Raw genomic sequence first — 72,089 nt, 5'->3', positions numbered from 1 at the left:
CATGAAACATGTGGTGATGGCGAATGACCTCAGGATATTGTTACTGTATTTCTGTGCATTCACATTGCCATCGATAAAATGCAATTGTGTTCGTTGTCCGTAGCTTATGCCTGTCCATACCATAACCCCACCACCACCATGGGGCACTCTGTTCACAACGTTGACATCAGCAAACCGCTCGCTCGGTTGTGAGGCTGGTTGGATGTACTGCCAAATTCTCTAAAACAAAATCTGAGGCAGCTTATGATAGAGATTAATTACCATTCAATTCTCTGGCAACAGTTCTGGTGGACATTCCTGCAGTCAGCTTGCCAATTACACACTCCTTCAAAACTTGAGACATCTGTGACATTGTGTTGTATGACAAAACTACACATTTTAGAGTAGCCTTTTATTGTCCCCAGTACAAGGTGCACCTGTGTAATGATTATGATATGTCACACCTGTCAGGTGGATGGATTATCTTGGCAAAGGATAAAATGCTCACTAACAGGGAGGTAAACAAATTTGTGCACAAAATTTGAGAGAAATAAGCTTTTTGTGCGTATGGAACATTTCTGGGATCTTTTATTTCAGCTCATGAAACATGGGACCAACACTTTACATGTTGCGTTTATATTTTTTGTTCAGGATGAGGAGGTACAGGGTTAGCCTGCTGAGCTAAAGGCACGGGGAGGAGGAGGTACAGGGTTAGCCTGCTGAGCTAAAGGCACGGGGAGGAAGAGGTACAGGGTTAGCCTGCTGAGCTAAAGGCACGAGGAGGAAGAGGTACAGGGTTAGCCTGCTGAGCTAAAGGCACGGGGAGGAGGAGGTACAGGGTTAGCCTGCTGAGCTAAAGGCACGGGGAGGAAGAGGTACAGGGTTAGCCTGCTGAGCTAAAGGCACGGGGAGGAAGAGGTACAGGGTTAGCCTGCTGAGCTAAAGGCACGAGGAGGAAGAGGTACAGGGTTAGCCTGCTGAGCTAAAGGCACGAGGAGGAAGAGGTACAGGGTTAGCCTGCTGAGCTAAAGGCACGGGGAGGAAGAGGTACAGGGTTAGCCTGCTGAGCTAAAGGCACGGGGAGGAAGAGGTACAGGGTGGGGTTATTGGGTTCGCTGAAGCCTCTTCACCTCATGAAAAGATGACCCGTTAACACAAGGCATGCGTCCCAAAACGAATGTTGCTCAATGAGAAATACAAAGTGACCTATATTATTAGTTATTATTATTAAAGCCCATCAGTACAGATGTAAATAAAGCAAGAACTGCAATTGAGGTGGTGTATCATGCAGTTGCAACAAAACAACACGTGGTGCTCTGCTCTGCTCCAACATGGAGAGGTCTGCTCAACCACAGGCCTCTGGAAGGTATGCAGGGTCAATGTGGAGAGGTCTGCTCAACCACAGGCCTCTGGAAGGTATGCAGGGTCAATGTGGAGAGGTCTGCTCAACCACAGGCCTCTGGAAGGTATGCAGGGTCAATGTGGAGAGGTCTGCTCAACCACAGGCCTCTGGAAGGTATGCAGGGTCAACGTGGAGAGGGTACATACCGCTCAACCACAGGCCTCTGGAAGGTATGCAGGGTCAATGTGGAGAGGGTACATACCGCTCAACCACAGGCCTCTGGAAGGTATGCAGGGTCAATGTGGAGAGGTCTGCTCAACCACAGGCCTCTGGAAGGTATGCAGGGTCAATGTGGAGAGGGTACATACCGCTCAACCACAGGCCTCTGGAAGGTATGCAGGGTCAATGTGGAGAGGTCTGCTCAACCACAGGCCTCTGGAAGGTATGCAGGGTCAATGTGGAGAGGGTACATACCGCTCAACCACAGGCCTCTGGAAGGTATGCAGGGTCAATGTGGAGAGGTCTGCTCAACCACAGGCCTCTGGAAGGTATGCAGGGTCAATGTGGAGAGGTCTGCTCAACCACAGGCCTCTGGAAGGTATGCAGGGTCAATATGGAGAGGTCTGCTCAACCACAGACCTCTGGAAGGTATGCAGGGTCAATGTGGAGAGGGTACATACCGCTCAACCACAGGCCTCTGGAAGGTATGCAGGGTCAATGTGGAGAGGTCTGCTCAACCACAGACCTCTGGAAGGTATGCAGGGTCAATGTGGAGAGGGTACATACCGCTCAACCACAGGCCTCTGGAAGGTATGCAGGGTCAATGTGGAGAGGTCTGCTCAACCACAGGCCTCTGGAAGGTATGCAGGGTCAATGTGGAGAGTTCTGCTCAACCACAGACCTCTGGAAGGTATGCAGGGTCAATGTGGAGAGGGTACATACCGCTCAACCACAGGCCTCTGGAAGGTATGCAGGGTCAATGTGGTGAGGTCTGCTCAACCACAGGCCTCTGGAAGGTATGCAGGGTCAATGTGGAGAGGGTACATACCGCTCAACCACAGGCCTCTGGAAGGTATGCAGGGTCAATGTGGAGAGTTCTGCTCAACCACAGGCCTCTGGAAGGTATGCAGAGTCAATGTGGAGAGGTCTGCTCAACCACAGGCCTCTGGAAGGTATGCAGGGTCAATGTGGAGAGGGTACATACCGCTCAACCACAGGCCTCTGGAAGGTATGCAGGGTCAATGTGGAGAGGTCTGCTCAACCACAGGCCTCTGGAAGGTATGCAGGGTCAATGTGGAGAGTTCTGCTCAACCACAGGCCTCTGGAAGGTATGCAGGGTCAATGTGGAGAGGTCTGCTCAACTACAGGCCTCTGGAAGGTATGCAGGGTCAATGTGGAGAGGTCTGCTCAACCACAGGCCTCTGGAAGGCATGCAGGGTCAATGTGGAGAGGTCTGCTCAACCACAGGCCTCTGGAAGGTATGCAGGGTCAATATGGAGAGGTCTGCTCAACCACAGACCTCTGGAAGGTATGCAGGGTCAATGTCGAGAGGTCTGCTCAACCACAGGCCTCTGGAAGGTATGCAGGGTCAATGTGGAGAGGTCTGCTCAACCACAGGCCTCTGGAAGGTATGCAGGGTCAATGTGGAGAGGTCTGCTCAACCACAGGCCTCTGGAAGGTATGCAGGGTCAATGTGGAGAGGTCTGCTCAACCACAGGCCTTTGGAAGGTATGCAGGGTCAATGTGGAGAGGTCTGCTCAACCACAGGCCTCTGGAAGGTATGCAGGGTCAATGTGGAGAGGTCTGCTCAACCACAGGCCTCTGGAAGGTATGCAGGGTCAATGTGGAGAGGTCTGCTCAACCACAGGCCTCTGGAAGGTATGCAGGGTCAATGTGGAGAGGTCTGCTCAACCACAGGCCTCTGGAAGGTATGCAGGGTCAATGTGGAGAGGGTACATACCGCTCAACCACAGGCCTCTGGAAGGTATGCAGGGTCAATGTGGAGAGGTCTGCTCAACCACAGGCCTCTGGAAGGTATGCAGGGTCAATGTGGAGAGGTCTGCTCAACCACAGGCCTCTGGAAGGTATGCAGGGTCAATGTGGAGAGGGTACATACCGCTCAACCACAGGCCTCTGGAAGGTATGCAGGGTCAATGTGGAGAGGTCTGCTCAACCACAGGCCTCTGGAAGGCATTACATCCAGACACTGACCCGACTGGCTACACCCCCGCCCCTCCTGCCCCGCCCCTCCTGCCCCTCCTGCCCCGCCCCTCCTGCCCCGCCCCTCCTGCCCCTCCTGCCCCGCCCGCCCCTCCTGCCCCTCCCGCCCCTCCTGCCCCTCCTGCCCCTCCCGCCCCTCCTGCCCTGCCCCTCCCGCCCCTCCTGCCCTGCCCCTCCCGCCCCTCCTGCCCCTCCCGCCCCTCCTGCCCTGCCCCTCCTGCCCCTCCTGCCCCTCCCGCCCCTCCCGCCCCTCCTGCCCCGCCCCTCCTGCCCCTCCCGCCCCTCCCGCCCCTCCTGCCCTGCCCCTCCCGCCCCTCCTGCCCCTCCTGCCCCGCCCCTCCTGCCCCGCCCCTCCCGCCCCTCCCGCCCCTCCTGCCCCGCCCCTCCTGCCCCTCCCGCCCCTCCTGCCCCTCCTGCCCCTCCTGCCCCTCCCCCCCTCCTGCCCCTCCTGCCCCTCCCACCCCTCCTGCCCCGCCCCTCCCGCCCCTCCTGCCCCTCCCGCCCCTCCTGCCCCGCCCCTCCCGCCCCTCCCGCCCCTCCTGCCCCTCCTGCCCCTCCTGCCCCTCCTGCCCCTCCTGCCCCTAGGCTTATCAAAACATGTAAACAGCAATGCAGCATAATCAAACAGAACACTTTAGGGCTTCCTCTGATACAGAATAACCAATAAGCAATGGAGGGCGTGTCGGGATACGGTCGGGGCTCATCTCAGTGCTAGAGGCGGTCACTACAGACTCTGGTTTGATCCCGGGCTGTATCACAAACTGGCTGTGATCGTGAGTCCCATAGGGCGGAGCACAATTGGCCCCTAGCATTTTCCGGGTTAGGGTAGGGTTTGGCCCTGGGGTTTGGCCATCATTGTAAAATAAGAACGTGTTATTAATTGACTTGCCTAGTTCAATAAAAGGTAAAAAATAAATGTTTTTTTTTTAAAAGTAGCCTACCTGTTTGAAGGGGATTTAGAAGGACTTTATTAATGCCAAGAATCGACTCCTGAATGTGGCAGCAAAAAACATCTCTGAAATTCTATCCCTTATCTTCATGGAATAATGTAAAGTAAAGTGTGACTGGTCCAGTCCTGGTCGAGTCCTCTTGGACTGCACCTATACGGTGATGGTGTCTGTATCATACCGACACGTTGATCATGATGAGAAGCAAAACTAACAAGCAGCGAGCAACAGAATAACACGTCCCATTCATAGCCTGTTGCCTGTCCGGGCGAGTGAACATATATCACAATAACACAACACTGTGTGGCGGCAACGTGGCTGGCTCGCCTCTTCCGAGAGAGTTGATTCAGCACAGCAACACAAGACCAAGCGCACTGCACCGACCAGGCATTAGGGACCGGACTTTGTGGAAGGAGTGAGGGAAAACAAAACACACCTTCCTTTCCTTAGATCTATTCGTAGTTCCTTGCGGTCCGGTACCGTCAATTCAGAATGAACAGTTAAAAAATATATATATAATCGCAGTACAATCTCTACACTGCCCTGGGGTAGACCGGTATAATGGGAAACCAATTGAGATGTTCTGTCTTTCACACACACTCCGGTTCGTTCCTCTGCGCCTTTCTCACACTCCGGTTCGTCCCTCTGCGCCTGTCAGACACTCCGGTTCGTTCCTCTGCGCCTTTCACACTCCGGTTCGTTCCTCTGCGTCTGTCAAACACTCCGGTTCGTTCCTCGGCGCCTCTCACACTCCGGTTCGTTCCTCTGCGCCTTTCTCACACTCCGGTTGGTCCCTCTGCGCCTGTCAGACACTCCGGTTCGTTCCTCTGCGCCTTTCACACTCCGGTTCGTTCCTCTGCGCCTTTCTCACACCCCGGTACGTTCCTCTGCGCCTGTCAAACACTCCGGTTCGTTCCTCTGCGCCTTTCTCAAACCCCGGTTCGTTCCTCTGCGCCTTTCTCACACTCCGGTTCGTTCCTCTGCGTCTGTCAAACACTCCGGTTAGTTGCTCTGATATCAGCATCAGAATGTTCCATGTGCTCGCCTTCCATGCAGCATCCAAACCCGAGACTGGGAGAGAGATATAGCCTAGAAATAACATATGTGGAGATGTTTTCTTTATCCCAGGTTGGTTATCAGAAGATAAAGAAAGAAGCTTCGCTTGCAAGTTTCTTCATCTTCCAGCATGGGGGGAGAGAGAGAGAGAGAAAGAGAGGCTATATAACATAAAGGCCTATTCACCAGGGATAGAGAGAGAGAGAGAGAGAGAGAGAGAGAGAGAGAGAGAGAGAGAGAGAGAGAGAGAGAGAGAGAGCACGCAACGCACATGCTCTTGGTCTCCGTCAATAGGCTGCCTCTGCCTACATCTTCCGTATCCATGTAGTAACTAGGAGAAAAGACTAACCACAGTTAGTCAGAGAAAGGACCAATCCGCTCCCTCCTATTCACGGCTGAGCGGTATATCAGAAAGTAGCGCTCAGCCTGGTTAACTCTTTCAGGGCCGGTGCGCTTCATATGGCCGCTCAATAGGTATTTACATAATCCCATATAAATTCCAGCAAACACAAATGACTTGAAAATGACTGTTTTTATTTATTTATTTATTTATTTATTTTGATTTTGATATGGAGGCTGTTTACGTTCTAATTCGGAAAACATTGATCCATCAAGTCATTGCGTTTATCTATTAACTACATACAATTATTTGACCATATTTCCAAAATTGACAACAACAAGCAGAAAGCAAAGCAATTTCTTTTGCAGAGAGACAGTTGAAAAGGTATCGCTGAATCCTGACAGTTTTCTGTTTGCGGTAGATTAGGGGTTAAAACGTCGCTATTTTAATCCGTCTTGTTGGAGATTATAAACCAGGGCTGCTTCCCGAACAGCATTACGTTTGTTCAATGGCACCCTATTCCATATATATAGATTACATTTGACCCTGGCCACTATGAAGGGAATAGGGTGCCATTTGGTGGCGCAGTGTAGTGCACTATGAAGGGAATAGGGTGCCATTTGGTGGCGCAGTGTAGTGCACTATGAAGGGAATAGGGTGCCATTTGGTGGCGCAGTGTAGTGCACTATGAAGGGAATAGGGTGCCATTTGGTGGCGCAGTGTAGTGCACTATGAAGGGAATAGGGTGCCATTTGGTGGCGCAGTGTAGTGCACTATGAAGGGAATAGGGTGCCATTTGGTGGCGCAGTGTAGTGCACTATGAAGGGAATAGGGTGCCATTTGGTGGCACAGTGTAGTGCACTATGAAGGGAATAGGGTGCCATTTGGTGGTAGAATGTAGTGCACTATGAAGGGAATAGGGTGCCATTTGGTGGTAGACGTAGTGCACTATGAAGGGAATAGGGTGCCATTTGGTGGTAGAATGTAGTGCACTATGAAGGTAATAGGGTGCCATTTGGTGGTAGAATGTAGTGCACTATGAAGGGAATAGGGTGCTATTTGGTGGCAGAATTTGTAGTGCACTATGAAGGGAATAGGGTGCCATTTGGGATGGAATGTAGTGTATTTGGGACGCAGCGGGATCAGGAGGCACAACATCAACAGTCATTGCTTTGCTTTCTAGAAGGAGAAACAGAATAGATATGGAGTTTTTCTTTCATTGGATTATCTAATCTATTCATAGGTTTACTGTAAATAAACTGGAATAAAGGAGTGTTTTTCAAGGCCTGGGAATACACAGGCCAAATCTTACCCATAGAAGTGGATTTATATCACAACCTGAATTGTCAGTTACCCTATGGGCAAAAAATATTGAAAATACAGTACCAGTCAAAAGTTTGGATACATCTATTTATTCAAGGGTTCTTTATTTTTATTATAAAAAAAAAAAAAACGATTTTCTACATTGTAGAAAAATAGTGAAGACATCAAAACTATGAAATAACATGTGGAATCATGTCGTAACCAAGAGAGAGAGAGAGAGAAAAAAAGTGTTAAACAAATAAAAAACAGATTTGAGATTCTTCAAAGTAGCCACCCTTTGCCTTGATGACAGCTTTGCACACTCTTGGCATTCTGTCATCAAGGCAAAGTGTGGCGACTTTGAAGAATCTCAAATATAAAATATATTTTCCGTCTGGATTTTAATGATTTGTATAATTTTTTTCAATGATTTTTATATTTTCTGTCTGGATTTTAATGATTTGTATGTCATCAAGGCAAAGTGTGGCGACTTTGAAGAATCTCAAATGAGAGAGAGAGAGAGAGAGAGAGAGAGAGAGAGAGAGAGAGAGAGAGAGAGAGAGATGTGGAGAGAGAGGGAGGAGAGAGAGAGAGAGAGAGAGAGAGAGAGAGGGCGGAGAGAGAGGGAGGAGAGAGAGAGAGAGAGAGAGAGAGAGAGAGAGAGAGATGTGGAGAGAGAGGGAGGAGAGAGAGAGAGAGAGAGAGAGAGAGAGAGAGAGAGAGATGTGGAGAGAGAGGGAGGAGAGAGAGAGAGAGAGAGAGAGAGAGAGAGGGCGGAGAGAGAGGGAGGAGAGAGAGAGAGAGAGAGAGAGAGAGAGAGAGAGAGAGAGAGAGAGATGTGGAGAGAGAGGGAGGAGAGAGAGAGAGAGAGAGAGAGAGAGAGAGAGAGAGGGCGGAGAGAGAGGGAGGAGAGAGAGAGAGAGAGAGAGAGAGAGAGAGGAGAGAGAGAGAGAGAGAGAGAGAGAGAGAGAGAGACAGGGAGGAGAGAGAGAGTGTTAGTTAATCAGTAATGGCAGGTCTAAATGAAGCAGTATCTTTGATTTAAAAGGCTTTAATCAAGACTCCCTTTATAAAGCAGTTCCTCTTCCTCTCACAGAAACACAGGAGCTCTTTCTGCTGCAGACATTTACTCACACACTCAATGACCCCTCTCTTAATCCCAGCCCCCCTCTCTTAGGGGTCATTGAGTGTGTGTGAGTGTGTGTGTGTGTGTGTGTGTGTGTGTGTGTGTGTGTGTGTGTGTGTGTGTGAGAGAGAGAGAGAGAGAGAGTTTACATTCTTAATCCCAGGCCCCGGTCCCCGCAGGAGGCCTTTTGCCTCTTGGTAGGTCGTCATTGTAAATAAGAATGTGTTCTTAATTGGCTTGCGTAGGTAAATAAAAAGGTTACATAAAATAAAATAAAGTCTCATAGTGTTTGGCAGTGAAAAGAAGTGGAATGATAGCAAGGTGTGGAATGTGGTCCATTGTGGCTCTGTAGGAGCTTGTAAAGCCAAGGTAGTGGGTTCAATTCCCGGGACCACCCATATGTAAGATGTATGTCAGCATGATTGTAAAGTACTTTGGATGAAAGTGATGGCTAAATAGCATATATTATAGCATAATAATTTGCTGTGATATTAGAAATATGTTTGAATGCGCTTTATCTGTAGGGGGTCAGCCTAGACGTCAACAGGACTAAATTACATATCATCTGTAGGGGGTCAGCCTAGACGTCAACAGGACTAAATTACATATCATCTGTAGGGGGTCAGCCTAGACGTCAACAGGACTAAATTACATATCATCTGTAGGGGGTCAGCCTAGACGTCAACAGGACTAAATTACATATCATCTGTAGGGGGTCAGCCTAGACGTCAACAGGACTAAATTACATATCATCTGTAGGGGTCAGCCTAGACGTCAACAGGACTAAATTACATATCATCTGTAGTGGTCAGCCTAGACGTCAACAGGACTAAATTACATATCATCTGTAGGGGGTCAGCCTAGACGTCAACAGGACTAAATTACATATCATCTGTAGGGGGTCAGCCTAGACGTCAACAGGACTAAATTACATATCATCTGTAGTGGTCAGCCTAGACGCCAACAGGACTAAATTACATATCATCTGTAGGGGGTCAGCCTAGACGTCAACAGGACTAAATTACATATCATCTGTAGGGGGTCAGCCTAGACGTCAACAGGACTAAATTACATATCATCTGTAGGGGGTCAGCCTCGACGTCAACAGGACTAAATTACATATCATCTGTAGTGGGTCAGCCTAGACGTCAACAGGACTAAATTACATATCATCTGTAGGGGGTCAGCCTCGACGTCAACAGGACTAAATTACATATCATCTGTAGGGGGTCAGCCTCGACGTCAACAGGACTAAATTACATATCATCTGTAGGGGGTCAGCCTAGACGTCAACAGGACTAAATTACATATCATCTGTAGGGGTCAGCCTAGACGTCAACAGGACTAAATTACATATCATCTGTAGTGGTCAGCCTAGACGTCAACAGGACTAAATTACATATCATCTGTAGGGGGTCAGCCTCGACGTCAACAGGACTAAATTACATATCATCTGTAGGGGGTCAGCCTAGACGTCAACAGGACTAAATTACATATCATCTGTAGGGGGTCAGCCTCGACGTCAACAGGACTAAATTACATATCATCTGTAGTGGTCAGCCTAGACGTCAACAGGACTAAATTACATATCATCTGTAGGGGTCAGCCTAGACGTCAACAGGACTAAATTACATATCATCTGTAGGGGGTCAGCCTAGACGTCAACAGGACTAAATTACATATCATCTGTAGGGGGTCAGCCTAGACGCCAACAGGACTAAATTACATATCATCTGTAGGGGGTCAGCCTCGACGTCAACAGGACTAAATTACATATCATCTGTAGGGGGTCAGCCTAGACGTCAACAGGACTAAATTACATATCATCTGTAGGGGGTCAGCCTAGACGTCAACAGGACTAAATTACATATCATCTGTAGTGGGTCAGCCTCGACGTCAACAGGACTAAATTACATATCATCTGTAGGGGGTCAGCCTAGACGTCAACAGGACTAAATTACATATCATCTGTAGGGGGTCAGCCTAGACGTCAACAGGACTAAATTACATATCATCTGTAGGGGGTCAGCCTCGACGTCAACAGGACTAAATTACATATCATCTGTAGGGGGTCAGCCTCGACGTCAACAGGACTAAATTACATATCATCTGTAGGGGTCAGCCTCGACGTCAACAGGACTAAATTACATATCATCTGTAGGGGGTCAGCCTAGACGTCAACAGGACTAAATTACATATCATCTGTAGGGGGTCAGCCTCGACGTCAACAGGACTAAATGACATATCATCTGTAGGGGGTCAGCCTAGACGTCAACAGGACTAAATTACATATCATCTGTAGGGGGTCAGCCTCGACGTCAACAGGACTAAATTACATATCATCTGTAGTGGTCAGCCTAGACGTCAACAGGACTAAATTACATATCATCTGTAGGGGGTCAGCCTAGACGTCAACAGGACTAAATTACATATCATCTGTAGGGGGTCAGCCTCGACGTCAACAGGACTAAATTACATATCATCTGTAGGGGGTCAGCCTAGACGTCAACAGGACTAAATTACATATCATCTGTAGGGGGTCAGCCTAGACGTCAACAGGACTAAATTACATATCATCTGTAGGGGGTCAGCCTCGACGTCAACAGGACTAAATTACATATCATCTGTAGGGGGTCAGCCTAGACGTCAACAGGACTAAATTACATATCATCTGTAGGGGTCAGCCTCGACGCCAACAGGACTAAATTACATATCATCTGTAGGGGGTCAGCCTAGACGTCAACAGGACTAAATTACATATCATCTGTAGGGGGTCAGCCTAGACGTCAACAGGACTAAATTACATATCATCTGTAGGGGTCAGCCTAGACGTCAACAGGACTAAATTACATATCATCTGTAGGGGGTCAGCCTAGACGTCAACAGGACTAAATTACATATCATCTGTAGGGGGTCAGCCTAGACGTCAACAGGACTAAATTACATATCATCTGTAGGGGTCAGCCTAGACGTCAACAGGACTAAATGACATATCATCTGTAGGGGGTCAGCCTCGACGTCAACAGGACTAAATTACATATCATCTGTAGGGGGTCAGCCTAGACGTCAACAGGACTAAATTACATATCATCTGTAGGGGGTCAGCCTCGACGTCAACAGGACTAAATTACATATCATCTGTAGTGGTCAGCCAAGACGTCAACAGGACTAAATTACATATCATCTGTAGGGGGTCAGCCTCGACGTCAACAGGACTAAATTACATATCATCTGTAGGGGGTCAGCCTAGACGTCAACAGGACTAAATTACATATCATCTGTAGGGGTCAGCCTAGACGTCAACAGGACTAAATTACATATCATCTGTAGGGGTCAGCCTAGACGTCAACAGGACTAAATTACATATCATCTGTAGGGGTCAGCCTAGACGTCAACAGGACTAAATTACATATCATCTGTAGGGGGTCAGCCTCGACGTCAACAGGACTAAATTACATATCATCTGTAGGGGGTCAGCCTCGACGTCAACAGGACTAAATTACATATCATCTGTAGGGGGTCAGCCTAGACGTCAACAGGACTAAATTACATATCATCTGTAGGGGGTCAGCCTCGACGTCAACAGGACTAAATTACATATCATCTGTAGTGGTCAGCCTCGACGTCAACAGGACTAAATTACATATCATCTGTAGGGGGTCAGCCTCGACGTCAACAGGACTAAATTACATATCATCTGTAGGGGGTCAGCCTCGACGTCAACAGGACTAAATTACATATCATCTGTAGGGGGTCAGCCTAGACGCCAACAGGACTAAATTACATATCATCTGTAGGGGGTCAGCCTAGACGTCAACAGGACTAAGTAAAATACTTTTAACAGATAGTTAAATAAAGTTTATTTTTTTACCCCAAATCACCACGTTGATGAAATTGACTTATTTTTTTGTTGTTTTTGTTAACAAAGAACATAAGAAGCAATTTATGTCGTGAAAACCTCTAGGCGCAGAACACCACCAACCTGTGAGTCTGCTGTTTCAACACAGAGCTCAGTCAGCCTGGTCCACTGGCTAGGAGAGGACGACTCCATCTGGTGGCAGAGACGAGCACTACAAGAGCTGAGGAACAGCCTCAACATATTAAATTACATGCCAGTCTATGGTGTGTACATTAGGGCAGCATGCCAGTCTATGGTGTGTACATTAGGGCAGCAGCATGCCAGTCTATGGTGTGTACATTAGGGCAGCATGCCAGTCTATGGTGTGTACATTAGGGCAGCATGCCAGTCTATGGTGTGTACATTAGGGCAGCATGCCAGTCTATGGTGTGTACATTAGGGCAGCATGCCAGTCTATGGTGTGTACATTAGGGCAGCATGCCAGTCTATGGTGTGTACATTAGGGCAGCAGCATGCCAGTCTATGGTGTGTACATTAGGGCAGCATGCCAGTCTATGGTGTGTACATTAGGGTGGCAGCATGCCAGTCTATGGTGTGTACATTAGGGCAGCAGCATGCCAGTCTACGGTGTGTACATTAGGGCAGCAGCATGCCAGTCTATGGTGTGTACATTAGGGCAGCATGCCAGTCTATGGTGTGTACATTAGGGCAGCATGCCAGTCTACGGTGTGTACATTAGGGCAGCATGCCAGTCTACGGTGTGTACATTAGGGCAGCATGCCAGTCTATGGTGTGTACATTAGGGTGGCAGCATGCCAGTCTATGGTGTGTACATTAGGGCAGCAGCATGCCAGTCTATGGTGTGTACATTAGGGCAGCATGCCAGTCTATGGTGTGTACATTAGGGCAGCATGCCAGTCTATGGTGTATACATTAGGGCAGCATGCCAGTCTATGGTGTGTACATTAGGGCAGCAGCATGCCAGTCTATGGTGTGTACATTAGGGCAGCAGCATGCCAGTCTACGGTGTGTACATTAGGGCAGGAGCATGCCAGTCTATGGTGTGTACATTAGGGCAGCATGCCAGTCTATGGTGTGTACATTAGGGCAGCATGCCAGTCTATGGTGTGTACATTAGGGCAGCATGCCAGTCTATGGTGTGTACATTAGGGCAGCATGCCAGTCTATGGTGTATACATTAGGGCAGCATGCCAGTCTATGGTGTGTACATTAGGGCAGCATGCCAGTCTATGGTGTGTACATTAGGGCAGCAGCATGCCAGTCTATGGTGTGTACATTAGGGCAGCATGCCAGTCTATGGTGTGTACATTAGGGTGGCAGCATGCCAGTCTATGGTGTATACATTAGGGCAGCAGCATGCCAGTCTATGGTGTGTACATTAGGGCAGCATGCCAGTCTATGGTGTGTACATTAGGGCAGCATGCCAGTCTATGGTGTATACATTAGGGCAGCATGCCAGTCTATGGTGTGTACATTAGGGCAGCATGCCAGTCTATGGTGTGTACATTAGGGCAGCAGCATGCCAGTCTATGGTGTGTACATTAGGGCAGCATGCCAGTCTATGGTGTGTACATTAGGGTGGCAGCATGCCAGTCTATGGTGTATACATTAGGGCAGCAGCATGCCAGTCTATGGTGTGTACATTAGGGCAGCATGCCAGTCTATGGTGTGTACATTAGGGCAGCATGCCAGTCTATGGTGTATACATTAGGGCAGCATGCCAGTCTATGGTGTGTACATTAGGGCAGCAGCATGCCAGTCTATGGTGTGTACATTAGGGCAGCAGCATGCCAGTCTAGGGTGTGTACATTAGGGCAGCAGCATGCCAGTCTATGGTGTGTACATTAGGGCAACATGCCAGTCTATGGTGTGTACATTAGGGCAGCAGCATGCCAGTCTATGGTGTGTACATTAGGGCGGCAACATGCCAGTCTATGGTGTGTACATTAAGGCGGCAGCATGCCAGTCTATGGTGTGTACATTAGGGCAGCATGCCAGTCTACGGCGTGTACATTAGGGCAGCATGCCAGTCTATGGTGTGTACATTAGGGTGGCAGCATGCCAGTCTATGGTGTGTACATTAGGGCAGCATGCCAGTCTATGGTGTGTACATTAGGGCAGCATGCCAGTCTATGGTGTGTACATTAGGGCAGCATGCCAGTCTATGGTGTGTACATTAGGGCAGCATGCCAGTCTATGGTGTGTACATTAGGGCAGCATGCCAGTCTATGGTGTGTACATTAGGGCAGCATGCCAGTCTATGGTGTGTACATTAGGGTGGCAGCATGCCAGTCTATGGTGTGTACATTAGGGCAGCAGCATGCCAGTCTATGGTGTGTACATTAGGGCAGCATGCCAGTCTATGGTGTGTACATTAGGGCAGCATGCCAGTCTATGGTGTGTACATTAGGGCAGCATGCCAGTCTATGGTGTGTACATTAGGGCAGCATGCCAGTCTATGGTGTATACATTAGGGCAGCATGCCAGTCTATGGTGTGTACATTAGGGCAGCATGCCAGTCTATGGTGTGTACATTAGGGCAGCAGCATGCCAGTCTATGGTGTGTACATTAGGGCAGCATGCCAGTCTATGGTGTGTACATTAGGGTGGCAGCATGCCAGTCTATGGTGTATACATTAGGGCAGCAGCATGCCAGTCTATGATGTGTACATTAGGGCAGCATGCCAGTCTATGGTGTGTACATTAGGGCAGCATGCCAGTCTATGGTGTATACATTAGGGCAGCATGCCAGTCTATGGTGTGTACATTAGGGCAGCATGCCAGTCTATGGTGTGTACATTAGGGCAGCAGCATGCCAGTCTATGGTGTGTACATTAGGGCAGCATGCCAGTCTATGGTGTGTACATTAGGGTGGCAGCATGCCAGTCTATGGTGTATACATTAGGGCAGCAGCATGCCAGTCTATGGTGTGTACATTAGGGCAGCATGCCAGTCTATGGTGTGTACATTAGGGCAGCATGCCAGTCTATGGTGTATACATTAGGGCAGCATGCCAGTCTATGGTGTGTACATTAGGGCAGTAGCATGCCAGTCTATGGTGTGTACATTAGGGCAGCAGCATGCCAGTCTACGGTGTGTACATTAGGGCAGCAGCATGCCAGTCTATGGTGTGTACATTAGGGCAACATGCCAGTCTATGGTGTGTACATTAGGGCAGCAGCATGCCAGTCTATGGTGTGTACATTAGGGCGGCAACATGCCAGTCTATGGTGTGTACATTAAGGCGGCAGCATGCCAGTCTATGGTGTGTACATTAGGGCAGCATGCCAGTCTACGGCGTGTACATTAGGGCAGCATGCCAGTCTATGGTGTGTACATTAGGGCAGCATGCCAGTCTACGGTGTGTACATTAGGGCAGCATGCCAGTCTACGGTGTGTACATTAGGGCAGCATGCCAGTCTATGGTGTGTACATTAGGGCAGCATGCCAGTCTATGGTGTGTACATTAGGGCAGCATGCCAGTCTACGGTGTGTACATTAGGGCAGCATGCCAGTCTACGGTGTGTACATTAGGGCAGCATGCCAGTCTACAGGGTGTACATTAGGGCAGCATGCCAGTCTACGGTGTGTACATTAGGGCAGCAGCATGCCAGTCTATGGTGTGTACATTAGGGCAGCATGCCAGTCTACGGTGTGTACATTAGGGCAGCATGCCAGTCTATGGTGTGTACATTAGGGCAGCAGCATGCCAGTCTATGGTGTGTACATTAGGGTGGCAGCATGCCAGTCTATGGTGTGTACATTAGGGCAGCATGCCAGTCTATGGTGTGTACATTAGGGCAGCATGCCAGTCTATGGTGTGTACATTAGGGCAGCAGCATGCCAGTCTATGGTGTGTACATTAGGGCAGCATGCCAGTCTATGGTGTGTACATTAGGGCAGCATGCCAGTCTATGGTGTGTACATTAGGGCAGCAGCATGCCAGTCTATGGTGTGTACATTAGGGCAGCATGCCAGTCTATGGTGTGTACATTAGGGCAGCAGCATGCCAGTCTATGGTGTGTACATTAGGGCAGCATGCCAGTCTATGGTGTGTACATTAGGGCAGCATGCCAGTCTATGGTGTGTACATTAGGGCGGCATGCCAGTCTACGGTGTGTACATTAGGGCAACAGCATGCCAGTCTACAGTGTGTACATTAGGGCAGCATGCCAGTCTATGGTGTGTACATTAGGGCGGCATGCCAGTCTATGGTGTGTACATTAGGGCAGCATGCCAGTCTATGGTGTGTACATTAGGGCAGCAGCATGCCAGTCTATGGTGTGTACATTAGGCAGCATGCCAGTCTATGGTGTGTACATTAGGGCAGCATGCCAGTCTACGGTGTGTACATTAGGGCAGCAGCATGCCAGTCTATGGTGTGTACATTAGGGCAGCATGCCAGTCTACGGTGTGTACATTAGGGCAGCATGCCAGTCTACAGGGTGTACATTAGGGCAGCATGCCAGTCTACGGTGTGTACATTAGGGCAGCAGCATGCCAGTCTATGGTGTGTACATTAGGGCAGCATGCCAGTCTACGGTGTGTACATTAGGGCAGCATGCCAGTCTATGGTGTGTACATTAGGGCAGCAGCATGCCAGTCTATGGTGTGTACATTAGGGTGGCAGCATGCCAGTCTATGGTGTGTACATTAGGGCAGCATGCCAGTCTATGGTGTGTACATTAGGGCAGCATGCCAGTCTATGGTGTGTACATTAGGGCAGCAGCATGCCAGTCTATGGTGTGTACATTAGGGCAGCATGCCAGTCTATGGTGTGTACATTAGGGCAGCATGCCAGTCTATGGTGTGTACATTAGGGCAGCAGCATGCCAGTCTATGGTGTGTACATTAGGCAGCATGCCAGTCTATGGTGTGTACATTAGGGCAGCAGCATGCCAGTCTATGGTGTGTACATTAGGGCAGCATGCCAGTCTATGGTGTGTACATTAGGGCAGCATGCCAGTCTATGGTGTGTACATTAGGGCGGCATGCCAGTCTACGGTGTGTACATTAGGGCAACAGCATGCCAGTCTACGGTGTGTACATTAGGGCAGCATGCCAGTCTATGGTGTGTACATTAGGGCGGCATGCCAGTCTACGGTGTGTACATTAGGGCAGCAGCATGCCAGTCTATGGTGTGTACATTAGGGCAGCAGCATGCCAGTCTACGGTGTGTACATTAGGGCAGCATGCCAGTCTATGGTGTGTACATTAGGGCAGCATGCCAGTCTATGGTGTGTACATTAGGGCAGCATGCCAGTCTATGGTGTGTACATTAGGGCAGCAGCATGCCAGTCTATGGTGTGTACATTAGGCAGCATGCCAGTCTATGGTGTGTACATTAGGGCAGCATGCCAGTCTACGGTGTGTACATTAGGGCAGCAGCATGCCAGTCTATGGTGTGTACATTAGGGCAGCATGCCAGTCTACGGTGTGTACATTAGGGCAGCATGCCAGTCTATGGTGTGTACATTAGGGCAGCATGCCAGTCTATGGTGTGTACATTAGGGCAGCAGCATGCCAGTCTATGGTGTGTACATTAGGCAGCATGCCAGTCTATGGTGTGTACATTAGGGCAGCAGCATGCCAGTCTACGGTGTGTACATTAGGGCAGCATGCCAGTCTATGGTGTGTACATTAGGGCAGCATGCCAGTCTACAGTGTGTACATTAGGGCAGCATGCCAGTCTACGGCGTGTACAAAGTCTACCAAGCACTCTTTCACAGAATCTAAAGATGTGTTTACACCGTCAACCCAATTCTGATCTTTTTAGCCCAATTATTGGCAAAAGATCTGATTGGTCAAAAGACTAATAATTGGACAAAAGACCAATAATTGGTTTACACTGTTTGGTGTAAACACAGCCTAAGTGATTACTAGTCTTTGGTGAAAGCAGAGAGAGAGATCAACAACCATAAAACTTAAGTTTAATACCTTTACAAGTTTTGATACAAATATTCACACCATAAAAAGTAAACCAGTAGTTCTTTACCATAACAAACCGACATTCCCAGTCGAACACAGTAGGTTTCTGGAGCAAAAAAAATGTGTCTTCTATTCAGACAGAGTGGTCCTTGTATGGACCATGTTGTTCCTGTGAAGAACATATAAAATCATTTAATTTTTATTTTTTTTTTAAAGTCAAGAGAACAATACACATGAACATAAAAAAGGTGATTGGGTCCACGTTACATTTGAAAACAGATTCTGATTGTGTTCAATGTCCTCATTCCTCACTGACTATCCAGTCCAGTGTATTGATGTAATACAAATGGTTCTTACCTACACAGAGCTTCATTCCAACACTACAACTGTCTAGGGAAATATTGGGATGGTATGCCAGCCTGTGAGCACTTTGTTCAGTCAGATGGGGAGAGTAGATAGCAGTGGGCTAGTTCTGTAAAATGGGTTTAAAAAAATATATATAAAAAAAATTTTAAATGTGCATTTGAATTCACATAAAACCAGAAAACAAAAATATAACTCTGAAAAAATTATACAACAGAAATATTAAAATAACTGAACTTCGAAGCAGAAAAAAGCAAGTATAACGTCGTTGTTAGTGTGAAAGTTCATCTGAAAAAGGAGATAATAAAAGCAGCAGTATTCTCTACTTTGAAACATCACTTGTGGCCGTTCACAGTTCTTGAAAGACGAACTAGCTAGCTAGCTAGCTAGCTCCATTCTTAAAAAATGTGCAAAAAAAATAATATTCCTGCAACAGGAAGATATCTAAGAAGTTCCATTATAGCTGATGAACTCTTTTTTAATTTTTTTTTTTAAATGAACAGAGAACGTCCTAACGTTAAGCAGCCATTCCTCCATACACACACTGATATGGTACCAGTCAAAAGTTTGGACACAATTACTCCTTCAAAAAGGGTTTTCTTTATTTGTATATTTTTCCTACATTGTAGAATAATAGTGAAGACATCAAATCTATGAAATAATACATATTGAATCATGTATTAACCAAGAAAGTGTTAAACTAATTAAAATACATTTTATATATTTGAGATTGTTCAAAGTAGCCACCATTGGCCTTGATCACAGCTTTGCACAATCTTGGCACAATGTAGAACATTTTTTACAAATAAAGGAAAAAGCCTGGAATGAGTCCAAACGGTTGACTGGTACTGTATGTATAACGTTACTAGATGTTAAATGAATGTTAAGCAGGTAATCTTCCATACATACAATGCTACTACTCTGTGTGTGTGTGTGTGTAACGTAGTCTATGAAATACAGTGATGACTGATGAACAAAACAAAAAAAACCAAAAAAAAACAATGTTAATAAAAGTAAAAATAAAAAATAAAATTTGCTGGTCCAGAAACCGAAAGACAAGTAGTCATGTTGATATCCCAGTTGCCTCGTGGTGAGAACTTTCATTTGTTTTAATGCCAACAACATTAAGTGTCAAATACAGAAGTAAAAAAACAACACTGGTCTGCCTGATCCAATGGTAAACTACCAGTGATGTGTTGGAAGACATTTTTCAGTCATGTCCATAACTAAAAGTCAAAATTCTAGTCATAGAAATACAATGAATAGAATGATTTTCTAGTCATTCTATTTCTAAAACAAAAAGCACCAAATTGAATGTCAACCATACGCAGGCACTTTAGCGTTGGTTGGTGGTGCACCCATCCACGTCCTGGTTCTCCCAAAAACAAAGTCCTGTGCTGGTGAACCATGCTGGTCTGATGAGCAACCTGACCTGGGGTTTTCAGTGAACCACACTCGCATAACAAGTAAACCTGCCCTAGAGTTTTGGCTTGGTGGACTAACACACGTTTAGGATTTAGCTCAGCAGGCTAACACAGTCTTGTCCCGGGGGTTCAAACCCACTCCAGGTCACAACCCTCCAACCTTGTTACACCCACCCATCCTCCCCTAACTCTAGCTCAAATTCCAGTCGCCCTTCCACAAGTTCCAGGTCCTCCTCCTCTTCCTCCTCCTCCTCCTCTTCCACAAGTTCCACTTCCTCCTCCACGATGTTGTCTCTACACCTCTCACACCTCTCTTCCTCCAGGGGGACCAGCAGTTCACAGATGGCCGCTCTCACACAGAGGACAGGCTCCATCACCTACCGGTAAAACGGGACATTGTGAAAAAATAAATAATAATAAATAAAAAAGTTTTGCACAATAACAAGTTAAAAGATGCATTCTAGAGACTTTAGTCTGCTTTTACAAACACCTGAAGATATAGTTTAGAGTGCATTTGTACTTCTTAAATAACATATTGAATGTATTGGAAAAAGGTTATCAAACTGGGACCTGTGCCACTCAGCAGTAAAGAGCTGGATTGGTAAGGGCCAGAGATAGACTAGTGTCCTGTCCAGGGGGTGTCCTGGTACATCAAGCTGTCTCACTACAGAAACAGGAGATAGACTAGTGTCCTGTCCAGGGGGTGTACTGGTACATCAAGCTGTCTCACTACAGAAACAGGAGATAGACTAGTGTCCTGTCCAGGGGGTGTCCTGGTACATCAAGCTGTCTCACTACAGAAACAGGAGATAGACTAGTGTCCTGTCCAGGGGGTGTACTGGTACATCAAGCTGCCTCTCTACAGAAACAGAATATAGACTAGTGTCCTGTCCAGGGGGTGTCCTGGTACATCAAGCTGTCTCACTACAGAAACAGGAGATAGACTAGTGTCCTGTCCAGGGGGTGTACTGGTACATCAAGCTGCCTCTCTACAGAAACAGAAGATAGACTAGTGTCCTGTCCAGGGGGTGTACTGGTACATCAAGCTGCCTCTCTACAGAAACAGGAGATAGACTAGTGTCCTGTCCAGGGGGTGTACTGGTACATCAAGCTGTCTCTCTACAGAAACAGGATATAGACTAGTGTCCTGTCCAGGGGGTGTACTGGTACATCAAGCTGTCTCTCTACAGAAACAGGATATAGACTAGTGTCCTGTCCAGGGGGTGTCCTGGTACATCAAGCTGTCTCTCTACAGAAACAGGAGATAGACTAGTGTCCTGTCCAGGGGGTGTACTGGTACATCAAGCTGTCTCTCTACAGAAACAGAATATAGACTAGTGTCCTGTCCAGGGGGTGTCCTGTACATCAAGCTGTCTCTCTAATGAAAAAGGAGATAGACTAGTGTCCTGTCCAGGGGGTGTCCTGGTACATCAAGCTGCCTCACTACAGAAACAGGAGATAGACTAGTGTCCTGTCCAGGGGGTGTCCTGGTACATCAAGCTGTCTCACTACAGAAACAGGAGATAGACTAGTGTCCTGTCCAGGGGGTGTCCTGGTACATCAAGCTGCCTCACTACAGAAACAGGAGATCGACCCATAGAGCAGGAGTCTTTCTGGCTCTTACCTCCATGCCCCTGTCCCCCAGGGCGGGCAGCCTGACTGGGAAGCCAGGGCAGACCATCAGGGTTTCCAGGTCCAGCAGCAGAGTGACCAGCTGGGTGATGGTTCCGAGGCGTGGAGGGTGGACCTCGTACAGGGGGTGGGTCAGAAGCAAGGGCTGGCCCTGTACAGTCACCTGGTTGAAGATGATGCACAATAACAAGCTCAACTCCTCCTTCAGTAGTTCAGAAGCTTAAAAAGGGGAAGTTCAGTATTTTACAATAACGTTAGATGGTTCCTCAACCTAAAAAGTACTCTATGGGGCTTGGACAAAGTGTAATCCATGCTTTGGGTTTTTTTTTAATGTAAAACGGACACTTCAAACTTACGAGGAACATTCTAACATTAAGTTGTAAAATACTTTGGGAGGTGAGGCTTTGGGTGCTGTAGGCCCAAAAGGAAACTTACGAGGAACATTCTAACATTAAGTTGTAAAATACTTTGGGAGGTGAGGCTTTGGGTGCTGTAGGCCCAAAAGGAAACTTACGAGGAACATTCTAACATTAAGTTGTAAAATACTTTGGGAGGTGAGGCTTTGGGTGCTGTAGGCCCAAAAGGAAACTTACGAGGAACATTCTAACATTAAGTTGTAAAATACTTTGGGAGGTGAGGCTTTGGGTGCTGTAGGCCCAAAAGGAAACTTACGAGGAACATTCTAACATTAAGTTGTAAAATACTTTGGGAGGTGAGGGTTTGGGTGCTGTAGGCCCAAAAGGAAACTTACGAGGAACATTCTAACATTAAGTTGTAAAATACTTTGGGAGGTGAGGCTTTGGGTGCTGTAGGCCCAAAAGGAAACTTACGAGGAACATTCTAACATTAAGTTGTAAAATACTTTGGGAGGTGAGGCTTTGGGTGCTGTAGGCCCAAAAGGAAACTTACGAGGAACATTCTAACATTAAGTTGTAAAATACTTTGGGAGGTGAGGCTTTGGGTGCTGTAGGCCCAAAAGGAAAATCGGACTGATACAAAAAGGAGGCGTCACAGTTACAGATGGCATTTCTACCCTAAAGCCTTTATCAAGTAACGAGAACAAAAGGACTAGTCAAAAGTAGTGCATTCATTTAGGGAATTTAGGGTGCCATTTGGAACACAGGCTAAGTTGAATTGAACTTGTGCTGGAAGTCTTGTCTTTCCCCTTACCTGGAAGCAGAAGCCCGGTAGGATCTGGAGAACTGTGTCAGCCATGGTGGAGAGTTTAGAGCACTGGAGGAGTTGTAATAGAGGACCCCTTGCCATGACCCCTACCCAGTGGGCTGGTAGCACCGTGCGGCGCAGGGCCCTCAGGAACCCAAACAGAGCTGCTTCCCTATCGTCACGACAGGACTCGCTGCCGTCAGCCAGACTGAAGGTCTCTGTGATCTAGAGGGAGGGTGTGGGGAGAGAGAGAGAGAGAGAGAGAGAAATGACAGAGATGAATGTATGGAGAGATCAAAACACTTGATCCGAGGTTAATTTAGTTTGCCCTGTACAGATAACCAATCCAGTAATGTCCATGCTAGATAGAGAGAGAGAGAGATAACCAATCCAGTAATGTCCATGCTAGATAGAGAGAGAGAGAGATAACCAATCCAGTAATGTCCATGCTAGATAGAGAGAGAGAGAGATAACCAATCCAGTAGTGTCCATGCTAGATAGATAGAGAGAGAGATAACCAATCCAGTAATGTCCATGCTAGATAGAGAGAGAGAGAGATAACCAATCCAGTAATGTCCATGCTAGATAGAGAGAGAGAGAGATAACCAATCCAGTAATGTCCATGCTAGATAGAGAGAGAGAGAGATAACCAATCCAGTAATGTCCATGCTAGATAGAGAGAGAGAGAGATAACCAATCCAGTAATGTCCATGCTAGATAGAGAGAGAGAGATAACCAATCCAGTAATGTCCATGCTAGATAGAGAGAGAGAGAGATAACCAATCCAATAATGTCCATGCTAGATAGAGAGAGAGAGAGATAACCAATCCAGTAATGTCCATGCTAGATAGAGTGAGAGAGAGAACCAATCCAGTAATGTCCATGCTAGATAGAGTGAGAGAGAACCAATCCAGTAATGTCCATGCTAGATAGAGAGAGAGAGAGATAACCAATCCAGTAATGTCCATGCTAGATAGAGAGAGAGAGAGATAACCAATCCAGTAATGTCCATGCTAGATAGAGAGAGAGAGAGATAACCAATCCAGTAATGTCCATGCTAGATAGAGAGAGAGAGAGAGAGATAACCAATCCAGTAATGTCCATGCTAGATAGAGAGAGTGAGTGAGATAACCAATCCAGTAATGTCCATGCTAGATAGAGAGAGAGTGAGATAACCAATCCAGTAATGTCCATGCTAGATAGAGAGAGAGAGAGATAACCAATCCAGTAATGTCCATGCTAGATAGAGAGAGAGAGATAACCAATCCAGTAATGTCCATGCTAGATAGAGAGAGAGAGAGATAACCAATCCAATAATGTCCATGCTAGATAGAGAGAGAGAGAGATAACCAATCCAGTAATGTCCATGCTAGATAGAGTGAGAGAGAACCAATCCAGTAATGTCCATGCTAGATAGAGAGAGAGAGAGATAACCAATCCAGTAATGTCCATGCTAGATAGAGAGAGAGAGAGATAACCAATCCAGTAATGTCCATGCTAGATAGAGAGAGAGAGAGAGAGATAACCAATCCAGTAATGTCCATGCTAGATAGAGAGAGTGAGATAACCAATCCAGTAATGTCCATGCTAGATAGAGAGAGAGAGAGAGAGATAACCAATCCAGTAATGTCCATGCTAGATAGAGAGAGAGAGAGATAACCAATCCAGTAATGTCCATGCTAGATAGAGAGAGAGAGAGATAACCAATCCAGTAATGTCCATGCTAGATAGAGAGAGAGAGAGAGATAACCAATCCAGTAATGTCCATGCTAGATAGAGAGAGAGAGAGATAACCAATCCAGTAATGTCCATGCTAGATAGAGAGAGTGAGATAACCAATCCAGTAATGTCCATGCTAGATAGAGAGAGATAACCAATCCAGTAATGTCCATGCTAGATAGAGAGAGAGAGATAACCAATCCAGTAATGTCCATGCTAGATAGAGAGAGATAACCAATCCAATAATGTCCATGCTAGATAGAGAGAGAGAGAGATAACCAATCCAATAATGTCCATGCTAGATAGAGAGAGAGAGATAACCAATCCAATAATGTCCATGCTAGATAGAGAGAGAGAGAGATAACCAATCCAGTAATGTCCATGCTAGATAGAGAGAGAGAGAGAGATAACCAATCCAGTAATGTCCATGCTAGATAGAGAGAGAGAGAGATAACCAATCCAATAATGTCCATGCTAGATAGAGAGAGAGAGAGATAACCAATCCAGTAATGTCCATGCTAGATAGAGAGAGAGAGATAACCAATCCAATAATGTCCATGCTAGATAGAGAGAGAGAGAGATAACCAATCCAGTAATGTCCATGCTAGAGAGAGAGAGAGATAACCAATCCAGTAATGTCCATGCTAGATAGAGAGAGATAACCAATCCAGTAATGTCCATGCTAGATAGAGAGAGAGATAACCAATCCAGTAATGTCCATGCTAGATAGAGAGAGATAACCAATCCAGTAATGTCCATGCTAGATAGAGAGAGATAACCAATCCAGTAATGTCCATGCTAGATAGAGAGAGATAACCAATCCAGTAATGTCCATGCTAGATAGAGAGAGATAAACAATCCAGTAATGTCCATGCTAGATAGAGAGAGATAACCAATCCAATAATGTCCATGCTAGATAGAGAGAGAGAGAGATAACCAATCCAGTAATGTCCATGCTAGATAGAGAGAGAGAGATAACCAATCCAGTAATGTCCATGCTAGATAGAGAGAGAGAGAGATAACCAATCCAGTAATGTCCATGCTAGATAGAGAGAGAGATAACCAATCCAGTAATGTCCATGCTAGATAGAGAGAGAGAGAGATAACCAATCCAGTAATGTCCATGCTAGATAGAGAGAGATAACCAATCCAGTAATGTCCATGCTAGATAGAGAGAGATAACCAATCCAGTAATGTCCATGCTAGATAGAGAGAGATAACCAATCCAATAATGTCCATGCTAGATAGAGAGAGATAACCAATCCAGTAATGTCCATGCTAGATAGAGAGAGATAACCAATCCAGTAATGTCCATGCTAGAGAGAGAGAGATAACCAATGCAGTAATGTCCATGCTAGATAGAGAGAGAGATAACCAATCCAATAATGTCCATGCTAGATAGAGATAGAGAGATAACCAATCCAATAATGTCCATGCTAGATAGAGATAGAGAGATAACCAATCCAATAATGTCCATGCTAGAGAGAGAGAGAGAGAGATAACCAATCCAGTAATGTCCATGCTAGATAGAGAGAGAGAGATAACCAATCCAGTAATGTCCATGCTAGATAGAGAGAGAGATAACCAATCCAATAATGTCCATGCTAGATAGAGAGAGAGAGAGATAACCAATCCAGTAATGTCCATGCTAGATAGAGAGAGAGAGATAACCAATCCAGTAATGTCCATGCTAGATAGAGAGATAACAAGGGAGAGATAAAAAAATAAAAAAAGAGAGCGATTGATGGACAGCTCACCTCTGGAGTGACATCATCAGGAGTGACATCACGGATGACCTCGGTGGTCAACCTGGGCATGACCGTCGACCCCGTGACCTCTGGCAGGTCTGGTGTTCCGAGTTGAATGACGGTTCGAGGTATCTCGGCGTAGAGCTCTACCAGTTGTTCCTCCTCAGTGTAGTCTAGTGTGTCTGGCTCTGTCCTGCTCGTAGTGTACGGCGAGGAGGGCTCAGTAAGGGGTTGGTGCAGAGGCGGACGTAGTTGCTTCACAGCTGATGGTTCAGATGTCATGTAGTTAAGTGATGGGGGTTCAACTGCAGGTTCCAGGACTGCGGAGGCCTTGGGAGAAATCGAATAGCTGGTTTAACTAAACCTACGGACTGGCTGGTTTAACTAAACCTACGGACTGGCTGGGTTTAACTAAACCTACGGACTGGCTGGTTTAACTAAACCTACGGACTGGCTGGTTTTAACTAAACCTACGGACTAGCTGGTTTAACTAAACCTACGGACTGGCTGGTTTTAACTAAACCTACGGACTGGCTGGTTTTAACTAAACCTACGGACTGGCTGGTTTTAACTAAACCTACGGACTGGCTGGTTTTAACTAAACCTACGGACTGGCTGGTTTAACTAAACCTACGGACTGGCTGGTTTTAACTAAACCTACGGACTGGCTGGTTTTAACTAAACCTACGCACTAGCTGGTTTAACTAAACCTACGGACTGGCTGGTTTTAACTAAACCTACGGACTAGCTGGTTTAACTAAACCTACGGACTAGCTGGTTTAACTAAACCTACAGACTGGCTGGTTTTAACTAAACCTACGGACTAGCTGGTTTAACTAAACCTACAGACTGGCTGGTTTAACTAAACCTACAGACTGGCTGGTTTAACTAAACCTACAGACTGGCTGGTTTAACTAAACCTACAGACTGGCTGGTTTTAACTAAACCTACGGACTGGCTGGTTTAACTAAACCTACAGACTGGCTGGTTTTAACTAAACCTACGCAGTAGCTGGTTTAACTAAACCTACGGACTGGCTGGTTTAACTAAACCTACGGACTGGCTGGTTTTAACTAAACCTACGCACTAGCTGGTTTTAACTAAACCTACGGACTGGCTGGTTTTAACTAAACCTACGGACTAGCTGGTTTAACTAAACCTACGGACTGGCTGGTTTTAACTAAACCTACAGACTGGCTGGTTTTAACTAAACCTACAGACTGGCTGGTTTTAACTAAACCTACAGACTGGCTGGTTTTAACTAAACCTACAGACTGGCTGGTTTAAACTAAACCTACGGACTGGCTGGTTTAAACTAAACCTACAGACTGGCTGGTTTAAACTAAACCTACAGACTGGCTGGTTTTAACTAAACCTACGCAGTAGCTGGTTTAACTAAACCTACGGACTGGCTGGTTTTAACTAAACCTACGCACTAGCTGGTTTAACTAAACCTACAGACTGGCTGGTTTTAACTAAACCTACGGACTAGCTGGTTTAACTAAACCTACAGACTGGCTGGTTTAACTAAACCTACAGACTGGCTGGTTTTAACTAAACCTACGCACTAGCTGGTTTAACTAAACCTACGGACTGGCTGGTTTTAACTAAACCTACGGACTAGCTGGTTTAACTAAACCTACAGACTGGCTGGTTTAACTAAACCTACAGACTGGCTAGTTTAACTAAACCTACAGACTGGCTGGTTTTAACTAAACCTACAGACTGGCTGGTTTTAACTAAACCTACGGACTGGCTGGTTTTAACTAAACCTACGGACTGGCTGGTTTTAACTAAACCTACGGACTGGCTGGTTTAACTAAACCTACGGACTGGCTGGTTTTAACTAAACCTACGGACTGGCTGGTTTAACTAAACCTACAGACTGGCTGGTTTAACTAAACCTACAGACTGGCTGGTTTAACTAAACCTACAGACTGGCTGGTTTAACTAAACCTACAGACTGGCTGGTTTTAACTAAACCTACAGACTGGCTGGTTTAACTAAACCTACGCACTGGCTGGTTTAACTAAACCTACGGACTGGCTGGTTTTAACTAAACCTACGCACTAGCTGGTTTTAACTAAACCTACGCACTAGCTGGTTTTAACTAAACCTACAGACTGGCTGGTTATATGCACCAAGCTGGGACAATGCAATAGATTTCCAGTGAAAAGTCCCATTCGGCACCAGCTAGCTAATTTGTGAATACGGTTCATGATGTGTGTGTGTGTGACTCACTACCTGAGAAGCGAGGCTGGGACCAGGGATGATGGTAATTTGGTTGCCGTTCATCCTGATGAACTGGAGGTTGCCATGGTCGCTCTGGTAACAGCTCTGGGGGTAGGGCTGGGGATAGGGGCAGGGATTTTAATACAATTATACTATAGATGCATTATGGTCAATTGAAATTGGTGTGACGGATGCTGAGTGCGGAACAAGGGAGTTTGTTGACCTGCCCTTGCCTGGAATTGCATGGAGTACCAGCGATAGCCTACCGTAACATCCAAAACTAAAAGGTGGGAGTAATGGAGAGATTCTTGATCACAGGTGGGGGGAAAAAAAAAACAAAAATGGGGGAAAAAAAGTGTTCTACAAGCAGTTGTTACAACCCATATTACCAGTCTGTTCAACCTCTCTTTCGGGGGTAAGGGTCATCCCCCTCTTCAAAGGGGGTGACACTCTAGACCCAAACTGTTATAGACCTATATCCATCATGCCCTGCCTTTCTAAAACCTTAGAAAGTCAAGTTAACAAAACAGATCACCGACTATTTAGAATCCCACCGTACCTACTCCGCTGTGCAATCCGATTTTTCGAGCTGGTCATGGGTGCACCTCAGCCATGCTCAAGGTCCTAAACGACATCATAACCGCCATCGATATGAGACATTACTGTGCAGCTGTATTCATCGACCTGGCCAAGGCTTTCGACTCTTGTCAATCACCGTATTCTTATCGGCAGACTCAACAGCCTTGGTTTCTCAAATGACTGCCTCGCCTGGTTCACCAACTACTTCTCTGATAGAGTTCAGTGTGTCAAATCGGAGGGCCTGTTGTCCGGGCCTCTGGAAGTCTCTATGGGGGTGCCACAGGGTTCAATTCTCGAGCCGACTCTTTTCTCTGTATACATCAACGATGTCGCTCTCGCTGCTGGTGATTCTCTAATCCACCTCTACGCAGACGACACCATTCTGTATACTTCTGGCCCTTCCTTGGACACTGTGTTAACTAACCTCCAGACGAGTTTCAATGCCATACAACTCTCCTTCCGTGGCCTCCAACTGCTCTTAAACGCTAGTAAAACCAAATGCATGCTCTTCAACCGTTCGCTGCCCGCACCCACCCGCCCGACTAGCATCACTACTCTGGACGGTTCTGAATATGTGGACAACTACAAATACCTAGGTGTCTGGTTAGACTGTAAACTCTCCTTCCAGACTCATATTAAACATCTCCAATCCAAAATTAAATCTAGAATCGGCTTCCTATTTCGCAGCAAAGCCTCCTTCACTCACGCCGCCAAACACACCCTCGTAAAACTGACCATCCTACCGATCCTCGAGGATGTAATTTATGAAATAGCCTCCAATACTCTACTCAGCAAACTGGATGCAGTCCATCACAGTACCATCCGTTTTGTCACCAAAGCACCTTACACCACCCACCACTGCGACCTGTATGCTCTAGTCGCCAGACCCACTGGCTACAGGTCATCTATAAGCCTATGCTAGGTAAAGCTCAGCCTTATCTCAGCTCACTGGTCACGATAACAACACCCACCCGTAGCACACGCTCCAGCAGGTATATCTCACTGGTCATCCCAAAAGCCAACACCTCCTTTGGCCGCCTTTCCTTCCAGTTCTCTGCTGCCAATGACTGGAACGAATTGCAAAAATCGCTGAAGCTGCAGACTTATATTTCCCTCACTAACTTTAAACATCAGCTATCTGAGCAGCTAACCAATTGCTGCAGCTGTACATAGTCCATCTGTAAACAGCCCACCCAATCTACCTACCTCATCCCCATATTGTTTTTATTTACTTTTCTGCTCTTTTGCACATCATCATCTGCTCATCTATCACTCCAGTGTTAAATCTGCTAAATTGTAATTACTTCGCTACTATGGCCTATTTATTGCCTTACCTCCTCATGCCATTTGCACACACTGTATATAGACTTTCTTTTTTTTGTTTATTCCATGTGTAACTCTGTATTGTTGTTTGTGTCACACTGCTTTGCTTTATCTTGGCCAGGTCGCAGTTGTAAATGAGAACTTGTTCTCAACTAGCCTACCTGGTTAAATAAAAGGTGAAATAAAAATAAATTAAAAGACTTACATTTTAGCAGATGCTCTTATCAAGAGCGAATTACATGAGCAATTAGGGATAAGTGCAAAGCTGTCAAGGCAAAGGGTAGCTACCTTGAAGAATCTCCAATATATTTTGATTTGTTTAACACTTTTTCGGTTACTACATGATTCCATATGTGTTATTTCATAGTTGTGATGTCTTCACTATTATTCTACAATGTAAAAAATAAAGAAAAACCCTGGAATGATTAGGTGTGTCCAAACTTTTGACTGGTACTGTAGGTACGCCAACCTTGTAGCATCATACCCAAGAAGACTCGAGGCTGTAATCGCTGCCAAAAGGTGCTTCAACAAAGTACTGAGTAAAAGGTCTGAATACTTATGTAAATGTGATATTTCAGTTGTTTTTTGTATTGCGATGTCATTATGGGGTATTGCGATGTCATTATGGTGTATTGCGATGTCATTATGGGGTATTGCGATGTCATTATGGGGTATTGCGATGTCATTATGGGGTATTGCGTGTAGATTGATGAGGGAAAAAAAACATTTTAATCCATTTTAGAATAAAAATGTTACCTAACAAAATGTGTAAAGTCAAGGGGTCAAAATCATTTCCGAATGCAGTGTGTACGTACAGTTGAAGTCGGAAGTTTACATACACCTTAGCCAAATACATTTAAAACTCAGTTTCTCACAATTCCTGACATTTAATCCTAGTAAAAATCCCCTGTCTTAGGTCAGTTAGGATCACCACTTTATTTTAAGAATGTGAAATGTCAGAATAATAATAGTAGAGAGAATTATTAATTTCAGCTTTTATTTATTTCATCACAATTCCAGTGGGTCAGAAGTTTTCATACGCTCAATTATTATTTGGTAGCATTGCCTTTAAATTGTTTAACTTGGGTCAAATGTTTCGGGTAGCCTGTTGTTCTGGGATTGATTTGTACTTTTCGCACCAAAGTACGTTAATCTCTAGGAGACAGAACGCATCTCCTTCCTGAGCGGTATGACGGCTGTGTGGTCCCATGGTGTTTATACTTGCGTACTATTGTTTGTACAGATGAACGTGGTACCTTCAGGCATTTGGAAATTGCTCCCAAGGATGAACCAGACTTGTGGAGGTCTACAATTCTTTTTCTGAGGTCTTGGCTGATTTCTTTAGATTTTCCCATGATGTCAAGCAAAGAGGCAATGAGTTTGAAGGTAGGCCTTGAAATACATCCACAGGTACACCTCCAATTGACTCAAATGAGGTCAATTAGCCTATCAGAAGCTTCTAAAGCCATGACAACATTTTCTGGAATTTTCCAAGCTGTTTAAAGGCACAGTCAACTTAGTGTATGTAAACTTCTGACCCACTGGAATTGTGATACAGTGAATTATAAGTGAAAATAATCTGTCTGTAAACAATTGTTGGAAAAATTACTTGTGTCATGCACAAAGTAGATGTCCTAACCGACTTGCCAAAACTACAGTTTGTTAACAAGAAATTTGTGGAGAGGTTGAAAAACGAGTTTAAATGACTCCAACCTAAGTGTATGTAAACTTCCGACTTCAACTGTACATTTGTATGCGTTGTTGGTCTTTACCTGGACACAGCTGCTGGGGTAAGGTTCATCTGACCCAGACACACCACTACTGGGGTTCACAGGCATATAGGATGGAGACATCTAGAACCAGAGGAAGATAAAGAAACATCACATTGTGCCGTGGATAACAAATTCTGCGGCCCACCTAAAATGTCCTTATTCATTTATTTACACATTTACATTTTAGTCATTTAGCAGACACTCTTATCCAGAGCGACTTACAGTAGTGAATGCATACATTTATTTATATTTTTTTGTACTGGCCCCCCGTGGGAATCGAACCCACAACCCTGGCATTGCAAACACCATGCTCTACCAACTGAGCCACACAGGGAATGACCTCCATCTCATCTGATCCATACTGCAAATCATCCACTTTATGTGACATAAAAAAAATAAAAAAATCATAATAATTTTATATAAAAAAAATATAATAAAAATAGGAGTTGTTTGAACTATTTTAATAGTTGGACAGATCCTTACTCATGATAATGTGTGTACACCTTGAAGAGCGTTCCGCATAGACAAAAATAAAAGCTCCAGTAAAATAGATGTTTAGTTTTGAACAGTTTGAGACAAGATGATTTTCTGCATTGTAAAAAAGTGTAACCATGGACACAAAGCAACGCTCCGTTTGTTTCTACGGCAGAGGCTGTAGTACAGCTAAGCCTAAAAATCTGACTTGTTGTTGTCACCTTTGTTCCTCAAATGATCCAAATGTAACAGCAGCCTGAGCACACTGGACGCTGACACAGCGATACAGATGGAACCATATGCCATTCAATGTATTATCTGACCTAATGCTCCCGAGTCTTAATTATATGTGTATTCCCACCGGTTACATTTACAAGTGAGCGTTCAAAAAAATGATCACGATTAAGAAAAAAAGTTACTCCAGGGCCCACCCGAGAGAGCTCCTCCCCTCCAAAGCCCACCCGAGAGAGCTCCTCCCCTCCAGGGCCCACCCGAGAGAGAGCTCCTCCCCTCCAGGGCCCACCCGAGAGAGAGCTCCTCCCCTCCAGGGCCCACCCGAGAGAGAGCTCCTCCCCTCCAGGGCCCACCCGAGAGAGCTCCTCCCCTCCAGGGCCCACCCGAGAGAGCTCCTCCCCTCCAGGGCCCACCCGAGAGAGCTCCTCCCCTCCAGGGCCCACCCGAGAGAGCTCCTGCCCTCCAGGGCCCACCCGAGAGAGCTCCTGCCCTCCAGGGCCCACCCGAGAGAGCTCCTCCCCTCCAGGGCCCACCCGAGAGAGCTCCTCCCCTCCAGGGCCCACCCGAGAGAGCTCCTCCCCTCCAGGGCCCACCCGAGAGAGCTCCTCCCCTCCAGGGCCCACCCGAGAGAGCTCCTCCCCTCCAGGGCCCACCCGAGAGAGCTCCTCCCCTCCAGGGCCCACCGCTTGGGAACCAGTGATATAGAGAACCATGTAGAACAGTGATTCTCGGGGACTCCCAGACGTTTCACAATTGACCTACTATCTTTACCTAATAATTAGTTCAAATCAGGTGTGAAAGTTCTTGAATAGTTCAGGTACATGGAACGGCTGGGGATCCCCGACGAGAGGTTTGAAAACCCCTGATCTAGAACAGCGGTCTCAAACTGGCGGCCCACGGGCCAGATGGGGCTTGTAAGCCGATTTAACGTGCCCCGTTTACATTTAAGTCTTTTAGCAGACGCTCTTATCCAGAGCGACTTACAAATTGGTGCATTCACCTTATGATATCCAGTGGAACAACCACTTTACAATAGTACATCTATATATTTTTTTGGGGGGGTTAGAAGGATTAAGGAATACCTGGGATAGGATAAAGTAAAGAGGTTGGGTTTAGGACAGAACAAAGATATGGGTGTGTGTCCCAATAAGCTCTCCTTCCTCCTGAAGTGTGCACTCGTTCACTACTACCCTAAATGTAAAATTATTGGATAGGTATAGGCATGGGCTAGTGGGGGGGTGGGTTCCATATACCAACCATTTCCTTTCAAATCCATGAAGGAAAGTGCACACTTCAGGAGAAAGGAGAGGTTATTGGGACTCAACCACAGAGACCGTCAGAGAGAGCTTACCTGAGGTATTTGTTCAGGCACATCGTCGTCGTCGTCGTACTCCTGAAGTTCCGCCCATCTCTCTCCGTCCTCTCCCCCAGGGCTGTACTCCAACGACTGGGAGGCAACGGTGTACACCGGTTCCTCTTCCTCCTCAGTCTCGTCAGTCTCTGTCGTATCACTCGAGGGGACCTGGCTCCATACTCGTCTCCTCCGTTTGGTGAAGTGTTTAGGGGGCCGACCGCGTCCCCTCCCTGTCCCAACTTTTGATCCGCTTCCTGGTTTTATCATATGCCATTTTGAAAGTGTCCTTCCTAATAGTACATATCCTGCTCCATGTCCTACTACAGTTCCTGGTGAAATAGGAACACTTCCTGGAAGTACACTTCCTAGTCCAATGGGAACACTCTGGCCACCTGGGTCTTCTGTCAGGTGATTCTTAAAGAAGCTTCCCATTAAGTCCCTTTTGGTGGGCTGGAGGGAGAAGGCTTTAATTACAAATACATACATACATACATACATACATACATACATACATACAGAATAACGCCTATAAGAGGCATTTAAGAGTTTGTGTGTGTGTGTGAAATACAATTTAAATAGTCTATGAAAAACAATGTCACAAGATTTAGCTAAATAATCTAACACAAATTGAAAACACATTCCTCTTAACCACCACATACCATAAAGAACCACATACCATAAAGAACCACATACCATAAAGAACCACATACCATAAAGAACCACATACCATAAAGAACCACATACCATAAAGAACCACATACCATAAAGAACCGCATACAGTTAAAGTAGGAAGTTTACATACACTTAGGTTGGAGTCATTAAAACTAGTTTTTCAACCACTCCACAAATGTCTTGTTAACAAATTATAGTTTTGGCGAGTCGGTTAGGACATCTACTTTGTGCATGACACAAGTAATTTTTCCAACAATTGTTGACAGACAGATTATCTCAATTATAATTCACTGTATCACAATTTCAGTGGGTCAGAAGTTTACATACACTAAGTTGACTGTGCCTTTAAACCGCTTGGAAAATTCCAGAAAATGATGTCATGGCTTTAGAAGCTTCTGATAGGCTAATTGACCTCATTTGAGTCAATTGGAGGTGTACCTGTGGATGTATTTCAAGGCCTACCTTCAAACTCATTGCCTCTTTGCTTGACATCATGGGAAAATCAAAAGAAATCAGCCAAGACCTCAGAAAAAAATTGTAGACCTCCACAAGTCTGGTTCATCCTTGGGAGCAATTTCCAAACGCCTGAAGGTACCACGTTCATCTGTACAAACAATAGTACGCAAGTATAAACACCATGGGACCACGCAGCCGTCATACCACTCAGGAAGGAGACGCATTCTGTCTCCTAGAGATGAACGTACTTTGGTGTGAAAAGTACAAATCAATCCCAGAACAACAGCAAAGGACCTTGTGAAGATGCTGGAGGAAACAGGTACAAAAGTATCTATATCCACAGTAAACTGCACATGGGGACAAAGATCGTACTTTTTGGAGAAATGTCCTCTGGTCTGATGAAACAAAAATATAACTGTTTGGCCATAATGACCATCGTTATGTTTGGAGGAAAAAGGGGGAGGCTTGCAAGCCAAAGAACACCATCCCAACCGTGAAGCATGGGGGTGGCAGCATCATGTTGTGTGGGGGCTTTGCTGCTGGAGGGACTGGTGCACTTCACAAAATAGATGGCATCATGAGGGTGGAAAATTATGTGGATATATTGAAGCAACATCTCAAGACATCAGTCAGGAAGTTAAATCTTGGTCGCAAATGGGTCTTCCAAATGGACAATGACCCCAAGCATACTTCCAAAGTTGTGGCAAAATGGCTTAAAGACAACAAAGTCAAGGTATTGGAGTGGCCATCACAAAGTCCTGACCTCAATCCTACTGAACATTTGTGGGCAGAACTGAAAAAGCGTGTGCGAGCAAGGAGGCCTACAAACCTGACTCAGTTACACCAGCTTTGTCAGGAGGAATGGGCCAAAATTCACCCAACTTATTGTGGGAAGCTTGTGGAAGGCTACCTGAAATGTTTGACCCAAGTTAAACAATTTAAAGGCAATGCTACCAAATAATAATTGAGTGTATGTAAACTGCTGACCCACTGGGAATGTGATGAAAGAAATAAAAGCTGAAATAAAATAATTCTCTACTATTATTCTGACATTTCACATTCTTAAAATAAAGTGGTGATCCTAACTGACCTAAGACAGGGAATTTTTACTAGGATTAAATGTCAGGAATTGTGAAAAACTGAGTTGAAATGTATTTGGCTAAGGTGTATGTAAACTTCCGACTTCAACTGTACCATATAGAACCATATATCATAACCATATACCATAAAGAACCATATGTTTAGGTACCATAACCATATGTGCCATAAAGAACCATACACCAGAACCATATGTACCATAAAGAGCCATACACCAGAACCATACACCAGAACCATATGTACCATAAAGAACCATACACCAGAACCATATGTACCATAAAGAGCCATACACCAGAACCATATGTACCATAAAGAGCCATACACCAGAGCCATACACCAGAACCATATGTACCATAAAGAACCATACACCAGAACCATATGTACCATAAAGAACCATACACCAGAACCATATGTACCATAAAGAGCCATACACCAGAGCCATACACCAGAACCATATGTGCCATAAAGAACCATACACCAGAACCATATGTACCATAAAGAGCCATACACCAGAACCATATGTACCATAAAGAACCATACACCAGAACCATAAAGAGCCATACACCAGAACCATATGTACCATAAAGAACCATACACCAGAACCATATGTACCATAAAGAACCATACACCAGAACCATATGTACCATAAAGAGCCATACACCAGAGCCATACACCAGAACCATATGTGCCATAAAGAACCATACACCAGAACCATATGTACCATAAAGAGCCATACACCAGAACCATATGTACCATAAAGAGCCATACACCAGAACCATAAAGAGCCATACACCAGAACCATATGTACCATAAAGAACCATACACCAGAACCATATGTACCATAAAGAACCATACACCAGAACCATATGTACCATAAAGAGCCATACACCAGAGCCATACACCAGAACCATATGTACCATAAAGAGCCATACACCAGAACCATATGTACCATAAAGAGCCATACACCAGAACCATATGTACCATAAAGAGCCATACACCAGAACCATAAAGAGCCATACACCAGAACCATATGTACCATAAAGAACCATACACCAGAACCATATGTACCATAAAGAACCATACACCAGAACCATATGTACCATAAAGAGCCATACACCAGAGCCATACACCAGAACCATATGTACCATAAAAGAGCCATACACCAGAACCATATGTACCATAAAGAGCCATACACCAGAGCCATACACCAGAACCATATGTGCCATAAAGAGCCATACACCAGAACCATATGTACCATAAAGAGCCATACACCAGAACCATATGTACCATAAAGAACCATACACCAGAACCATATGTACCATAAAGAACCATACACCAGAACCATATGTACCATAAAGAACCATACACCAGAACCATATGTACCATAAAGAGCCATACACCAGAGCCATACACCAGAACCATATGTACCATAAAGAGCCATACACCAGAACCATATGTACCATAAAGAGCCATACACCAGAACCATATGTACCATAAAGAACCATACACCAGAACCATATGTACCATAAAGAGCCATACACCAGAACCATATGTACCATAAAGAACCATACACCAGAACCATATGTACCATAAAGAGCCATACACCAGAACCATACACCAGAACCATATGTACCATATTAAGAGCCATACACCAGAACCATATGTACCATATTAAGAGCCATACACCAGAACCATATGTACCATATTAAGAGCCATACACCAGAACCATATGTACCATATTAAGAGCCATACACCAGAACCATATGTACCATATTAAGAGCCATACACCAGAACCATATGTACCATATTAAGAGCCATACACCAGAACCATATGTACCATATTAAGAGCCATACACCAGAACCATATGTACCATATTAAGAGCCATACACCAGAACCATATGTACCATATTAAGAGCCATACACCAGAACCATATGTACCATATTAAGAGCCATACACCAGAACCATATGTACCATATTAAGAGCCATACACCAGAACCATATGTACCATATTAAGAGCCATACACCAGAACCATATGTACCATATTAAGAGCCATACACCAGAACCATATGTACCATATTAAGAGCCATACACCAGAACCATATGTACCATATTAAGAGCCATACACCAGAACCATATGTACCATATTAAGAGCCATACACCAGAACCATATGTACCATATTAAGAGCCATACACCAGAACCATATGTACCATATTAAGAGCCATACACCAGAACCATATGTACCATATTAAGAGCCATACACCAGAACCATATGTACCATATTAAGAGCCATACACCAGAACCATATGTACCATATTAAGAGCCATACACCAGAACCATATGTACCATATTAAGAGCCATACACCAGAACCATATGTACCATATTAAGAGCCATACACCAGAACCATATGTACCATATTAAGAGCCATACACCAGAACCATATGTACCATATTAAGAGCCATACACCAGAACCATATGTACCATATTAAGAGCCATACACCAGAACCATATGTACCATATTAAGAGCCATACACCAGAACCATATGTACCATATTAAGAGCCATACACCAGAACCATATGTACCATATTAAGAGCCATACACCAGAACCATATGTACCATATTAAGAGCCATACACCAGAACCATATGTACCATATTAAGAGCCATACACCAGAACCATATGTACCATATTAAGAGCCATACACCAGAACCATATGTACCATATTAAGAGCCATACACCAGAACCATATGTACCATATTAAGAGCCATACACCAGAACCATATGTACCATATTAAGAGCCATACACCAGAACCATATGTACCATATTAAGAGCCATACACCAGAACCATATGTACCATATTAAGAGCCATACACCAGAACCATATGTACCATATTAAGAGCCATACACCAGAACCATATGTACCATATTAAGAGCCATACACCAGAACCATATGTACCATATTAAGAGCCATACACCAGAACCATATGTACCATATTAAGAGCCATACACCAGAACCATATGTACCATATTAAGAGCCATACACCAGAACCATATGTACCATATTAAGAGCCATACACCAGAACCATATGTACCATATTAAGAGCCATACACCAGAACCATATGTACCATATTAAGAGCCATACACCAGAACCATATGTACCATATTAAGAGCCATACACCAGAACCATATGTACCATATTAAGAGCCATACACCAGAACCATATGTACCATATTAAGAGCCATACACCAGAACCATATGTACCATATTAAGAGCCATACACCAGAACCATATGTACCATATTAAGAGCCATACACCAGAACCATATGTACCATATTAAGACAGCGACGGTACTTGCACTTCTGTTTCTTTTTGTTGGCCCCGCCGTTCTTGGGCTTATCCAGGCAGTAGACGCATTTACCACAATCTGTACGCTGACAAGGAGCACACTGACCACAGCCCTGAGTACGCTTCTTCAATTTACCCTGAGAGAGAGAGAGAGAGGAAGAAACAAATCAAGAATTAGTCGTACCTGGGCGAGTGAGCAGGAAAAAGAGGGGTAGAAAGAAAGCCGTCTGGGACTCAAGTCTTCCACTGACTCACCGTTATACGTGAGATATTAGTCTGTTCATGCGTCTCTTCAGACTCACTCCCCTCGCTGTGGTTATACACCTGTAGGATGACAACAGGAAGGAGAAATGTCACAAAAAAAATAATAAAAAATAAACATCTAGGGAGTTACCTTCGATGTATCCCAAGTAGCACCCGATTCCCTACAGTGACTTTTTAACACATTTCGTTATTGCAGCCTGAATTAAAAATGGATTACATTTAGATTTTGTGGTCACTGGCCTACACACACACACACAGACAATACCCCATAATGTCAAAGTGGAATTGTGTTTTTTATTTTTTTATTATTATTTTTATTTACAAATTAATAAAAAATGAAAACGCAGAAATGTCTTGTCAAATATTCAATCCATTTGACATGGCAAGCCTAAATAAGTTCTGGAGTAAAAAATTTGCTTAACAAGTCACATAATAAGATGCATGGACTCACTCTGTGTGCAATAATAGTGTTTAATATGATTTTTGAATGACTACCTCATCTCTGTACCCCCAACACATACAATTATCTGTTAGGGTCCCTCATTTCGAAGCAGTGAATTTCAAGCACAGATTCAACCACAAAGACCAGGGAGGATTTCCAAAGCCTCGCAAAGAAGGGTTAGGCTGTTCTGGAATCTATTTTAGTATTCCAAAATCCAGTGAAGTTATTTTTTTCTACGACCAGTACCAAGGCCCTTCACCGATTGGTCAGTTTGGCCGGGCGGCCAGCTCTAGGAAGAGTCTTGGTGATTCCAAACATATTCCATTTAAGAATTAACGGAGGCCACTGTGTTCTTGGGGACATTCAATTCTGCAGAGATTTTTTATTTTTTTGGTACCCTTCCCCAGATCTGTGCATCGACACAATCCTGTCGTCTCGGAGCTCTACGGGCAAATCCTTCGACCTCAAAGCTTGGTTTTTGCTCTGACATGCACTGTCAACTGTGGGACCTTATATAGACAGGTGTGTGTGCCTTTCCAAATCATGTCCAATCAATTGAACTTACCACAGGTGGACTCCAATCAAGTTGTACAAACATCTCAAGGATGATCAATGGAAACAAGATGCACCTGAACTCAATTTCGAGTCACATAGCTCTTAGTAATTTACCAAGAAAGACCCAAAGCTGTAAATCGCTGCCAAAGCTGATTCTAACATGTATTGACTCAAGGGTGTGAATACTTATGTAAATTAAATATTTCTGCATTTCATTTTTTTTTTAAATACATTCGCAAACATTCCCCCCCAAACTATTACTTTGTCATTATGGGATATTGTGTGTAATCCATATCCACATTGAATTCAGACTGTAACACCAAAACACGTGGAATAAGTCAAGGAGTATGAATACTTTCTAAAGTCACTGTATATAGTGCACTATATTAGGGAATATGGTGTCAGTTGGGGCACAGCCCTTGTCACACACCTAATAATAAAACGCATGTTGAGGACTCTTCACTCCTGACGCTGTATCCATGTGGGTGGTGTCCCTCAAGGCTCTACTCTAGGATCTCTCTTATATAATTGACCTATGGGAGTGGCATATCCATTATATAGTGAAGACAGACAACGTCTTCGCCTCCCATTACAAAGAGGTCTTCAAAACTCAAAAATGGGACTTCCTGGTTAAATAAATAAGTGTAATAAAACATTTAAAAAAACTCACAATTTTCTCTGGCTTCCACTCTACTTCCTCCTCCTTCTCTTTCACCTGTACCTTCTGTAAAAAGACATGGGTTTGCTAGCCTACGCAACTTTTTTAATTTTATTTGGTGAGTATATAGCGTTTACACCCCGCTTATGCTAAATTCATAAATCTAAGGATTAGACCCATCCGTGTACTTATTGACTCTATTATCCCCATGGGGAAATTTTGTTGCAGTGTCATGTACACATTTAAAGTGGCGTTTAAATACAAAACAAAATTGACAAACACCCATATTAAAATAAATTCATAAATACAAACTTTTCTCTGTGGTTTCAACTCTTGTTTTTCTTCCTCTTTTACCTTCTGGAAGATTACACATAATTATGAGAAATTCAAATTGACATCATATCATCCAAATGCTTTTTGTACGCAAAGACAGTGACAACCAAAACCAATCAATCATCATCAATTCAATGAATCAACAAATACCCGTTGAGGAGTCCTCATCTTCTTCTGTGGCTTTTCTTCTACTTCTTCCTCCTCTTCTTCCCCCTCCTCCTCCTCTTCCTCCTCCTCCTCCTCTTCCAGTTCCTTCACAGATTCTTTCATCTTGACTTTTCTCTGTGGGGACAACAAAACAATCTTGACCTTTGACCTTATCTGTAGCCTATAAAAAAGGTCGCAAAAATTGCGTTACCTTTCCCCAAATCCCGATTGGAGGATTCAAGGATTTCCTGCTAATTCCATCCTGATTGCAGGATAACTTCCAACTGGGATTTTACAAGAATGTTTTATATATATATATATATAACATTCTTGTTAAATAAATAAATAAATAAATAAATAAATATAATTTATTATCTACAGCTCATTCAGAAAGGATTCAGACCCCTTGACATTTTGTCATGTTACAGCCACATTCTAAAATATATTAAATAAATGTTTTTCAGCAATCTACACACAACCCCATAATGACAAAGCGAAAGCAGGTTTTTAGAAATGTTAGCACATTTATTAAGAATAAAAAAAACAGAAATACCATATTTACATAAGTATTCAGACCCTTAGCTATGAGACTCAAAATTGAGCTCAGGTGCATCCTGTTTCCATTGATCATCCTTGAGATGTTTCTACAACTTGATTGGAGTCCACCTGTGGTAAATTCAATTGATTGGACATGATTTTAAAAGGCTTGGTTTTTGCTCTGACATGCAGTCAACTGTGGGACCTTATATAGACAGGTGTGTCTGCTGCATTGAAGGTCCACAATAACACAGTGGCCTCCATCATTCTTAAAATGGAAGAAGTTTGTAACAACCAAGACTCATCCTAGAGCTGGCCGCCCGGCCAAACTGAGCAATCAGGGGAGAAGGGCCTTGGTCAGGGAGGTGACCAAGAACCTGATGGTCACTCTGACAGAGCTCCAGAGTTCCTCTGTGGAGATGGCAGAACCTTCCAGAAGGACAATCTCTGCAGCACTCCACCAATCAGGACTTTATGGTAGAGTGACCAGACGGAAGCCACTCCTCAGTAAAAGGCACCTAAAGACTCTCAGACCATGAGAAACAGCCAAGACAACGCGTGAGTGGCTTTGGGACAAGTGTCTGAATGTCCTTGAGTGGCCCAGCTTGAGCCCGGACTTGAACCCGATCGAACTTGTCTGGAGAGACCTGAAAATAGCTGTTCAGCGACACTCTCCATCCAACCTGACAGAGCTTGAGAGGATCTCCCCAAATACAGGTGTGCCAAGCTTGTAGCGTCATACCCAAGAAGACTCGATGTGGTCATTGCTGCCAAAGGTGCTTCAACAAAGAACTGAGTAAAGGGTCTGAATACTTATGTAAATGTAATATTTCATTTATTTTTATTTAAAATTAGAAAAAAATGTGTTAAAACATTTTGTTTTGTCATTATGGGGTATTGTGTGTAGATTGATAAGGGGAAAAACAATTATCAATTTTAGAATAAGGCTGTAATGTAACAAAATGTGGAAAAAGTCAAGGGGTCTGAATACTTTCAGAACGCACTGTATATAGCCTAACATTCTTTGATAACTGGTTAGAAGGCTCATTCTGGCTCAATTCGCTATTAAATATGTAAATTAGCTAGCTAGGTGTTGAAAAAAAAAAAAAAACAACTGTCTCACTCATGTAGTGCTACAGGCTGGTAGGGCTATAGGGCTAACATTAGCAGGCTAGTTGGATAGCAACCTTGCAAGATGATTTGTATTTGCTTGTAAGTTGGCTGAAAATGTACCAGTAGTCATGAGCGCACACGATTTGCTTTAGTATGAAGTTTACATTGTTGGGAATAGACCGGCCGTCCTGGAACCCCTGTGACATCACACCACAAAACAAAAAAATACGTCTGATCGGATTTCATTTTAATAACTCGAAAAATGTAAAAGGGAGGTGTGAACTTTGCATTGGGACTTTTGACGTCATTACTAATGCAAATCCATAACGTCCAGGTGGTTGTTTATGCTACCTACCCTTCAAGAAAGTAAACCACATTCCAATTCCAAAATGTTCCTCTTTGAAAAGCTTTTGTGAGTGAATTGTAATTTTAGTGTACTTCCTAAAATGGACTGGAATTTAAATGAAAATGGTCCAATCCTACATCCCACTTACCGATATACTAGGTCTCCTGGTGACCTTGGTTGATTTGTGTCCAAACCGCTTACGCTTCTTCTGAAAAACAATGCACAAACCAAGAGCCGATGAGGAGGAGGAGTACTTTATCAAAAACGCATCACAGGAGGAGGAGGATGAATGCTAATTCCATGTGGAATTAATACTTTTTAAAAAAAAGTGTATTTTTGGAGTGCTGTCAATTTCATTCATTTAGTATTGCCTCCCAAATGGCAACATTTTCCCTATATAGTGTACTACTTTCTACCAGAACCCTGTGGGCCCTGATCAGAAGTAGTGCAATAAATAGGCAATAGGGTGCCATTTGGGCGGCAACCTTAAAATATGGTATACATTAAAACCCCAAAGTAGAGTCAGGCTATAAAGCGGACCTTAGCGTAAAGCGGAGTCAGGTTATAAAGCGGACCTTAGCGTAAAGCGGAGTCAGGTTATAAAGCGGACCTTAGCGTAAAGCGGAGCCAGGTTATAAAGCGGACCTTAGCGTAAAGCGGAGTCAGGTTATAAAGCGGACCTTAGCGTAAAGCGGAGTCAGGTTATAAAGCGGACCTTAGCGTAAAGCGGAGTCAGGTTATAAAGCGGACCTTAGCGTAAAGCGGAGTCAGGTTATAAAGCGGACCTTAGCGTAAAGCGGAGTCAGGTTATAAAGCGGACCTTAGCGTAAAGCGGAGTCAGGTTATAAAGCGGACCTTAGCGTAAAGCGGAGTCAGGTTATAAAGCGGACCTTAGCGTAAAGCGGAGTCAGGTTATAAAGCGGACCTTAGCGTAAAGCGGAGTCAGGTTATAAAGCGGACCTTAGCGTAAAGCGGAGTCAGGTTATAAAGCGGACCTTAGCGTAAGCGGAGTCAGGTTATAAAGCGGACCTTAGCGTAAAGCGGAGTCAGGTTATAAAGCGGACCTTAGCGTAAAGCGGAGTCAGGTTATAAAGCGGACCTTAGCGTAAAGCGGAGTCAGGTTATAAAGCGGACCTTAGCGTAAGCGGAGTCAGGTTATAAAGCGGACCTTAGCGTAAAGCGGAGTCAGGTTATAAAGCGGACCTTAGCGTAAAGCGGAGTCAGGTTATAAAGCGGACCTTAGCGTAAAGCGGAGTCAGGTTATAAAGCGGACCTTAGCGTAAAGCGGAGTCAGGTTATAAAGCGGACCTTAGCGTAAAGCGGAGTCAGGTTATAAAGCCGGACCTTAGCGTAAAGCGGAGTCAGGTTATAAAGCGGACCTTAGCGTAAAGCGGAGTCAGGTTATAAAGCGGACCTTAGCGTAAAGCGGAGTCAGGTTATAAAGCGGACCTTAGCGTAAAGCGGAGTCAGGTTATAAAGCGGACCTTAGCGTAAAGCGGAGTCAGGTTATAAAGCGGACCTTAGCGTAAAGCGGAGTCAGGTTATAAAGCGGACCTTAGCGTAAAGCGGAGTCAGGTTATAAAGCGGACCTTAGCGTAAAGCGGAGTCAGGTTATAAAGCGGACCTTAGCGTAGCGGAGTCAGGTTATAAAGCGGACCTTAGCGTAAAGCGGAGTCAGGTTATAAAGCGGACCTTAGCGTAAAGCGGAGTCAGGTTATAAAGCGGACCTTAGCGTAAAGCGGAGTCAGGTTATAAAGCGGACCTTAGCGTAAAGCGGAGTCAGGTTATAAAGCGGACCTTTGCGTAAAGCGGAGTCAGGTTATAAAGCGGACCTTTGCGTAAAGCGGAGTCAGGTTATAAAGCGGACCTTTGCGTAAAGCGGAGTCAGGTTATAAAGCGGACCTTTGCGTAAAGCGGAGTCAGGTTATAAAGCGGACCTTTGCGTAAAGCGGAGTCAGGTTATAAAGCGGACCTTTGCGTAAAGCGGAGTCAGGTTATAAAGCGGACCTTTGCGTAAAGCGGAGTCAGGTTATAAAGCGGACCTTAGCGTAAAGCGGAGTCAGGTTATAAAGCGGACCTTTGCGTAAAGCGGAGTCAGGTTATAAAGCGTACCTTTGCGTAAAGCGGAGTCAGGTTATAAAGCGTACCTTTGCGTAAAGCGGAGTCAGGTTATAAAGCGTACCTTAGCGTAAAGTGGAGTCTTGCCGCCGTTGCCGAATTCCTCTTCTTTGAACTCCAGTTGTTTCCCCCCTAGAACCCATTTATCCCCTCCCACCTGAGGACAGACCGACCAGCACAACAGTCACATTACAGTCACACTACGGGAAGGGAAGATGGGAGGGACAGAGCAACCAGCAACACAGTCACACTACGGGAAGGGAAGATGGGAGGAACAGAGCAACCAGCAACAACACAATCACACTATGTTTGAGTTCTAAATGGCACCGGAATCCATATAGTGTGCACTACTTTTGACCAGGCCCACAGTGTAGTGCACTATATAGGGAATAAGGTGGCCATTTACTAATGTACTTCTAGTAGGGTTGCAGAATGTGATTATATTTCCCAACGTTCCAGTAAAAATCAGGAGGAAATAAAAGTAATCCCCCTTCAACCGGGATCCCCCAGAAAACCTGGGATAGTTAGCAGCATGTTGCAACCCTATCCATTAGAGCCAGACAACTATCCCGTTACCATAAAAACCATGCGGTTTGCACTCATGTTTGTAAAAGTTAATAAGAGGTTAGTTAGTAGAAAGAAATGAAACAGCTTTAACCCATGCATTGATTAGTCTGGAATCTAGCGGTCAGTGAAAAAAAAAAAAAAAAAAAAGATAAATATGGAAACAAACGCTACGCTAAGAATTATTCTATTCAACAACTATTGTGGCGTCCCGCAAGGCTCAGTTCTAGACCCTGTCATTAGTGAGCTGACAACGACTTCTGAAGCGCAAATAGCCCAATGTTTGTGCTGCACTTGCCTTAGAAACTAAATCAACACCTTCTAAAAACATAGAAACATTAAAATGCATTATTGTGGTGAATTCAGCCCGTCTTCAACACCCTGTGTGGCAACAGCTCTAGTCCGCTCCGAAATGGTGATAGACCCTCATGTGGGGTAATCACGGAAATGGCTCAGGGGTACGCTTCCTAGAGTACTGCACGTAGAGCAGGATGTTGTCCCAACTAGGCACTACACTGAGCTACAAAGCTAATTGATCACTTCAGTGATTGACTAATTTCAACACATCTGGTCTTCTAAGATTAAACCAATGTAAACCATGAGGGGACCAGAAAGTCCAGGAGCACGGTTGCTAGGCGACCAGAGGCGACCAGAGTCCCTACTCCTTATATAGCAGTGTTTATTTTCCCATTGTACTCGTCTTTCACTTGATTTCTCTTTGTTTTCCAGGACTATATATATATATATATATATATATAGCGTCAGCGGATGAATAGGGTAGAGACAGGTTGTGGAAGTGACGGGGTAGAGTTTTTCCAGCTGTCATCAGCTGAAACACACCTCCCCCTGCCCCCACACAGTCCTCCCTCAATAGCAAACCTTAATCCCCTGCCCTTAAAGCGAACGTTCCGTTAATTTAAACATTATAGCTCACACTAAGACGACAACACAATACCACAGTGGGATACCCAACTACAAAACCAGCAATATTCACCAAGATCTACCACCTACCCACACCTACCCACCTCATAACTTCTGTCATACCTTCAACTCTGTTGAAAGTTGTTAATTATTACTGTACCTCAGCAGAGTCTGTCAATGGAACTATGGCCTTTTTCCCCCCCTCATCTCTTATCACGGACAGTGATCGCTACTGCTACTCGCTGTTTGTTTGTTACCTATGCATAGGTCACTTCGCCCCCACCTACATGTACAGATTACCTCAACTGACTCGGTAACGGTGCCCCCTGTATATAGCCTCGTTATGTTATTCTTATTGTGTTACTTTTTAGTGGATTTATAACGACTGGATCAACTGACAGACCCTGCCAGACCGGTGGCAGTATAAAGACTGGACCAACTGACAGACCCTGCCAGACCGGTGGCCGTATAAAGACTGGACCAACTGACAGACCGGTGGCAGTATAAAGACTGGACCAACTGACAGACCCTGCCAGACCGGTGGCAGTATAAAGACTGGACCAACTGACAGACCCTGACAGACCGGTGGCAGTATAAAGACTGGACCAACTGACAGACTGGTGGCCGTATAAAGACTGGACCAACTGACAGACCCTGACTCTGCTGCAACTAAAAGAAATGTGCATCAGGACCAACACAGGACATTGTGGGGTGATCCAGGGTCAGATTCCTCCCCACCAAACCTAACCATTAGTGGAGAAAATGCTAAACTGACTCAGGATCAGTGTCTTAGGGGCAACTTCACCTTACACTAACATAGGACAGGGAGGATACTACAGAAGATAGTAAACAGCCACAGAATTAAAAGGATGCTTATCCAATCAGACTAGCAGAACAGGAGTAGCCAACACATGCAGAGTGAAAGACAGTTCGGCATGCAGGCAGAGATGGATCATGTTAGGTCGGTCTTACCTTTCTGAACACAATACTTGGGGACTGTTTCTTCTCAGCTGGAGAAAACAAAAACACAAATACTTCAACCAAACAGACACACAGATGCCCCGCGCATGTAGAAAAACTCCAACTACAGCCACTCAAAGTGACTCTTTTTACATGGTCCTCGAAGACTAATTTGAACCAACAAGCGACAAAGATTTACAGTTGACTCTTGTCTTCTAGATATAACTGCCACACCTTCAAGTGCTCCACACACACCGTGGTCAGGAATCCCAACATCCCTGGAAGTACACTACAGAGTGTACCAGCTAACTTTGATAAACTACCAGAAATTACTGGTGATTATCTGGTTCATTAAGAATTCTAAACTTCTACATGTGTTTCTGGTTGTCAAGCCCATTTATTGGTTCTAAAATGTTATTTCAGAATAGTGGATCTGACTTTAAAAGTCCGAAGATTCTGCATTTGTGTTTAAAAAAATAAAAAATCTTTACCAGAATAAAAATAAATTGCACAAGTGCTAGCGAATTTCCATAGCGGCTGCTAGCTAAATATGCTAACGAGCACAAAGGCAAATAAACTAATTGCAAAGACAGGCAATCCAGCTCATAAAGTTATACATCTATTAGGTAGAATATACATTTTCATGAGGTTGGATATTTACAAGCAAATGAACAGTTTTAACGCATGCTTGTCTGAAGGAAGAACAGCACTGTCTCCGGAGCAACATGTGCACACGCTAGTGTTGCGCGGTATACCAAAACGTCAGTACTTTTTTTGATACTAGAACATGAAAAACAGGTCGGTACTATAATTTGATTATTTCGGTACTTCTGTCAAAATGTGTCTCACGGATCAAGCCTGTGTATCAGTGCAGCAGACCCCTTACTATAGATCCCCCGGGTCTGCTCCACTAACTCACTGCTAGCCTGGACTGCATCATGTTAGATCCACTAACTCACTGCTAGCCTGGACTGCATCATGTTAGCTCCACTAACTCACTGCTAGCCTGGACTGCATCATGTTAGCTCCACTAACTCATTGCTAGCCTGGACTGCATCATGTTAGCTCCACTAACTCACTGCTAGCCTGTACTGGGAGTCTGGGCTGCATCATGTTAGCTCCACTAACTCACTGCTAGCCTGTACTGGGAGTCTGGGCTGCATCATGTTAGCTCCACTAACTCACTACTAGCCCTGGGAGTCTGGACTGCATCATGTTAGCTCCCCTCTCATGCTGCACAGAAGTTAACATGCTTGAATAATGTGATATGGCAAGTAGAAATGTTGAAACTGTTCCCAAAAACAATGGCCATACTAGGGATGTGACAAATTTACATTTTTGCTTAACGTTTAAAACTGCCATTATTTTATCGGTTTTCCTTTAAAACAATGAGAGAAAAAAATCCTAAAATTACACGTCAATTAACAAAAGTAGAATAATGGTCCTATTACTTATGTATGACCACAAGGGCGGTGAAGTGATATCTACCTGAAACCCTTTAGACACAGTATAATAGAGTTAAATATCTACTGAAACCCTTTACAAGCTGACTACACCGCTCGCTTCACGTGTGCGAGCAATGCAAAATAAATGTAGAAATCTATATTATTCAATTATTGCGCGCGCCAACGAGAGTCTGCGTTGCCAAGGGCTAAAATAGAAGTCAGTTCTATTTGTGACGCAGATCTTGCTGCAAGTCCTGCTTCTCCCATCTCCTCGTTGGTTTATAGAAGCAGGTACCCACATGCCATCTCCTCATTGGTTATACCCACGTGGGTGACCGAAAGACGAACGAGGTCAGTGGCGGTAATGCACCTAATTTATGAAAGCTGCCAATCGCAATATAAAGTCAAGAGAAGAAAAAGCCTAGAAGGAGGAGAGATGACTTGAAACAATTCATTTGACCGTTTTGTGAGTGGATTAATTGTCAGAGTAGAGGACCTTGTGCATTTCAGGTAAAATAACAACTCAATGTTTATATCCCAGGACAAATTAACTAGCAACAGCAAGCTAGCTAAATAGGACAAATTAGCTAGCAAGTGCACAATGGTGCACACGCGCAGCCGGTTTGGGTTCCGTGTTAGACACGATATAACTGAGTTCTGGATCTACCTGAAACCCTTTAGACTAGAGGTTGACCGATTAATCGGCATGACTGATTAATTAGGACCGATTTCAAGTTTTCATAAATCGGCCAATTACATTGCACTCCACGAGGAGACTGCGTGGCAGGCTGACCACCTGTTAACGCGAGTGCAGCAAGGAGCCAAGGTAAGTTGCTAGCTAGCATTAAACTTATCTTATAGGAAAACAAAACAATCTTAACATAATCACTAGTTAACTACACTTGGTTGATGATTACTAGTTTACCTAGCTTGTCCTGCGTTGCATATAATCAATTCGGTACCTGTTAATTTATCATCGAATCACAGCCTACTTCGCCAAACGGGTGATTTAACAAGCGCATTCGCGAAAAAAAGCACTGTCGTTGTACCAATGTGTACCTAACCATAAACACCAATGCCTTTCTTAAAATCAATACACAAGTATATATTTTTAAACCTATTTAGTTAATATTGCCTGCTAACATTAATTTATTTTAATTAGGGAAATTGTGTCACTTCTCTTGCGTTCTGTGCAAGCAGTCAGGGTATATGCAGCAGTTTGGGCCGCCTGGCTCGTTGCGAACTGTGTGAAGACCATTTCTTCTTAACAAAGACTAATTAATTTGCCAGAATTTCCAATTAATTAATTATGACATAACATTGAAGGTTGTGCAATGTAACAGCAATATTTACACTTAGGGTTGTCGCCCGTTCGATAAAATCCAGTATGGTTCCGTATTTCATGGGGAACAATTTTTTAATATACATTAATTTATTTATGATCCTATATTGATGGAACGGCCCACAACCCTATACCGCCACCTGAATGACACAGATACTAAGGAGAAGTCCCTAACTGTTTCCTGGGCCTGCTGTAATTGGTCTGTATACAGCCAAAATGTGGTCAGAGTCCTAGAGCAGCACTGCCCCCTCAAGATTCTGAGCCTGCCTGGCAGGGTTGGTCCTGTAGTGGTTCTGAGCCTGCTTGGCAGGGTTGGTCCTGTAGTGGTTCTGAGCCTGCTTGGCAGGGTTGGTCCTGCAAAGCCAAAGCCCCCTGAAGGGAAAGTATAATATACAAGGAAATTCTCAAAGCTGCTAATGAGAACCTTGACGACCTTGTACCTAGCCGGTGGGAATTCCGGTGGGGTGCCCCCCCACCCAGGCAGTGGCAGTGCTGGCAACACTATCTGCAGTAACCCATGGGGAGGGGGGTCACACTCTGACATTCAGAGAGGGGGTATAGTATTGTGGCCCTGGTGGCACAAAATCAAAGGTCTGACTGCATGGAGATGCTTGGGAATATGGTCACTACGGGGGACCGTGTTGTGGGTGTTTCAGGGGAAGGGGGGGTTATATCTGACCTCCATCATCTAGGATGTTTACCAATAAAATGGTCTGACGGGGATGTGGACATAAAATCGGTATACATATCCCGAAAGAAAGAAATGATCTCACTCCAATAAATTTCTATAGAAAGTTAGCAAAAAATAGATCTTGCTACCATGGAAAGGAAAATACCTGTCTATTTGTGGGAGAAATCACCCTGATTAACTATTTAGTCATATCACAGTTTACCTATTTGCTTATGGTTCTGCCTACACCTAGTGACCTGCTTTTTAAATTATATGAACAAAAAAAATATTCAATTTTATTTGGAACGGCAAGCCAGACAAAATTAAAAGGGCCTATTTATATAAGGAATATGAATTCAGAGGGCAGAAATTATTAAATATTAAAGCATTAGACCTCTCACTAAAGGCATCAGTCATACAAAAGTTATGCTTAAATCCAAACTGGTAGGAATGTCTCATCCTATGTTCAAGAATGGCCTTTTTCCCATTTATTCAGAATACAACTACTCACTTTCGGTTGTTTGAAAAGGAAATAATCTCCAAAATATCGTTATTTTTTAAATAAGCCTTAGAAAGTTGGTTGCAATTTCAATTTAACCCACCTGAGAAGACAGAACGAATAATACAACAATTAGTGGTTAAACTCAAATATAAAAATTGATTAAAAAAAAACGTATTTTTCGATTAAATGTTTTTATATTTTTTTTTTTTTTTTTTTAAGGTATAATTTTAGTGAATGATATCATAAATAGGGCTGGTGGAGTTGTCCTACATGCAGCTAACACAGACATATGGAAATGTCTGCTCTACCCAAAATTACAACCAAATAATTGCAGCATTACCACAAAAATGGAAGAGGAGGGGAAAAAAGTAAGCAACCTGTCTGTCAACCCTGCATTAAAGAACATAAATGGTTAAAGAAAAGTGTGATAAATAAAAACATATACCAATTTAATTTAAGGACCCCAAAAAATTGACAGCTGTGCCATGTAAATTGCAAAACAGTTGGGAATAGATTTGCGATGTACCCATTCCATGGCACATGGTTTATGAATAGACATGGAACACAACGCCGTGTTCAAAACTACACATTTTTCTATTTAAATTACTATATAAAATTCTTGCAACAAATATATATATATATACACACACACATACATATATACACACACATACATACATACATATACATATATACACACATATATATATATATATACATACACCGTGGGGTAAAGTTTGATTTGAAGTTTGGCCTTTTTTTAACCTTTAGGCTACACTTTACAATAGGACTCAACTCTGACTGACCGCAGCATCTATCAGTTGTCTGAACTGTGGCACAAAATTGGGGGATTTTCCACACCTAGCCCAGCTATTAGACTATCCTTTTGTACAATTACTGGGAGGTGTGAATGTTTCAGTCAGTCTCTCTCCTATCGCACGGGAGTCCTGCATCAGGCAAAAAACATCCGCTGGCGGGTTGTCCCAGAGTTGAGAGAGAACTTAGGTAAATACAAAATGGCGCAATTACACTTGACATGTGGACTGATGATTTTCGAAAAAAATAGGATACTTGTGCCTTACAGCTCATTACATAAAGAAGAGTGGATGTTTTCCACCACAGAGTGGGACAGTGCAGCTTGAAACTGCAGATAACATAAGACCAGCTATTGTGAAAGAATACGAGGCCCAGCTATTGTGAAAGAATACGAGGCCCAGCTATTGTGAAAGAATACGAGGCCCAGCTATTGTGAAAGAATACGAGGCCCAGCTATTGTGAAAGAATACGAGGCCCAGCTATTGTGAAAGAATACGAGGCCCAGCTATTGTGAAAGAATACGAGGCCCAGCTATTGTGAAAGAATACGAGGCCCAGCTATTGTGAAAGAAAACGAGGCCCAGCTATTGTGAAAGAATACTTATGAATCTTGTTCCATTTCCTCTAACCTGGTTCTAAAGGATGAAGCGTCACCTACAGACGGATGTGTGGTTGCAGAGACTTATTTGTTGTCTAATATTAGAAGGCTCTTTAAAACGCGATTTGAGTTGTCAAATGTGCTACATTACATGGCATGGTTTACTTTTAACCAAAATGTTGAATAGACATGCAGACAAATTCAATTAAAACGCAGGAAAAAGAGGAATAATAGCCTACTGTCTGTAGTCATAAAAACAATTAGGCTAAATAAATGTATATGCTATTTTGTTGGGTAACAGACTGGTTCTCGAAACTCATTAAGAGTCGGCTTCTATATTCAATATAATCATTAATTTAGAAGGTTAAAAGCCATAGGTTTTAGACCGGCAGTAAATTAGAATACCATTAGATTATAATAATCCTTCTGGGAATGTTATAAAGTCCAAAAGTTATGGGTGGAGTTATAAATTTGGCTGTCAGAAGTGTTACAACGGAAATTAACTTTTAATCTGTCTGCATATATATATATATATATATTTCAAGACATGGCATAAGGGTGCAGTGAGATACCAGAGATTGGTTGGACGATACTTCTCGTCACTCATCTTGAAAAAAAAAAAAAAGCGTATACTTAAAACTGAAATTCAACCAAAGTCAGCCTTTAAAATGCTTTTTTATCTATATGTTGAAAGTTCGAGTGGGCGACGGAGAGAAACAAAATGAATGCAGTTTGAGGCCATGTGGCGGAGAGTGATGCGGCTGTGAGCATGTGGGTCTGGGCAGGTGGGACGTAGTTGTGAGCATGTGGGTCTGGGCAGGTGGGACGTAGTTGTGAGCATGTGGGTCTGGGCAGGTGGGACGTAGTTGTGAGCATGTGGGTCTGGGCAGGTGGGACGTAGTTGTGAGCATGTGGGTCTGGGCAGGTGGGACGTAGTTGTGAGCATGTGGGTCTGGGCAGGTGGGACGTAGTTGTGAGCATGTGGGTCTGGGCAGGTGGGACGTAGTTGTGAGCATGTGGGTCTGGGCAGGTGGGACGTAGTTGTGAGCATGTGGGTCTGGGCAGGTGGGACGTAGTTGTGAGCATGTGGGTCTGGGCAGGTGGGATGTAGTTGTGAGCATGTGGGTCTGGGCAGGTGGGATGTAGTTGTGAGCATGTGGGTCTGGGCAGGTGGGATGTAGTTGTGAGCATGTGGGTCTGGGCAGGTGGGATGTAGTTGTGAGCATGTGGGTCTGGGCAGGTGGGATGTAGTTGTGAGCATGTGGGTCTGGGCAGGTGGGATGTAGTTGTGAGCATGTGGGTCTGGGCAGGTGGGATGTAGTTGTGAGCATGTGGGTCTGGGCAGGTGGGATGTAGTTGTGAGCATGTGGGTCTGGGCAGGTGGGATGTAGTTGTGAGCATGTGGGTCTGGGCAGGTGGGATGTAGTTGTGAGCATGTGGGTCTGGGCAGGTGGGATGTAGTTGTGAGCATGTGGGTCTGGGCAGGTGGGATGTAGTTGTGAGCATGTGGGTCTGGGCAGGTGGGATGTAGTTGTGAGCATGTGGGTCTGGGCAGGTGGGATGTAGTTGTGAGCATGTGGGTCTGGGCAGGTGGGATGTAGTTGTGAGCATGTGGGTCTGGGCAGGTGGGATGTAGTTGTGAGCATGTGGGTCTGGGTAGGTGGGATGTAGTTGTGAGCATGTGGGTCTGGGCAGGTGGGATGTAGTTGTGAGCATGTGGGTCTGGGCAGGTGGGATGTAGTTGTGAGCATGTGGGTCTGGGCAGGTGGGATGTAGTTGTGAGCATGTGGGTCTGGGTAGGTGGGATGTAGTTGTGAGCATGTGGGTCTGGGTAGGTGGGATGTAGTTGTGAGCATGTGGGTCTGGGCAGGTGGGATGTAGTTGTGAGCATGTGGGTCTGGGCAGGTGGGATGTAGTTGTGAGCATGTGGGTCTGGGCAGGTGGGATGTAGTTGTGAGCATGTGGGTCTGGGCAGGTGGGATGTAGTTGTGAGCATGTGGGTCTGGGCAGGTGGGATGTAGTTGTGAGCATGTGGGTCTGGGCAGGTGGGATGTAGTTGTGAGCATGTGGGTCTGGGTAGGTGGGATGTAGTTGTGAGCATGTGGGTCTGGGCAGGTGGGATGTAGTTGTGAGCATGTGGGTCTGGGCAGGTGGGATGTAGTTGTGAGCATGTGGGTCTGGGCAGGTGGGATGTAGTTGTGAGCATGTGGGTCTGGGCAGGTGGGATGTAGTTGTGAGCATGTGGGTCTGGGCAGGTGGGATGTAGTTGTGAGCATGTGGGTCTGGGCAGGTGGGATGTAGTTGTGAGCATGTGGGTCTGGGCAGGTGGGATGTAGTTGTGAGCATGTGGGTCTGGGTAGGTGGGATGTAGTTGTCGTTTGTATGTGCAGGTTCCTGAGGCTATATGACTGCGCCATCAACTCGTTCAGTTAGCAGACATCACTTGCTGCTTTTTTATATATATATATATATATATATATATATTTATTTATTTCAGTCAACACATATTTTAAGAATATAAAATAAAATGTTTGTTTCTCAGAATAAAAACCTTACTAAAACTGTTGTTACACTGTAAGTAATAAGCTACAGGTCCAGTTAAAGCTTCTTCTGACAAAGTAGAAAGAAACATTGTTTTAAAAGTGTATTTTTTCACGTGTGGGTACAGGACAGAGGAAGAGCAATTTTTACACAATTGTTCTAAATTGAATCACTTTCCTCATCCTCATTCAGTTAATTCAATTTCAATTTTCAAGTCACAATTATCCGTTTCTATTTAGGTTTATGTCGCCCATTCATTCATTGTCAGTTAGACACATTAGCGCCTTGGTACCATAAAGCATAATCAGTGCTCTAACTCCCCCTTGTGGTGGTCTGGAGCTATGAAGTAGTGACGCAGGGTACTGTACTAAACTACAAATTACCCCTTAAATCCCGCAGCATAATCTCAAAACTTTTAGGTGATCAACCACTGTAGACCGCCCAAGCCTACATTACACACACACGTTGTTGTTATGGTCTTCTTCCCTTCACATTTCTCACTGTCATTCATGAATGAGAATTCCTCAAGTTTTATCGGTGAATGCTGCATCTGCATTCCAACCATTTCATGGGGATATACATTAAGATGGTGTTGAGTTATACAGGTGTTGTATCGAGCTAGCCTACCTGAAGTAGTTTTACAGCTACGTTGCTAACAGACTGTAGCATAGCCTACCTGAATGAGTTTTAGAGCTACGTTGCTAACAGACTGTAGCATAGCATACCGGAATGAGTTTTAGAGCTACGTTGCTAACAGACTGTAGCATAGCCTACCCGAATGAGTTTTAGAGCTACGTTGCTAACAGACTGTAGCATAGCCTACCCGAATGAGTTTTAGAGCTACGTTGCTAACAGACTGTAGCATAGTCTACCCGAATGAGTTTTAGAGCTACGTTGCTAACAGACTGTAGCATAGCATACCGGAATGAGTTTTAGAGCTAAGTTGCTAACGGACTGTAGCATAGCATACCGGAATGAGTTTTAGAGCTACGTTGCTAACAGACTGTAGCATAGTCTACCCGAATGAGTTTTAGAGCTACGTTGCTAACAGACTGTAGCATAGCCTACCTGAATGAGTTTTAGAGCTACGTTGCTAACAGACTGAATGAGTTTTAGAGCTACGTTGCTAACAGACTGTAGCATAGCCTACCTGAATGAGTTTTAGAGCTACGTTGCTAACAGACTGTAGCATAGCCTACCTGAATGAGTTTTAGAGCTACGTTGCTAACAGACTGTAGCATAGCCTGCCTGAAGGAGTTTTAGAGCTACGTTGCTAACAGACTGTAGCATAGCCGACCTGAAGGAGTTTTAGAGCTACGTTGCTAACAGACTGTAGCATAGCCTGCCTGAAGGAGTTTTAGAGCTACGTTGCTAACAGACTGTAGCATAGCCGATCCTGAAGGAGTTTTAGAGCTACGTTGCTAACAGACTGTAGCATAGCCGACCTGAAGGAGTTTTAGAGCTACGTTGCTAACAGACTGTAGCATAGCCGACCTAAAGGAGTTTTAGAGCTACGTTGCTAACAGAATGCAGCATAGCCTACCTAAAGGAGTTTTAGAGCTACGTTGCTAACAGACTGTAGCATAGCCGACCTAAAGGAGTTTTAGAGCTACGTTGCTAACAGACTGTAGCATAGCCGACCTAAAGGAGTTTTAGAGCTACGTTAGCTCTCTGCCACACGAGAGATAAATGTGCGTTATGTTTATTTTTAGTAATTTTTTTGTCTGACAGCTATACTGTGCTATTATATTCACTCTGTTACATAGAAGACTATCATTATGTGATCTCAGCTTTTATATAACTTTATTAAAACGAGCACCATTCACCAGAGTAGCCTGCCCTCTACTGCCTAAAGTAGAGAAGAAGCTTCGGAATCGGGGGGGGTCTGATCTGCAGCCACTCTGTTCAGAGTTAGCTGGCTAAGTCCTTGATCCTGCTTTGTAGTATAACCCCTCTGAGAAAGATAAGCCAGTCTTACTGAGCAGACTATCCTGGCTTGTTAAATACAAAAGAATTGAAAAAAAAAAATTAAGTAATTAAAAAGGACTCACCATCTTTGTCATTGGCTGTTTTCAGCTGCTGAATCCTCTCACCGTAGGAGCCTGGCCTATGGGAAGTTACTTCCACTGACTCTACCTGTCCATGTCTACCTGTACAAGTTGGTTTCTCTGTGTCCATTTCTCTGTGTCCATTCAGCACAATATTTGATCCACTCCACTGTTGGGTCCACTGGGTTACCAGGGAAAGGTGCTGAGGGGGAGGGGAGGTGATTGGGTCCAGATCCACATCCGGCCTACGGATCACTACTACCTTCCTGTGCCCCTCTGGGGTTTGTAGTCCTAATTGAGAGCGCTGGTTCTTGGTCGGGCTCGGCGGTTGTAGTCCTGACTGAAGGAGCTGGTTCTTGGTCGGGCTCGGCGGTTGTAGTCCTGACTGAAGGAGCTGGTTCTTGGTCGGGCTCGGCGGTTGTAGTCCTGACTGAAGGAGCTGGTTCTTGGTCGGGCTCGGCGGTTGTAGTCCTGACTGAAGGAGCTGGTTCTTGGTCGGGCTCGGCGGTTGTAGTCCTGACTGAAGGAGCTGGTTCTTGGTCGGGCTCGGCGGTTGTAGTCCTGACTGAAGGAGCTGGTTCTTGGTCGGGCTCGGCGGTTGTAGTCCTGACTGAAGGAGCTGGTTTTTGGTCGGGCTGAGAGGCAGGAGAGACTGAGACAGATGAGCGATTACAACGTCTCGGCTTGAAGAGGCCACAGAACTGAGTCTCTGTGGGGAGATCTGCTCCAGACGGAGAGAAGGGGAGCCACTAGCCAGGGATGCCTTAGGGGTGGCAGGGAGGCTGTTGTGGATAACAACAGTGGGGGACTGTGTGATGTGCGGGAAACTGGCCTGACTCTGTTGGGTGCGCTGGGGAGTTCCAGGGAGGCCATCAGAGGTGTGGTTCCGGTCCAGGTCTGGAGTGCCTGTCCTGGAGGTGCTCGTACTAGAGGAATGAACTTCCTCCAAGTGGTTCAAACGCTGTGGTGAGGAAATAAATGTAAATATTTATATATATCTTTTTTTTTACATAACTACTGAGTACATACACAGCAATATCGGAGGTGGAAACCAGGGTCAATCACTAGGAACCAATCAGAAGCAAGCGGGTTGAAAACAGGGACGGCTCTTCCTTCTTCACTAATGAATAAGACCCATGGCACCAGGAAGTAAGGCACCAGGAAGTAAGGCACCAGGAATAATAATGGCACCAGGAAGTAAGGCACCAGGAATAATAATGGCACCAGGAAGTAAGGCACCAGGAAGTAAGGCACCAGGAATAATAATGGCACCAGGAAGTAAGGCACCAGGAAGTAAGGCACCAGGAAGTAAGGCACCAGGAATAATAACGGCACCAGGAAGTAAGGCACCAGGAATAATAACGGCACCAGGAAGTAAAGAAATGTTTTACCTTCAACCTGCTCTTCTCATCCAAGAAGAGTCCCGACTGGAAGTCAAAACGAGAGATGTCCACGCCACCACGGAGGTATTTGGTCAGTTCAACCTTAGAATATAGAATATAACTTTATTGACCATCCAAGGGAAGACAACGTTATTTAGCATCAATGTAAAACATCACATACAGATCATACACATGCAGCCTACGGCCGGTCTCCTTACTTCAAAACCACATGTATTTATTTTACAAGCTGTATTTTACACAACACAGGTTTTTAAAGGACCAGAGTTTAAAATCAGTTTATCGGTCGCATACACAGTTTTGTGGAGAAGTTATGGCAGGTGTAGAAAAAATGCTTATGTTTCTAGCTCCAACAGTGTAGCAATATCTATTAATATAATAACTATACACACAGAATCCAAAAATTGTAGAAGAAATTTAAATAAGCAATTGAGATATCGTAATGAGTTAGGAATATAAACATAGGTGGTTCGAGTCCTGAATGCTGATTGGCTGACAGACGTGGTATATCAGCCTTGTGTACCACGTGTATGACAAAACACTTACCAAAATTGGTAGACAGTTTGTAATAGCGATTAGGCACTTTGGGGGTTTGTGGTATATGGCCAATATACCATGGCTAATGGCAGCGTCCAATGCACTCTGCGTTGCGTCGTGCAATAAGAACAGCACTTAGACGTGGTATATCGGCCATATACACACACACCCTCATGCTTTATCGCTATTATAAACTGGTTACCAACGTAATTAGAACAGTAAAAAAAAAAAAAAATGTTTGTCATACCCGTGGTATACGATCTGATATACCACAGCTTTCAGCGTTCAGGAAGTCGAACCACATTAGGAACACCTGCTCTTTCCATGACATAGACTGACCAGGTGAAAGCTATGATCCTTTATCGGATGTCAACCTGTTAAAATCCACTTCCAAAACATTCATTCATAAAATGACTGCTAGAGCCTTTCTTGCTGTAGAAGTGTTTAGAAAATGTTCACCTTGCTTCTCATGCGGTCCCCACACGGACTGCAGTAGTACGTATCCCACTTCCTCTTAGCGGGCAGGGTGGTTGAGCGCCGGAACACCACTTTGCGTTTCCAGCCCGGTCCTAAAGCGGAGCAATCTTCCCAGTCGTCGTCAGCCTGTACCGGAACCTTCCACCTCCACTTTCGCTTAGGATCCGGTCTGGACAAAGGATAAAGTACAGGACACTAGTCTATATCCTGTTTCTGTAGAGAGACAGCTTGATGTACCAGTACACCCCCTGGACAGGACACTAGTCTATATCCTGTTTCTGTAGAGAGACAGCTTGATGTACCAGTACACCCCCTGGACAGGACACTAGTCTATATCCTGTTTCTGTAGTGAGACAGCTTGATGTACCAGTACACCCCCTGGACAGGACACTAGTCTATATCCTGTTTCTGTAGTGAGACAGCTTGATGTACCAGTACACCCCCTGGACAGGACACTAGTCTATATCCTGTTTCTGTAGAGAGACAGCTTGATGTACCAGGACACCCCCTGGACAGGACACTAGTCTATATCCTGTTTCTGTAGAGAGGCAGCTTGATGTACCAGGACACCCCCTGGACAGGACACTAGTCTATATCCTGTTTCTGTAGGGAGACAGCTTGATGTACCAGTACACCCCCTGGACAGGACACTAGTCTATATCCTGTTTCTGTAGAGAGACAGCTTGATGTACCAGGACACCCCCTGGACAGGACACTAGTCTATATCCTGTTTCTGTAGGGAGACAGCTTGATGTACCAGTACACCCCCTGGACAGGACACTAGTCTATATCATGTTTCTGTAGGGAGACAGCTTGATGTACCAGTATACCCCCTGGACAGAACACTAGTCTATATCCTGTTTCTGTAGTGAGACAGCTTGATGTACCAGTACACCCCCTGGACAGGACACTAGTCTATATCCTGTTTCTGTAGTGAGACAGCTTGATGTACCAGGACACCCCCTGGACAGGACACTAGTCTATATCCTGTTTCTGTAGAGAGACAGCTTGATGTACCAGTACACCCCCTGGACAGGACACTAGTCTATATCCTGTTTCTGTAGAGAGACAGCTTGATGTACCAGTATACCCCCTGGACAGGACACTAGTCTATATCATGTTTCTGTAGTGAGACAGCTTGATGTACCAGTACACCCCCTGGACAGGACACTAGTCTATATCATGTTTCTGTAGTGAGACAGCTTGATGTACCAGTACACCCCCTGGACAGGACACTAGTCTATATCATGTTTCTGTAGTGAGACAGCTTGATGTACAGGACACCCCCTGGACAGGACACTAGTCTATCTCCTGTTTCTGTAGAGAGACAGCTTGATGTACAGGACACCCCCTGGACAGGACACTAGTCTATCCCCTGTTTCTGTAGTGAGACAGCTTGATGGACAGGACACTAGTCTATCTCCTGTTTCTGTAGAGAGACAGCTTGATGTACCAGGACACTAGTCCATCACAGGGCCAAGCTCTGCTAAGAGACATTCATTCCATTTTATTTGAACAGAAAAAGTACCAAGCTGTCAGGTTGTGGAGGACATAGTACGCTCGGGTTAATGAGACAACTGTTCTAAAAACCAAAAGGAAGTTGCAGAATGCAGACACTTAACAAATGTAACCATAATAAAACATTTAAAAAAACAATGATCATTTTACATTTCAGTCATTTAGTAGAAGCGCTTATCCAGAGCATTTAGTGGGGAGAAACAACTAATGTACCAGTCATTACAAGTAGCCACTATCAGCTAAATCAATTACCAGGAAGATCCAAGTGTGAGTTTAGAAATAAATTCCATACCTCCGTTCATTGTCACGCCCCTCCATCTCTTCCTCGTTGTCAAAGTCGTCCTCCCCCAGGGGCTCAGACCAGGCTCCAGGCGGCCCATCAACACACCCCTCTCCCTCCCTTGTCCCCTGGGCCAAAACCAGTCGGTCACTGGAGACCGTGTGCATCTGGACCTCTGCTCCTAGAGGAAGCATGTCGCTCTCCAGCTGGATCAGCGCCTCTTCGCCACGGGTCTGTCACGTTACAGCACATGGAGATAGAAAATGTACAACGGATATGATTGTCTTGGCAGATAGAAAAGAAGAAAAAAAAATGGTGTCAACTCTAGTAAACTGTTCATGAGGATGTAATACCGCAACACATTCAGATAGAAATGTGGCGTAGAACAAATATGATTGTCTCAAATTAGGAAAACGCTAAGCATAGCTAAAAACCGGCATGTCGCAGGTACGTGGGAATAATTTGATTTTTTATTATTAAAAAATAAATACTTCTAGCTGAATAAACTGAGATGGTGCCAAGAGTGTGAAATGTATACAACGTAATTTCTATGTAAATTACTGTAAATTGTTTAAGATAAGTGTCTGCTAAATGGCATATGTTGATATAATAATACTTCTCTTTAAAGTTGCAATTGTCTGTTGGATAAAATAAGGAACTGGGGTGAGCTCTGTCTGTTTTGTTCAAAAACGTCTTTCAGATTACTGAAAAAAACACACCACCTTCCTCACCTCTTCTTCAGCCACGGCCTGGTCTCCCTGATTGGCTCCCTCTCCGAGGTCTGGAGCCTGATTGGCTGCGTGGCTCAGGGGTGTGTCCTCCTCCAGAGCAATGTGTCGTGCCACCATCCTACCCTCTACCGTGTCTCTCCTCAGGATGAGCGGTTTAGGGCGCTTCCTGTCCATGTCGGATTGAATGTAATCTAGTTAGGTCCTACTCACCGTTTATCATCCATGTTCAGTAACATTACCGACTCACAGCAAACACAGGTCGTCCTCTGTTCTCGCCTTGTAGCCTTACGACATATGAAGGTCTATACACAAAGTCTCTACTGTCTCCATCTTGGTATTTGCGGTGGTAAGGGTTTGGGTGGGGTCAGCTGATGTTTGGAACACTCTGAAATAAAGGAACAAAAAAATGTCAGTCGGTATGATTATTATAATATAGAAAAGAGCGAGGTAACGAATGAACAATTCTGAAATTTATATATATATATATATATATATATATATATATATATATATATATATAACCTACATTCAAAATCTCAACTATTGCAACGATTGCAAGGACTAAACATGTAATATACTGGTAATATACTGGTAATATACTGGTAATATACTGGCAACTAACATGCAAGGCAACGCGTAACATAGAAACAACAAGAAACCATGGATATTGGCTATATTAAAACCACCAATCTGGAGCTTGGCGTTTCACCCATGTGGGTTTCCAAGGCGACATGCTGGTGCCTTGGCGATATGTTTAGCACCAGAGAAGAAGAAGAAGGAAAAAAAATGTGGTTTCCATGGTGATCACAGCGCACTGATCGAGGGCGGGCCGGCAGAACCCCCCAACAAAAAACAAAAATAAACGGCACCATCTGCAGAAATGCAGCAGTATAATAAAACGCAACGCTGATGCCACTTTTCAAGATAACAGAACCGGAGTGGCATATAGACCTAATGGATCATTTATAAGAAGCTTATTAGGAACAATTATCAGGGAGAGGGTGGGAAATGGCTCGGTAAAGTAATACCTACATTATTAAAGCCTACACCTGCAGAGTTAGAATATTACAGGCCTTTGGCGTACTAGCGGTTCTGGGGGGGGGGGCAGTGCCCCTGTGACAACAGTTTTGGACCCCCTTGTTGCCCCCCCCCCCTAAATGTGGAGTATAAAATAATTTTTACAAAACAAATTTTTTGCTATCGTTCTTTTTTTACATCCGTTATTAGACAGTGGCAACGATGATGAACATGGTATTTTGCCTGCTAATGTCTGCTAATGCAGTGAAGAAAACGATATGACAACAATAACGTCTAATGTAACTGGCCCCCCTCTAACAGTACAACTGGCCCCAGCTTGGCCCCCCCCCAAGTTGAAATGGTCTAGAACCGCCACTGCTTTTAAACTCTTGAAGTTTAAACCCTGCCCATGTTTTAAATCCAACCAATCGCCTAGCGGCTTAAATTAATCAAATCAGTCATATTGACTAATTAAACTACACAACTCACAAGGAACCCCACATCGCCCTGCACGAGATTTAAACACAGTGCTAGCAGGGTGGAAACCGACTGCTATATTTGGTCAAAAGGCATTAGTCAACATGCTTTGCAGAATAGGTCGTATGGTGTCTGTTCACAACACTGATAATCAATTCAGTCTTGGCCTATATCAAACGTTCTCTAGGCCTCCAAAGCAAGAGGCGAACCTTCTGGCATTATAAACGGTCAAATTAAAAATCTAACATTTATTTTGGGGAGCGTTTATTTTTTTCTTTTGAGGGGGAGGGAGGCCCGCCCGCCCTACCTATAGAATAGTAGGGGAAACACTGAATCAATGACTGCAGCACTGCTGTTCTCAAATCACAATGAAAGCACAGCCCCTTGTATACAGGAGTGTGGTTGGTTGTCTTACCTAGCTACATATGAATGCACTTAGTCCCTCTGGATATGTGTGTCTGATAAATGTCCCCAAAAAATGTAAATAGATCTGAGGGGGAAAAAAAAACTCAATATCATCATGAAAATATGTTTGGGATTATTGTAATAATATTATCTGGTAGGCTAATTAAGACTGACTAGGTGTCAGATGTTCTCATCAACCTGTAGTTGATGAATGGGCCCATCTGCAAGTTCTTGTTAGTTAATAAACAGTATCTTGCCTTGTCAAACTCAAAACACACTGTAGTTAGTTAGTTAGTTAGTTAGAAACAGCTGGCCGTGCTACTAGCTAACTGCAGCAATGAAATCACAACAACTTCCTCTGATTGTAGTGTTGTTTTGAACGTGTGATACATAGCTAGTGACCCAAACAGCTGTTATCTACCCTACTCTAAAAACAACAACAGGACACATGGCTTGGTTGTTGCTAGTCATTTAACATGGGTAGGAATGCATCGAAAGCACTGCAGTAAACAAACAAACAACAAAACCACTTTGGTGTTTCATCCGCCATGATTCAGCCTGGGTCGCTCGTCTGATCCCCAAACAACAAGGGGATGTATTCATTACATAGAGTCTGTTGCATAACGTTTCTTCCAAAACGCTCTTCAACGTGACGTAAAAAGCTGTCGGGTGTTTAAAACGGAAGTTGTAGTTTTGGGATTTGTAGTTCACTTTTATGGTTTCCACGCGTTGCCGTCCCCATCTGAACAGTCTGCGAAGTGCTCTTCTCTGAAGTGAAGACAGCGGCGTGGGGTTCCTTCAACCTCTTCCAGACGTTTATTATCATTATTATTATTATTATTATTTGTATTATTATATTTTTTTAAGGAGACACGACTGAACTACAACTTCTTTTTTGAGAACAAAACGGAACTCGGAAAAGTGTTTTTGAAGTAACGTTTCTGTTCCACGGACAAAAACGTTTTGCAGCAGAATGAACGTAATGAATATACCCTTGAAGTCGTTTTCTAGGACCCTCTCCTCTGCTGTTCACTCCCCCCTCTCTCCCTGCACGGCTCCATGGTTTTCCCTTCGGCGCTACTACTGAACAAGAACTGCTCATTGCAGGAGAACTCAGATGTATTTCGTTCTCATGTTATAATCATTCTGTTTGGGAAAAACTCCATTCGTGATTTTTTTTTGTCAGCTATGTAGCGCCAATCTTTGTTACTGATTTGCAACGTTGCAACAGATGTAAACAAACCCGCTAAATGGACAGAAATTCGTTGAAATACTCACACAGCAAAGCTTCTTCCATCGCGGCCGAAATCACGTCCGATCGTCTTCCTGTTCTCGTTGGGTTTTTCTCCTTTCTTTCAGGGACTAATGTGTTGGACTGGGCATGTGCAGAACGAGCGGGAAGGGACGGCGATCGGCAACATCATTAAATATTCTTAAAAATAAATAAATTAAAAGTATCGGCCAATTTGTAATCGAGTCCAACTTTGAATGGTGACCGAGTTATGTGCACTATGACCAGTGCATCATGGGACTTAATGTCTCTCTGAATATTATAAATGTTGTGACCTTTAGTGAAAAAGATGGCAGAGGATCACGAACATTTTAGACTAAATAAGACTAATGCCCTGATAAGACTCATTAGCCTACCCTATGATCATACATTGCTACCCCTTCCCTTCTACACAAAGCCCTTTGAGGGTCGGTGAGAATGTTATTAAATGGTGTTGAACTGTGAATAGTATATATATTGGGGGGGGGGAGGGGTCAACCTCATGAATGGAATCTGACCTATATCATTTATGTTATTGTTATTATTATCTGGTATGATAATTGATTTGTACATTTTACATTTTAGTCATGTTATCCAGAGCGACTTACAGTTTGTGCATTCATTGTAAGATAGCTCGGTGAGACAACCACATATCGCAGTCATAATTTTTCCTCAATGTAGCTATCAACAAAGTCAACAAAACTGACTAGGAACAAACTGATTTTAGATCTTGAAAAAGAGGCATATTCTAAAACAAATATGGATGAACCAATATCTGAAAGTAGGCCATCACACCCAACCATTTATGCTGTTAAATCAATAGGATATCCATTCAAATGTCTCATTGGCAGGTTTTAATTTGTCACACATAATTCCTAAACTCCATTCCATTACTTGGTTAAGAAGAAAAAAGACGGTAATGTTGACTTGGGCAATAAAATACCATAAAACACAATAACGCCGTGAGCAATGTGATTTCAGACAACACTTGGAAAACGCTCTCCGACAGTTTGTGGGAAAATAGGAAACAATACTCATATACTCATATAGCTCCTCATGTTGCTTTATCCACATCATGAATCCCTGTGTACAGTTGAAGTCAGAAGTCTAAATACACTTTAGCCAAATACATTTAAACTCACTTTTTCACAATTCCTGACATTTAATCCTAGTAAAAATTCCCCTGTCTTAGGTCAGTTAGGATCACCACTTTATTTTAAGAATGTGAAATGTCAGAATAATTGTAGAGAGAATTATTTATTTCAGCTTTTATTTCTTTCATCACATTCCCAGTGGGTCAGAAGTTTTACATACACTCAATTCATATTTGGTAGCATTGCCTTTAGATTGTTTAACTTGGGTCAAATGTTTTGGGTAGCCTTCCACAAGCTTCCCACAATAAGTTGGGTGAATTTTGGCCCATTCCTCCTGACAGAGCTGGTGTAACTGAGTCAGGTTTGTAGGCCTCCTTGCTCGCACACACTTTTTCAGTTCTGCCCACAAATGTTCTATAAGTTGAGGTTAGGGCTTTGTGATGGCCACTCCAATACACATAATTTTCCTCCCTCATGATGCCATCTAGTTTGTGAATCGCACCAGTCCCTCCTGCAGCAAAGCACCCCCACAACATGATGCTGCCACCCCCGTGCTTCACGGTTGGGATGGTGTTCTTTGGCTTGCAAGCCTCCCCCTTTTTCCTCCAAACATAATGATGGTCATTATGGCTAAACAGTTCTATTTTTGTTTCATCAGACCAGAGGACATTTCTCTAAAAAGTACGATCTTTGTCCCCATGTGCAGTTGCAAACCGTAGTCTGGCTTTTTTATGGCGGTTTTGGAGCAGTGGCTTCTTCCTTGCTGAGCGGCCTTTCAGGTTATGTCAATATTGGACTTGTTTTACTGTGGATATAGATACTTTTGTACCTGTTTCCTCCAGCATCTTCACAAGGTCCTTTGCTGTTGTTCTGGGATTGATTTGCACTTTTCACACCAAAGTATGTTCATCTCTAGGAGACAGAATGCGTCTCCTTCCTGAGTGGTATGAGGGCTGTGTGGTCCCATGGTGTTTATACTTGTGTACTATTGTTTGTACAGATGAATGTGGTACCTTTAAGCGTTTGGAAATTGCTCCCAAGGATGAACCAGACTTGTGGAGGTCTACAATTTTTTTTCTGAGGTCTTGGCTGATTTCTTTTTATTTTCCCATGATGTCAAGCAAAGAGGCAGTGAGTTTGAAGGTAGGCCTTGAAATACATCCACAGGTACACCTCCAATTGACTCAAATTAGCTTCTAAAGCCATGACATCATTTTCTGGAATTTTCCAAGCTGTTTAAAGGCACAGTCAACTTAGTGTATGTAAACTTCTGCCCCACTGGAATTGTGATACAGTGAATTATAATTGAAATAATCTGTCTGTAAACAATTGTTGGAAAAATTACTTGTGTCATGCACAAAGTAGATGTCCTAACCGACTTGCCAAAACTATAGTTTGCTATCAAGACATTTGTGGAGTGGTTGAAAAACTAGTTTTAATGACTCCAACCTAAGTGTATGTAAACTTCCGATTACAACTGTATGTGTCCCAAATGGCACCCTGTTCCCTTTTTTATTTATTTTATTTCACCTTTATTTAACCAGGTAGGCTAGTTGAGAACAAGTTGTCATTTACAACTGCGACCTGGCCAAGATAAAGCATAGCAATTCATTTTTTACATTTTAGTCATTTACATTTAAGTCATTTAGCAGACGCTCTTATCCAGAGCGACTTACAAATTGATTTAGCAGACGCTCTTATCCAGAGCGACTTACAGTAGTGAATACATTCATTTCATGCATTTGTTTTTTGTACTGGCCCCCCGTGGGAATCGAACCCACAACCCCGGCGTTGCGCACACCATGCTGGCGTTGCAAACACCATGCTCTACCAACTGAGCCACAGGGAAACCCAGGGACCCATACAACAACACAGAGTTACACATGGAATAAACAAAACATACAGTCAATAATACAGTAGAACAAAAGAAAACATAAAGTCTATATACAGTGAGTGCAAATGAGGTAAGTTAAGGCAATAAATAGGCCATGGTGGCGAAGTAATTACAATATAGCAATTAAACACTGGAATGGTAGATGTGCAGAAGATGAATGTGCAAGTAGAGATACTGGGGTGCAAAGGAGAAAGATAAATAAATAAATACAGTATGGGGATGAGGTAGGTAGATGGGCTGTTTACAGATGGGCTATGTACAGGTGCAGTGATTTGTGAGCTGCTCTGACAGCTGGTGTTTAAAGCTAGTGAGGGAGATATGAGTCTTTATAGTGCACTACTTTTGACCAGGGCCTGTAGTGCTCTAAGTAGGGTGCCATTTGGGATGTAGCCCATGTGAAATGTATAGGTCTACCTACAGCTGGTGTTCCCACATAACTAGGTCTCAGAGAGAGAGAACACATAACTAGGTCTCAGAGAGAGAGAACACATAACTAGGTCTCAGAGAGAGAGAACACATAACTAGTTCTCAGAGAGAGAGAACAGATAACTAGGTCTCAGAGAGAGAGAACAGATAACTAGGTCTCAGAGAGAGAGAACACATAACTAGGTCTCAGAGAGAGAGAACACATAACTAGGTCTCAGAGAGAGAGAACACATAACTAGGTCTCAGAGAGAGAACAGATAACTAGGTCTCAGAGAGAGAACGCATAACTAGGTCTCAGAGAGAGAACACATAACTAGTTCTCAGAGAGAGAGAACACATAACTAGGTCTCAGAGAGAGAGAACACATAACTAGGTCTCAGAGAGAGAGAACACATAACTAGGTCTCAGAGAGAGAGAACACATAACTAGGTCTCAGAGAGAGAGAACACATAACTAGGTCTCAGAGAGAGAACAGATAACTAGGTCTCAGAGAGAGAACGCATAACTAGGTCTCAGAGAGAGAGAACACATAACTAGGTCTCAGAGAGAGAGAACGCATAACTAGGTCTCAGAGAGAGAGAACGCATAACTAGGTCTCAGAGAGAGAGAACACATAACTAGGTCTCAGAGAGAGAACAGATAACTAGGTCTCAGAGAGAGAACGCATAACTAGGTCTCAGAGAGAGAGAACACATAACTAGGTCTCAGAGAGAGAGAACACATAACTAGGTCTCAGAGAGAGAACACATAACTAGGTCTCAGAGAGAGAGAACACATAACTAGGTCTCAGAGAGAGAGAACACATAACTAGGTCTCAGAGAGAGAGAACACATAACTAGGTCTCAGAGAGAGAGAACACATAACTAGGTCTCAGAGAGAGAGAACACATAACTAGGTCTCAGAGAGAGAGAACACATAACTAGGTCTCAGAGAGAGAGAACACATAACTAGGTCTCAGAGAGAGAGAACACATAACTAGGTCTCAGAGAGAGAGAACGCATAACTAGGTCTCAGAGAGAGAACACATAACTAGGTCTCAGAGAGAGAGAACACATAACTAGGTCTCAGAGAGAGAGAACACATAACTAGGTCTCAGAGAGAGAGAACACATAACTAGGTCTCAGAGAGAGAGAACACATAACTAGGTCTCAGAGAGAGAGAACACATAACTAGGTCTCAGAGAGAGAGAACACATAACTAGGTCTCAGAGAGAGAGAACACATAACTAGGTCTCAGAGAGAGAGAACACATAACTAGTTCTCAGAGAGAGAGAACACATAACTAGGTCTCAGAGAGAGAGAACACATAACTAGTTCTCAGAGAGAGAACACATAACTAGTTCTCAGAGAGAGAACACATAACTAGTTCTCAGAGAGAGAGAACAGATAACTAGTTCTCAGAGAGAGAGAACAGATAACTAGTTCTCAGAGAGAGAGAACACATAACTAGGTCTCAGAGAGAGAGAACACATAACTAGGTCTCAGAGAGAGAGAACGCATAACTAGGTCTCAGAGAGAGAGAACGCATAACTAGGTCTCAGAGAGAGAACACATAACTAGGTCTCAGAGAGAGAGAACACATAACTAGGTCTCAGAGAGAGAGAACACATAACTAGGTCTCAGAGAGAGAACACATAACTAGGTCTCAGAGAGAGAACACATAACTAGTTCTCAGAGAGAGAGAACACATAACTAGGTCTCAGAGAGAGAGAACACATAACTAGGTCTCAGAGAGAGAGAACGCATAACTAGGTCTCAGAGAGAGAACACATAACTAGGTCTCAGAGAGAGAGAACAGATAACTAGGTCTCAGAGAGAGAACACATAACTAGTTCTCAGAGAGAGAGAACACATAACTAGGTCTCAGAGAGAGAGAACGCATAACTAGAGAGAGGCCACATAACTAAGTCTCAGACTGAGACCAGAACATCA

The 72,089-nt window shown here is 44.2% G+C and overlaps 2 protein-coding genes across 11 annotated transcripts in view; both read right to left on the bottom strand.

The window, feature by feature from the left end:
* The window catches only part of LOC106572952 (coiled-coil domain-containing protein 120), a 125,477-nt gene extending 119,628 nt beyond the window's left edge, over positions 1 to 5,849 (bottom strand). The window contains exon 1 of the mRNA XM_045696556.1: positions 4,483 to 5,849. The gene's annotated coding sequence lies outside the window, so the exon portion shown is untranslated. The remainder of the gene's footprint in view (positions 1 to 4,482) is intronic.
* Positions 5,850 to 18,105: 12,256 nt separating this feature from the next.
* mbd1a (methyl-CpG binding domain protein 1a) lies at positions 18,106 to 66,895 on the bottom strand. 10 transcript variants are annotated; one of them, XM_045696549.1, is made up of 22 exons: positions 66,753 to 66,895; positions 63,567 to 63,960; positions 62,857 to 63,077; positions 61,029 to 61,215; positions 60,024 to 60,116; positions 59,239 to 59,593; positions 58,636 to 59,193; positions 48,684 to 48,721; positions 46,291 to 46,383; positions 44,257 to 44,316; positions 42,116 to 42,247; positions 41,945 to 41,989; positions 41,645 to 41,698; positions 39,969 to 40,037; positions 39,698 to 39,850; positions 34,136 to 34,588; positions 32,077 to 32,157; positions 28,415 to 28,519; positions 26,180 to 26,500; positions 22,710 to 22,928; positions 21,532 to 21,702; positions 18,106 to 20,284 (listed from the first exon to the last, which is right to left on the bottom strand). In XM_045696549.1, the coding sequence occupies exons 2-22, from the start codon at positions 63,747 to 63,749 to the stop codon at positions 20,072 to 20,074; spliced, it is 3,804 nt and encodes a 1,267-aa protein (XP_045552505.1). In that variant the 5' UTR covers positions 63,750 to 63,960; positions 66,753 to 66,895; the 3' UTR covers positions 18,106 to 20,071. The 10 variants fall into 10 exon arrangements, with proteins under 10 accessions (XP_045552505.1, XP_045552507.1, XP_045552508.1 ...); XM_045696551.1 differs by having other exon boundaries at positions 58,636 to 59,593; positions 63,567 to 63,741; positions 63,823 to 63,960; XM_045696552.1 differs by having other exon boundaries at positions 58,636 to 59,593; positions 63,576 to 63,741; positions 63,823 to 63,960.
* Between the last annotated feature and the right edge of the window lie 5,194 nt (positions 66,896 to 72,089).

The sequence above is a fragment of the Salmo salar genome, chromosome ssa15 (genome assembly GCF_905237065.1).
Source record: "Salmo salar chromosome ssa15, Ssal_v3.1, whole genome shotgun sequence".
In the NCBI taxonomy this organism is placed as follows: Eukaryota; Metazoa; Chordata; class Actinopteri; order Salmoniformes; family Salmonidae; genus Salmo; species Salmo salar.
This window is presented reverse-complemented; position numbering and strand designations above follow the sequence as displayed.

What these genes read in the sequence shown, in the direction of transcription:
- mbd1a (XM_045696543.1), bottom strand. Translation starts at nt 63,749, where the DNA reads ATGGACAGGAAGCGCCCTAAACCGCTCATCCTGAGGAGAGACACGGTA. An exon ending in CCAGGAGACCTAGTATATCG is followed by an intron (nt 42,248 to 44,256) that starts GTAAGTGGGATG and finishes TTGTCCCCACAG; the next exon opens with AGAAAAGTCAAGATGAAAGA. An exon ending in GTCCCAGCCTCGCTTCTCAG is followed by an intron (nt 26,501 to 28,414) that starts GTAGTGAGTCAC and finishes ATTTCTCCCAAG; the next exon opens with GCCTCCGCAGTCCTGGAACC.